Here is a 72,089-nt window from a genome sequence, read left to right as displayed (position 1 = left end):
TGACAAGTACTTTGCCTACAAGATGGAGGAGAATAGCTCAAGCAGTGAGCATGTGCTCAGATTGTCTGAGTACTATAATCGCTTGAATCAAGTGGGAGTTAATCTTCCAGATAAAATAGTGATTGACAGAGTTCTCTAGTCACTATCACCAAGTTACTGGAACTTCGTGATGAACTATAATATGCAAGGGATGACGAAAACGGTTCCCGAGCTCTTCGTGATGCTGAAATCGACGAAGGTAGAAATCAAGAAAAGCATCAAATGTTGATGGTTGACAAGACCACTAGTTTCAAGTAAAAGGGCAAGGGAAAGAAAGGGAACTTCAAGTAGAATGGCAAGCAAGTTGCCACTCCCATGAAGAAGCCCAAAGCTAGACCCAAGCCTGAAACTGAGTGCTTCTACTGCGAAGGAAATGGTCACTGGAAGCGGAACTGCCCCAAATACTTGGCGGATAAGAAGGATGGCAAAGTGAACAAAAGTATATATGATATACATGTTATTGATGTGTACTTTACTAGTGTTCATAGTAGCCCATGGGTATTTGATACTGGTTCAGTTGCTATGATTAGTAACTCGAAATAGGAGTTACAAAATGAACAAAGACTAGTTGAGGGCAAGGTGACGATGTGTGTTGGAAATGATTCCAAGGTTGATAAGATCACCATCGCACGCTCCCTTTACCTTCGGGATTAGTGTTGAACCTAAAATAAATGTTATTTGGTGTTTGCGTTGAGCATAATACGATTGGATCATGTTTATTGCAATAGGGTTATTCATTTAAGTCAAAGAATAATTGTTATTCTGTTTACATGAATAAAACCTTCTGTGGTCATACACCCAAGGTGAATGGTTTATTGAATCTCGATTGTAGTAATACACATATTCATAATATTGATGCCAAAAGATGCAAAGTTGATAATGATAGTGCAACATATTTGTGGCACTGCCGTTTAGGCCATATTGGTGTAAAGCGCATGAAGAAACTCCATGCTGATGGGCTTTTGGAATCACTTGATTATGAATCACCTGATGCTTGCGAACCATGCCTCATGGGCAAGATGACTAAAACTCCGTTCTCCGGAAGAATGGAGCGAGCAACTGACTTATTGGAAATAATACATACTCATGTATGCGATCCGATGAATGTTGAGGCACGTGGCGGGTATCGTTATTTTTCTAACCTTCACAGATGATTGGAGCAGATATGGGTATATCTACATGATGAAACATAAGTCTGAAACATTTGAAAAGTTCAAAGAATTTCAGAGTGAAGTGGAAAATCATCGTAACAAGAAAATAAAGTTTCTACGATCTGATCGCGGAGACGAATATTTGAGTTACGAGTTTGGTCTTCATATGAAACAATGTGGAATAGTTTTGCAACTCACGCCACCTGGAACACCACAGCGTAATGGTGTGTCCGAACGTCATAACCGTACTTTATTAGATATGGTGCGATCTATGATGTCTCTTACCGATTTATCACTATCGTTTTGGGGTTATGCATTAGAGACAACTGCATTCACGTTAAATAGGGCACCATCTAAATCCGTTGAGACGACACCATATGGACTGTGGTTTGGCAAGAAACCTAAGCTGCCGTTTCTTAAAGTTTGGGGCTGCGATGCTTATGTGAAAAAGCTTCAACCTGATAAGCTCGAACCCAAATCGGAGAAATGCGTCTTCATAGGATACCCAAAGGAGACTGTTGGGTACACCTTCTATCATAGATCCGAAGGCAAGATATTCGTTGCTAAGAATCGATCCTTTCTAGAGAAGGAGTTTCTCTCGAAAGAAGTGAGTGGGAGGAAAGTAGAACTTGATAAGGTATTTATACCTGCTCCCTTATTGGAAAGTAGTTCATCACATAAATCAGTTCTAGTGATTCCTACACCAATTAGTGAGGAAGCTAATGATGATCATGAAACTTTAGATCAAGTTACTACTGAACCTCGTAGGTCAACCAGAGTAAGATCCGCACCAGAGTGGTACGGTAATCCTGTTATGGAAGTCATGTTACTAGACCATGAACAAACCTACAAACTATGAGGAAGCGATGATGAGCCCAGATTCCGCGAAATGACTTGAGGCCATGAAATCTGAGATGGGATCCATGTATAAGAACAAAATATGGACTTTGATTGACTTGCCCGATGATCGGCGAGCCCTTGAGAATAAATGGATCTTTAAGAGGAAGACGGACGCTGATAGTAGTGTTACTATCTACAAAGCTCGAATTGTCGCAAAAGGTTTTCGGCAAGTTCAAGGTGTTGACTACGATGAGAATTTCTCACTCGTATCGATGCTTAAAGTCTGTCCGAATCATGTTAGCAATTGCCTCATTTTATGAAATCTGGCAAACGGATGTGAAAACTATATTCCTTAATGGATTTATTAAAGAAGAGTTGTATATGATGCAACCAGAAGGTTTTGTCAATCCTAAAGTTGCTAACAAAATGTGCGAGCTCCAGCGATCCATCTATGGACTGGTGCAAGCATCTCAGAGTTGGAATATACGCTTTGATGAGTTGATCAAAGCATATAGATTTATACAGACTTGCGGTGAAGCCTGTATTTACAAGAAAGTGAGTGGGAGCACTACAACCTTTCTGATAAGTATATGTAAATGACATATTGTTGATCGGAAATGATGTAGAATTTTCTGGAAAGCATAAAGGAGTGTTTGAAAGGAGCTTTTCAAAGAAAGACCTCGGTGAAGCTGCTTACATATTGGGCATCAAGATCTATAGAGATAGATCAAGACACTTGATAAGATTTTTCAATGAGTACATACCTTGACAAGATTTTGAAGTAGTTCAAAATGGAACAGTCAAAGAAGGAGTTCTTGTCTGTATTGCAAGGTGTAAAGTTGAGTAATACTCAAAACACGACCACGGCAGAAAATAGAAAGAGAATGAAAGTCATTCCCTATGCCTCGGCCATAGGTTCTATAAAGTATGCTATGCTGTGTGCCAAACCTATTGTGTACCTTGCCATGAGTTTGGCAAGTGGGTACGATATTGATCCAGGAGTGGATCACTTGACATCGGTCAAAATTATCCTTAGAAGACTAAGGAGATATTTCTCGGTTATGGAGGTGATAAAGAGTTCATCGTAAAGAGTTACGCTGATGCAAGCTTTTACACCGATCCGAATGACTCTGAGTCTCAATCTGGATACATATTGAAAGTGGGAGCAATTAGCTAGAGTAGCTCCATGCAGAGCATTGTAGACATAGAAAATTTGCAAAATACATACGGCTCTGAATGTGACAGACCCATTGACTAAGCTTCTCTCACAAGCAAAACATGATCACACCTTAGTACTCTTTGGGTGTTAATCACATAGCGATGTGAACTAGATTATTGACTCTAGTAAAACCCTTTGGGTATTAGGCACATGACGATGTGAACTAATCACATGGTGATGTGAACTATTGGTGTTAAATCACATGGCGATGTGAACTAGATTATTGACTCTAGTGCAAGCGGGAGACTGGAGGAAATATGCCCCAGAGGCAATAATAAAGTTGTTATTTATATTTCCTTATATCATGATAAATGTTTATTATTCATGCTAGAATTGTATTAACCGAAAACTTAGTACATGTCTGAATACATAGACAAAACAGAGTGTCCCTAGTATGCCTCTACTTGACAAGCTCGTTAATCAAAGATGGTTATGTTTCCTGACCATAGACATGTGTTGTCATTTGATGAACGGGATCACATCATTAGAGAATGATGTGATGGACAAGACCCATCCATTAGCTTAGCATTATGATCGTTGAGTTTTATTGCTATTGTTTTCTTCATGACTTATACATGTTCCTCTGACTATGAGATTATGCAACTCCCGAATACCGGAGGAACACCTTATGTGCTATCAAACATCACAACGATACTGGGTGATTATATAGATACTCTACAGGTGTCTCTGAAGTTGTTTGTTGGGTTGGCATAGATCGAGATTAGGATTTGTCACTCCGTGTATCGGAGAGGTATCTCTGGGCCCTCTCGGTAATACACATCACTATAAGCCTTGCAAGCAATGTGACTAATGAGTTAGTTATGGGATGATGCATTACGGAACGAGTAAAGACACTTGCCGGTAACGAGATTGAGCTAAGTATGATGATACCGACGATCGAATCTCGGGCAAGTAATACACCGATGATAAAGGGAACAACGTATGTTGTTATGCGGTTTGACCGATAAAGATCTTCGTAGAATATGTAGGAGCCAATATGAGCATCCAGGTTCTGCTATAGGTTATTGACCGGAGATGTGTCTTGGTCTGTCTACATAGTTCTGGAACCCGTAGGGTCCGCACGCTTAAACGTTCGACGACGATTTGTATTATGAGTTATGTGATTTGATGTACCGAAGGTTGTTCGGAGTCCCGGATGAGATCACGGACATGACGAGGAGTCTCGAAATGGTCGAGACGTAAAGATCGATATATTGGAAGGCTATATTCGGACATCGGAGAGGTTCCGAGTGATTCGGGTATTTTTCGGAGTACCGGAGAGTTACGGGAATTCGCCAGAGGAAGTAGTGGGCGTTAATGGGCCATACAAGAAAGGAGAGGAGGGCCTCAAGGGGTGGCCGCGCCCCTCCCCCCATGGAAAGTCCGAATTGGACTAGGGAGGGGGCGGCGCCCCCCTCTCTTTCCTTCTCCTTCTCCTACTCCTTCCCTCTCTCCCCTCTTGGAAAAGGAAGGGGACTCCAACTAGGATTGGGAATCCTAGTTGGACTCCCCCTATAGGCGCGCCCCTCCTAGGCCGGCCTCCTCCTTCTCCCTCCTTTATATACGTGGCCAAGGGGGCACCCCAAGACACACAAGTTGATCTTTTAGCCGTGTGCGGTGCCCCCCTCCACAGTTACACACCTAGGTTATATCGTCGTAGTGCTTAGGCGAAGCCCTGCGCCGGTAACTTCCTCATCACCGTCACCACGCCGTCGTGCTGACGAAACTCTCCCGCGGCCTCAACTGGGTCAAGAGTACGAGGGACGTCACCGAGCTGAACGTGTGCAGATCGCGGAGGTGCCGTGCGTTCGGTACTTGATCGGTTGGATCGCGAAAACGTTCAACTACATCAACCGCATAACTAAACGCTTCCGCTTTTGGTCTACGAGGGTACGTAGACACACTCTCCCACTCGTTTCTATGCTTCTCCTAGATAGATCTTGTGTGATCGTAGGCAATTTTTTTGAAATACTATGTTCCCCAACATTAAGTTCATGGAGAGACGGAGTAATGCAATAAGAACGATGACATGATGTAGACAAGATCTATTTATGTAGAAATAGACCCCATCTTGTTATCCTTAATGGCAACGATACATACATGTCGGTTCCCCTTCTGTCACCGGGATCACGCACCGTAAGATCGAACCCATCACAAAGCACCTCTTCCCATTGCAAGATAAATAGATCAAGTTGGCCAAACAAAACCCAAATATTGGAGAAGAAATACGAGGCTATAAGCAATCATGCATATAAGAGATCAAAGAAGACTCAAATAACTTTCATGGATAAAAAGATACATCTGATCATAAACTCAAATTCATCGGATCCCAACAAACACACCGCAAAAAAGAATTACATCATATGGATCTCCAAGAGACCATTGTATTGAGAATCAAAAGAGAGAGAGGAAGCCATCTAGCTACTAACTACGGACCCGTAGGTCTACAAAGAACTACTCATGCATCATCGGAGAGGCACCAATGGACATGATGAACCCCTCCGTGGTGGTGTCTAGATTAGATCTAGTGGTTCTGGAACTTGCGGTGGCTGGAATTGATTTTCGTCGAATCCCCTAGGGTTTCTGGAATATTGGGGTATTTATAGAGCAAAGAGGCGGTGCGGGAGGCCACCGAGGTGGGCACAACCCACCAGGGCGCGCCTGGGCCTCCAGGCGCGCCTTGGTGTCTTGTGCTCACCTCGGGCTCCCTCTTCAGTACTTCTTTGGCCCACTAGATGTCTTTTGGTCCAAAAATATCCACAAAAAATTCGCTACATTTGGACTCCGTTTGGTATTGATTTCCTGCGACGCAAAAAACATGCAGAAAACAGCAACTGGCATTGGGCACTATGTCAATAGGTTAGTACCAAAAAAAGATATAAAATGATTGTAAAACATCCAAGAATAATAATATAACGGCATGGAACAATAAAAATTTATAGATACGTTGGAGACGTATCAGCTAGGGAGAGAGATCAGGCAAAAATGAGCTTTGGAGCAATAATGGAGCTTGGGGGAAGAGAGAGGTGGTCTTCTTGGGGAAGAAGACCCCCTTTATATAGTGGGGAAAAGAATCAACCCGTTACCCCCCACTTTCAGCTCGTGCACTGCGGTACTACCGCACCATGTCGCGGTACTACCACACCATGTCGCGGTACTACCGCACCACATCGCGGTACTACCGCAAGAGGTTGCGGTACTACCACTGCCTGGTGCGGTAGTACCGCACGCACGGTAGTGACTAGAGGATGGACTACTGCACGAGGCAACATGCGGTAGAACCGCTGGATCGATACTACCACAGGCCCTTACGGTACTACCGTAGGGTAGTTTCCAACGGCCACAGGAGGTACACGGAAGTAAAAAATTACTTCCGTGTCAACCTTCGCTGAAGTGGAGACTGTGCAAAAATCCGGCACGGTAGTATCGGATGCAGTTTTGCGGTACTATTGCTCGAGAGCGGTAGTAAAGAACTACATCCACAACTACTACCGTAGGCGCACGCCACAGGTGCTGGCGATAGCGGTACTACCGCTGGCACCTGCGGTAATACCGCTCTCTTGAGCGGTACTACCGCTAGCCACTGAAAACATGCACCTTGTTTCCTTCAATATGCCCAGACTGGAAGACGGACTGGAGCTCCAATGAAGCGAAGGAAAGGTGGTGCAAAAGAACAGATGTGTACGTGTGATTCCACCCTAACCTTCCGAAGCAGACTCCCTCTTAATAATGCGGCTTTCCTACGACTCAAATCCACCGAAAAGAAATGTAGAAAGCAACCGTCTTTGATAGACTCCGAGGGGCACCGAATCGTCTTGTGCCTAGACATAAGATATTTGAAATGCTCAATGCACACGATTAGTCCGCAAAAGCATGGTCATCAATCACCAAAACTACTTAGGGAGAAATATGCCCTAACATCCGGGAATTTTAAAAACGGTGAATGGCTAGAAATAGGGGTCGCGAAACAGAAGAGAAACAGAGAGATAGATCCAATCTCGAGGGGCTCCCACCCCTCCGCCACCATGGAGACCATGGACCAGAGGAGAAACCCTCCTCCCATCTAGGGGGAGGTCAAGGAAGAAGAAGAAGGAGGGGGGCTCTCTCCCCCTCTTTCCCGGTGGCGCCGGAGTGTCGCCGGGGCAAGGATCATGATGACGATATAAATCAACAACCTCGCTACCGTCAACACCAACTCTCTCCCCTTCTATGCAGCGGTGTAACACCTCTTCTCCCTGCTGTAATCTCTACTTGAACATGGTGCTCAACACTATATATTATTATCCAATGATATGTGGTTATCCTATGATGTTTGAGTAGATCTGTTTTGTCCTATGGGTAGATTGATGTTGATGATTGGTTTGATTTGTATGTTTTATTATTGGTGATGTCGTATGGCCGAGAGATATCTCTGGGCCCTCTCGGTAATACAACATCGTAAAGATCTTGCAAGCGATGTGGCTAATGAGTTAGTCACAGAATCTTGTATTTCGGAACGAGTAAAGAGACTTGCCGGTAACGATATTGAACTTGGTATGGAGATACCGACGATCGAATCTCAGGCAAGTAACATATCACTGGACAAAGGGAATTGCATACGGGATTAACTGAATCCTCAACATCTTGGTTCGACCGATAAAAGATCTTCGTCGAATATGTAGGAACCAATATGGGCATCTAGGTCCCGCTATTAGTTATTGACCGAAGAGGTGTCTCGGTCATGTCTACATGATTCTCGAACCTGTAAGGTCCGCACACTTAACGTTCGATGACGCAAGAGTAGTATTGGGATATTGCATTATTAATTGAATATTGTTCGGATTCCTGGATGAGATCCCGGACATCATGAGGAGCTCTGGAATGGTCCGGGGGTAAAGATTTATATATAGAAAGTCATGTTTTGGTCGCTGAAAAATTTTCGGTCTTATGGTATTGTACTGGGCCAGGTGCACCAGCCCCAAGAGGCCGATGCGCCTAGAACATGGAAAGGGAAGAGTCCTAAGGGGAAAGTGTAAGTGCATCTAGTGCCACCCCTAGTTGGTTTTGGAGTATTGACGACAAACCTGGTTGAGGGACTAATGTGTTTGTGAGAATTGCTGGATAACACAGGTAGTAGTCCCTCATTGATTCGGTTTACCTACCGGAGATGACCCCTAAAAATGTATGAAGACATTGAAGACAATGGTGGTATGTGAAGATATTCACATTGAAGATTATGACAAGAGAAGACATCGTGTGAAGACTATGGAGCACGAAGATTTAGTTGTTTCGTTGTTTCATTTTCTTCTTTGTGAGTCATAGGAACCACCGTACTGTTAAGTGGGGTCCCAGTGAACAAAGTCAGAGTGACTGAAGTGATGCTCAATCAAATCCTATGTCTTCGAGCAAAGACAATGAGAGCAAATCTTATCCAGAGCTGGATGAGTCAGCTTTACTTGTAGCCCAAGTCAAGTTGCCGCGTGTGTTTGAAATCTGACCGTTGGAACACGTTTCAGTTCCTTAGTGACCCAGGGTCATTTCAGACAAATCAGGTCGGGTTGACTAGTGGCTATAAATAGCCCACCCCCTACACCATAAATTGGTGGCTGCTCAGAGTTAGTGCACGGCTTTTGTCGTTTGAGAGCAACCCACCTCCGAAGCTTTTGAGAGAGAGAAATCCTTGCGAGGACAAAGCCCAAACACCCAGAGCCAAAGAGTGTTAGGCATCACTAAAGTCTTTCTGTCCGCGTGACCTGAAGACTAGTTACACTTGAGGACTGTGAATCCTCCAGCCGGTTAGGTATCGCGTTCTGAGCATCCAAGAGTCATTGGGGATCGCCGGTGAACAAAGTCTGTGAAGGTTTGGAAGTCTACCTTGAAGACTTACAAGAGTGATTGGGCGAGGACTGGGTGTCCTTAGCTCAAGGGGAATAAGGTGAAGACACGGTCTTCTGAGTTAAATCTCAGCCTCCCTAACCAGACGTACAGTTGTCACAACAACTGGAACTGGTCCAACAAATCCTTGTCCTCACCAAGTGACTGGTTCTATCCTCTCCCTCTCTTTACTTACAGTTTGTCTTCGTGAAGTCATTGCCTGCTTGCACTACCTGTTTGACTTCACTGTGTGACTACTATCGTTGTTTGGCTTCATACTATCTTCCATCCTGATCTTTACTACCTAGCTGCTATTAGTCTTCGTGCTTTCACTTCATTGAATACTTGACTATGGCTTGCTTAGTGTAGTCTACCTTCCACTGCATTTCAATAGGTTCATTTCTATTGTTTGTCTTCGAAACTCTCATGTTTTGAAGACTTTCATAAAAATCGCCTATTCACCCCCCTCTAGTCAATAACTAGCACTTTCAATTGGTATCAGAGCAAGGTACTCTCTTGTTCTGTGTGATTTGGTTTAACCACCTAGAGTTTTAGCTATGTCGACTGCAGGGATAATCAAAGTCTCCGCTGCTTGCCCCGTCTTCGATGGAACTGAATATCCCTACTGGAAGAATAAGATGCGCATGCATCTTGAAGCCATTGATGTCGACCTCTGGTATGTCGTCAAGAATGGTGTCCCCAAGACTGGTGAAGGTGTCACCCCTGCCGATGTCAAGAAGTTCATTCAACTGGATTCTACTGCCAAGAACATCATATGTGGTCATCTGACCGAAGGACAGTATGGTCGTGTGAGTGCTCTGGAAACGTCGAAGCTAGTCTGGGACTGGCTCTCCAAGGTCAACGAAGGCGTCTCAACCCAAAGAGATCAAAGGATCAGTGTTCTTCGCAACCTCTTCAACTGCTTCAAGAGAAACGACAATGAGAAGTCCAGCTCACGTTTGATCGCCTCACTGACATCACAAATGAGCTTCGTGCTCTCGGCGCCACTGAGATCACCAAGCATGAAATCGTCAAGACACTGCTGAGATCACTTGATAGCTCGTTCGACACCCTTGCCCTGATGATACAAGAATGCCCTGACTTCAAGACACTCGATCCATCTGACATACTTGAGAGGCTCAACACACATCAGTTCCAGCTGTCTGAAAAAAGAGATATCTATGGTCCCAACTATGGCCGAACTCGTGCTTTGAAGGCAAAAGCTGTTTCCTCATCTGAAGAAGAATCTGACTGCAGTTCTGGTGATCCTGAAGACATTGGAAAGGAGCTTGCTATGCTTGTGAAGAAGTTCCAGAAGTTCACTAAGAAGAAGGGCTTCAGAAAGTCTTCACGATCCAGCTCAAGAAATGATGAAGCTTCCACTCATGATTACAAGAAGAGAACATGTCACAAGTGCAAGAAACCTGAACACTACATCTCTGAATGTCCACAGTGGGACAATGAGAACAACAAGAAGAAGAAGAGCAAGGAATATGATTCTGATGACAAGAAGAAGAAGAAATCCTCAAAGTCTTCTTCCAAGTCTTCGTCCAAGTCTTCATCACACAAGAAGAGCTCATCTGGATAGGCTCATGCTTTTGTTGGCAAGGAGATGGATTCAGAGGAGGAGTCTGCTTCTGAGGAGGCGGAGGTGGAGTCTGAGGAGGAGTCCGACTCTGGCGTTGCAAGTTTGGCTCTAGCTACAGCCTACGTTGCCAAGTCCATCTTCAACACTGAAGACAATGGCCCCGTCACCAACGCTGATGCTAATGACAAGGACGACTCTGCTCCCACCTACTGCTTCATGGCACGTGGTGCCAATGTAAAATCACGCGATGCTTACTTTCAAACATCAAGTGAAGATGTCTCTGATTGTGAATCCAAACCCAGCTACAAAACACTTGCTAAAATTGCAACTGAACAACAGAAAGCTATGGAACATACTCAAAAACTGTTAGACAAAAGCGATGACCTGTTGGACGCGGAAATGACCCGTTCTCAGTCCTTAATTGAAGACATAAAAAATCTTCATGTTAAGTACCAGGAACTTGAAAGTCGTCATGAAACGCTCTCAACCACTCATGAAAAGCTTTCCTATGATTATCTTCAAAGGAAGCAAGAGCTTGAGAAATTGAGAGCGGCTCATGAAGATCTTCAAAAAGAGAATGAGTCACTTCGCGCTCAACAGATCAGTCCCGCTCAGGAAGGATTTGAACCACCATGTCTAAAATGCCTTGAGCGTGATAACGCTACTTCTGTTGCTGAATGTTCTACTGCTGCTACTGTTGCAATATCTTCAACTGTTGATGTGGTAACTAACCCCTCTACTGAGGATACCACTACTATTGCTGATGAAAATGCTAACTTGAAGACATTGCTTGAAATAGGGATGTACAAAAGTCTCAAAGGGCATCAGACACTATGCGACGTCCTCAAAAAGCAGATTCTGAACTGAAACCCTAGGAAAGAGGGTGTTGGGTTCGAAAGGAAAATGAACGTCGATGGTTCTAACTGGAAGCCTGAGCAGTACCCCAAAACCACATGGGTTGCTGCAAAGGAACCTTCAGTAGATCCATCCACCTTATCTGGCTTCACTTGTGCTAACCCTATTATCATTGATGAATCCTTTGATGCAAACTATAAACTGTTTAAGAATCAGAATGGTGAAGTGTTTGAAGGAAATATGCCCTAGAGGCAATAATAAAGTATTATATATTTCCTTATATCATGATAAATGTTTATTATTCATGCTAGAATTGTATTAACCAGAAACATAATACATGTGTGAATACATAGACAAACAGAGTGTCACTAGTATGCCTCTACTTGACTAGCTCGTTAATCAAAGATGGTTATGTTTCCTAGCCATAGACATGAGTTGTCATTTGATTAACGGGATCACCTCATTAGGAGAATGATGTGATTGACTTGACCCATTCCATTAGCTTAGCACCCGATCGTTTAGTATGTTGCTATTACTTTCTTCATGACTTATACATGTTCCTATGACTATGAGATTATGCAACTCCCGTTTACCGGAGGAACACTTTGTGTGCTACCAAATGTCACAACGTAAATGGGTGATTATAAAGGTTCTCTACAGGTGTCTCCAAAGGTACTTGTTGGGTTGGCGTATTTTGAGATTAGGATTTGTCACTCCGATTGTCGGAGAATTATCTCTGGGCCCACTCGGTAATGCACATCACTATAAGCCTTGCAAGCATTGTGACTAATGAGTTAGTTGCGGGATGATGTGTTACGGAACGAGTAAAGATACTTGCCGGTAACGAGATTGAACTAGGTATCGAGATACCGACGATCAAATCTCGGGCAAGTAACATACCGGTGACAAAGGGAACAACGTATGTTGTTATGCGGTCTGACCGATAAATATCTTCATAGAATATGTGGGAGCCAATATGGGCATCCAGGTCCCGCTATTGGTTATTGACCGGAGACGTGTCTCGGTCATGTCTACATAGTTCTCGAACCCGTAGGGTCCGCACGCTTAACGTTACGATGACAGTTTTATTGAGTTTTGACGTACCGAAGGAGTTCGGAGTCCCGGATGAGATCGGGGATATGACGAGGAGTCTCGAAATGGTCGAGACGTAAAGATCGATATATTGGACGACTATATTCGGACTTCGGAAAGGTTCCGAGTGATTCGGGTATTTTTCGGAGTACCGGAGAGTTACGGGAATACGTATTGGGCCTTATTGGGCCATACGGGAAAGAAGAAAAAGGGCCTCAAGGGTGGCCGCACCCCTCCCCTTGGTCTGGTCCGAATTGGACTAGGGAAGGGGGGCGCCCCCTTCCTTCCTTCTCTTTTTCCCTTCCTCTTTTCCTAATCCATATGGGAGGTGGAATCCTACTAGGACTAGGGAGTCCTAGTAGGACTCCACACTTGGTGCACCCCCTCCTAGGGCCGGCCTCCTCCTCCCTTGCTCCTTTATATACGGGGGCAGGGGGGCACCCCAGAGACACAACAATTGATCCTTGAGATCTCTTAGCCGTGTGCGGTGCCCCCCTCCACCATATTACACCTCGATAATACCGTTGCGGAGCTTAGGCGAAGCCCTGCGTCGGTGGAACATCATCATCGTCACCACGCCGTCGTGCTGACGAAACTCTCCCTCAACACTCGGCTGGATCGGAGTTCGAGGGACGTCATCGAGCTGAACGTGTGTAGAACTCGGAGGTGCCGTACGTTCGGTACTTGATCGGTCGGATCGTGAAGACGTACGACTACATCAACCGCGTTGTGATAACGCTTCCGCTGTCAGTCTACGAGGGTACGTGGACAACACTCTCCCCTCTCGTTGCTATGCATCACCATGATCTTGCCTGTGCGTAGGAAATTTTTTGAAATTACTACGTTCCCCAACAGTGGTATCAGAGCCTGGTTTTATGCGTTGATGCTATGCACGAGTAGAACACAAGTGAGTTGTGGGCGATATAAGTCATACTGCTTACCAGCATGTCATACTTTGGTTCAGCGGTATTGTGAGATGAAGCGGCCCGGACCGACATTACGCGTACGCTTACGCGAGACTGGTTTCACCGTTCGGAGCACTCGTTGCTTAAAGGTGACTGGCGGGTGTCTGTCTCTCTCACTTTAGTTGAACTGAGTGTGGCTACGCCCGGTCCTTGCGAAGGTTAAAACAGCACCAACTTGACAAACTATCGTTGTGGTTTTGATGCGTAGGTAAGAACGGTTCTTGCTAAGCCCGTAGCAGCCACGTAAAACATGCAACAACAAAGTAGAGGACGTCTAACTTGTTTTTGCAGGGCATGTTGTGATGTGATATGGTCAAGACATGATGTGATATAATTTGTTGTATGAGATGATCATGTTTTGTAACCGAGTTATCGGCAACTGGCAGGAGCCATATGGTTGTCGCTTTATTGTATGAAATGCAATCGCCATGTAATAGTTTTACTTTATCACTAAGCGGTAGCGATAGTCGTAAAAGCAATTAGTTGGCGAGACGACAACGATACTACGATGGAGATCAAGGTGTCGCGCCGGTGACGATGGTGATCATGACGGTGCTTCGGAGATGGAGATCACAAGCACGGTGCTTCGGAGATGGAGATCACAAGCACAAGATGATGATGGCCATATCATATCACTTATATTGATTGCATGTGATGTTAATCCTTTATGCATCTTATCTTGCTTTGTTTGACGGTAGCATTATAAGATGATCCTTCACTAAATTATCAAAGTATAAGTGTTCTCCCTGAGTATGCACCATTGCGAAAGTTCTTCGTGCTGAGACACCACGTGATGATCGGGTGTGATAGGCTCTACGTTCAAATACAACGGGTGCAAAACAGTTGCACACGCGGAATACTCAGGTTAAACTTGACGAGCCTAGCATATAACAGATATGGCCTTGGAACACGGAGACCGAAAGGTCGAGCGTGAATCATATAGTAGATATGATCAACATAGTGATGATCACCATTGAAACTACTCCATCTCACATGATGATCGGACATGGTTTAGTTGATATGGATCACGTGATCACTTAGAGGATTAGAGGGATGTCTATCAAAGTGGGAGTTCTTAAGTAATATGATTAATTGAACTTAAATTTATCATGAACTTAGTCCTGATAGTATTTTGCAAATTATGTTGTAGATCAATAGCTCGCGTTGTTGCTTCCCTGTTTTATTTTTGATATGTTCCTAGAGAAAATTATGTTGAAAGATGTTAGTAGCAAAGATGCGGATTGGATCCGTGATCTGAGGATTATCCTCATTGCTGCACAGAAAAATTATGTCCTTGATGCACCGCTAGGTGACAGACCTATTGCAGGAGCAGATGCAGACGTTATGAACGTTTGGCTAGCTCAATATGATGACTACTTGATAGTTTAGTGCACCATGCTTAACGGCTTAGAATCGGGACTTCAAAGACGTTTTGAACGTCATGGACCATATGAGATGTTCTAGGAGTTGAAGTTAATATTTCAAGCAAATACCCGAGTTGAGAGATATGAAGTCTCCAACAAGTTCTATAGCTAAAAGATGGAGGAGAATCGCTCAACTAGTGAGCATGTGCTCAGATTGTCTGGGTACTACAATCGCTTGAATCAAGTGGGAGTTAATCTTCCAGATAAAATAGTGATTGACAGAATTCTCTAGTCACCATCACCAAGTTAGTAGAACTTCGTGATGAACTATAGTATGCAAGGGATGACGAAAGTAATTCCCGAGCTCTTCATGATGCTGAAATCGACGAAGGTAGAAATCAAGAAAACATCAAGTGTTGATGGTTGATGAGACCACTAGTTTCAAGAAAAGGGCAAAGGGAAGAAGGGGAACTTCAAGAAGAACGGCAAGCAAGTTGCTGCTCAAGTGAAGAAGCCTAAGTCTGGTCCTAAGCCTGAGACTAAGTGCTTCTACTGCAAAGGGACTGGTCGCTGGAAGCGGAACTACCCCAACTATTTGGTGGATAAGAAGGATGGCAAAGTGAACAAAGGTATATTTGATATACAGATTATTGATGTGTACTTTACTAGTGTTTATAGCAACCCCTCGGTAATTGATACTGGTTCAGTTGCTAAGAGTAGTAACTCGAAACGGGAGTTGCAGAATAAACAGAGACTAGTAAAAGTGAACAAAGGTATATTTGATATACAGATTATTGCTGTGTACTTTACTAGTGTTTATAGCAACCCCTCGGTAATTGATACTGGTTCAGTTGCTAAAGAGTAGTAACTCGAAAACGGGAGTTGCAGAATAAACAGAGACTAGTAAAAGGCGAGGTGACGATGTGTGTTGGAAGTAGTTCCAAGATTGATATGATCATCATCGCACACTCCCTGTACTTTCGGGATTAGTGTTGAAACTAAATAAGTGTTATTTGGTGTTTGCGTTGAGCATGAATATGATTTGATCATGTTTATTGCAATACGGTTATTCATTTAAGTTAGAGAACAATTGTTGTTCTGTTTACATGAATAAAACCTTCTATGGTCATACACACCAACGAAAATGGTTTGTTGGATCTCGATCCTAGTGATACACATATTCATAATATTGAAGCCAAAAGATGCAAAGTTAATAATGATAGTGCAACTTATTTGTGGCACTGCCGTTTAGGTCATATTGGTGTAAAGCGCATGAAGAAACTCCATACTGATGGGATTTTGGAATCACTTGATTATGAATCACTTGATGCTTGCGAACCGTGCCTCATGGGCAAGATGACTAAAACGCCGTTCTCCGGAACTATGGAGAGAGCAACAGATTTGTTGGAAATCATACATACAGATGTATGTGGTCCGATGAATATTCAGGCTCGTAGCAGGTATCATTATTTTCTGACCTTCACAGATGATTTGAGCATATATGGGTATATCTACTTAATGAAACAAGAGTCTGAAACATTTGAAAAGTTCATATAATTTCAGAGTGAAGCAGAAAATCATCGTAACAAGAAAATAAAGTTTCTATGATCTGATCGTGGAGAAGAGTATTTAAGTTACGAGTTTGGCCTTCAGTTAAAACAATGTGAAATAGTTTCACTACTCACGCCACCTGGAACACCACAGCATAATGTGTGTCCGAACGTCAAAACCGTACTTTATTAGATATAGTGCAATCTATGATGTTTCTTACCGATTTACCACTATAGTTTTGGGGTTATGCATTAGAGACAGCTGCATTCACATAAAAAAAAGGGACACCATCGAAATCCGTTGAGACGACGCCTTATGAACTGTGGTTTGGCAAGAAACCAAAGTTGTCGTTTCTTAAAGTTTGGGGTTGCGATGCTTATGTGAAAAGGTTTCATCCTGATAAGCTCAAACCCAAATCGGAGAAATATGTCTTCATAGGATACCCAAAGGAGACAGTTGGGTACACCTTCTATCACAGATCCGAAGGCAAGACATTCATTGCTAAAATGGATTCTTTCTAGAGAAGGAGTTTCTCTCGAAAGAAGTGAGTGGGAGGAAAGTAGAACTTGATGAGGTAACTGTACCTGCTCCCTTATTGGAAAGTAGTTCATCACAGAAATCTGTTCCTGTGATTCCTACACCAATTAGTGAGGAAGTTAATGATGATGATCATGTAACTTCAGATCAAGTTACTACCAAACCTCGTAGGTAAACCAGAGTAAGATCCGCACCAGAGTGGTACGGTAATCCTGTTCTGGAGGTTATGTTACTAGACCATGACGAACCTACGAACTATGAAGAAGCGATGGTGAGCCCAGATTCCGTAAAATGGCTTGAGGCCATGAAATCTGAGATGAGATCCATGTATGAGAACAAAGTGTGGACTTTGGTTGACTTGCCCGATGATCGGCAAGCAATTGAGAATAAATGGATCGTCAAGAGGAAGACGGACGCTGATAGTAGTGTTACTATCTACAAAGCTAGAATTGTCGCAAAAAGGGTTTTTCGACAAGTTCAAGGTGTTGACTACGATGAGAGTTTCTCACTCGTATCTATGCTTAAGTCTGTCTGAATCATGTTAGCAATTGCCGCATTTTATGAAATATGGCAAATGGATAAACAAAACTGCATTCCTTAATGGATTTATTAAAGAAGAGTTGTATATGATGCAACCAGAAGGTTTTGTCAATCCTGAAGGTGCTAACAAAATATGCAAGCTCCAGCGATCCATCTATGGACTGGTGCAAGCATCTCGGAGTTGGAATATACACTTTGATAAGTTGATCAAAGGATATAGTTTTATACAGACTTGCGGTGAAGCCTGTATTTACAAGAAAGTGAGTGGGAGCACTACAGCATTTCTGATAAATATATGTGAATAACATATTGTTGATCGGAAATAATGTAGAATTATTCTGCAAAGCATAAAGGAGTGTTTGAAAGGAGTTTTTCAAAGAAAGACCTCGGTGAAGCTGCTTACATATTAAGCATCAAGATCTATAGAGATAGATCAAGACGCTTGATAAGTTTTTTCAATGAGTACATACCTTAACAAGATTTTGAAGTAGTTCAAAATAGAACAGTCAAAGAAAAGAGTTTCTTGCCTGTGTTACATGGTGTGAAATTGAGTAAGACTCAAAGCCCGACCACGGCAGAAGATAGAAAGAGAATGAAAGTCATTCCCTATGCCTTGGCCATAGGTTCTATAAAGTATGCCATGCTGTGTACCAGATCTATTCTATACCCTACACTGATTTTGGCAAGGGAGTACAATAGTGATCTAGGAGTAGATCACTGGACAGCGGTCAAAATTATCCTTAATGGAATAAGGATATGTTTCTCGATTATGGAAGTGACAAAAGGTTCGTCGTAAAGGGTTACGTCGATGCAAGTTTTGACACTAAATCTAGATGACTCTAAGTCTCGGTCTAGATACATATTGAAAGTGGGAGCAATTAGCTAGAGTAGCTCCGTGCAGAGCATTGTAGACATAGAAATTTGCAAAATACTTACGGATCTGAATGTGACAGACCCGTTGACTAAAATTATCTCACAATCAAAACATGATCACACCTTAGTACTCTTTGGGTGTTAATCACATAGCGATGTGAACTAGATTATTGACTCTAGTAAACCCTTTGAGTGTTGGTCACATAGAGATGTGAACTATGGGTGTTAATCACATGGTGATGTGAATTATTGATGTTAAATCACATGGCGACGTGAACTAGATTATTGACTCTAGTGCAAGTGGGAGACTGAAGGAAATATGCCCTAGAGGCAATAATAAAGTATTATATATTTCCTTATATCATGATAAATTTTTATTATTCATGCTAGAATTGTATTAACCGGAAACATAATACATGTGTGAATACATAGACAAACAGAGTGTCACTAGTATGCCTCTACTTGACTAGCTATTTAATCAAAGATAGTTATGTTTCCTAGCCATAGACATGAGTTGTCATTTGATTAACGGGATCACCTCATTAGGAAAATGACGTGATTGACTTGACCCATTCCGTTAGCTTAGCACCCGATCGTTTAGTATGTTAATATTACTTTCTTCATGACTTATACATGTTCCTATGACTATGAGATTATGCAACTCTCGTTTACCGGAGGAACACTTTGTGTGCTACCAAACATCACAACGTAAATGGGTGATTATAAAGGTGCTCTACAGGTGTCTCCAAAGGTACTTGTTGGGTTGGCATATTTCGAGATTAGGATTTGTCACTCCGATTGTCGGAGAGGTATCTCTGGGCCCACTCGGTAATGCACATCACTATAAGCCTTGCAAGCATTGTGACTAATGAGTTAGTTGCGGGATGATGTGTTACGAAACGAGTAAAGAGACTTGCCGGTAACGAGATTGAACTAGGTATCGAGATACCGACGATCAAATCTCGGGCAAGTAACATACCGGTGACAAAGGGAACAACGTATGTTGTTATGCGGTCTGACCAATAAATATCTTCGTAGAATATGTGGGAGCCAATATGGGCATCCAGGTCCCGCTATTGGTTATTGACCGGAGACGTGTCTCGGTCATGTCTACATAGTTCTCGAACCCGTAGGGTCCGCACGCTTAACGTTACGATGACAGTTTTATTGAGTTTTGATGTACCGAAGGAGTTCGGAGTCCCGGATGAGATCGGGGATATGACGAGGAGTCTCGAAATGGTCGAGACGTAAAGATCGATATATTGGACGACTATATTCGGACTTCGGAAAGGTTCCGAGTGATTCGGGTATTTTTCGGAGTACCAGAGAGTTACGGGAATACGTATTGGGCCTTATTGGGCCATACGGGAAAGAAGAAAAAGGGCCTCAAGGTTGGCCGCACCCCTCCCCTTGGTCTGGTCCGAATTGGACTAGGGAAGGGGGGCGCCCCCTTCCTTCCTTCTCTTTTTCCCTTCCTCTTTTCCTATTCCATATGGGAGGTGGAATCCTACTAGGACTAGGGAGTCCTAGTAGGACTCCACACTTGGTGCGCCCCCTCCTAGGGCCGGCCTCCTCCTCCCTTGCTCCTTTATATACGGGGGCAGGGGGCACCCCAGAGACACAACAATTGATCCTTGAGATCTCTTAGCCGTGTGCGGTGCCCCCCTCCACCATATTACACCTCGATAATACCGTTGCGGAGCTTAGGCGAAGCCCTGCGTCGGTGGAACATCATCATCGTCACCACGCCGTCGTGCTGACGAAACTCTCCCTCAACACTCGGCTGGATCGGAGTTCGAGGGACGTCATCGAGCTGAACGTGTGTAGAACTCGGAGGTGCCGTACGTTCGGTACTTGATCGGTCGGATCGTGAAGACGTACGACTACATCAACCGCGTTGTGATTAAGCTTCTGCTGTCGGTCTACGAGGGTACGTGGACAACACTCTCCCCTCTCGTTGCTATGCATCACCATGATCTTGCGTGTGCGTAGGAATTTTTTTGAAATTACTACGTTCCCCAACAGTGTTTGCCAGGTATATTGGTACTAACTGCAGGAATGGGCCACCTATGAAGAAGATCTGGGTCCCCAAAAGTTGTCTTGAGAATCTTTCTATGAATGTCATCATGACATGGCCTGGGAAGAAGAAAAATCCCAGACCAAAAGCTTCATATGGTCCAAAGGCTTCATACAGATACAGGACTCAACTGAGTCACCCTAACGCCAATGTTTTGCAGGGAAATCATACTCAAACTTATGAATATGAGCATGTGTCTTCAAACCGCTATGTTCATAAAACTAAGAACTTTTCTGCTTATTCATATGAGTATCATTCATCTCCTGCAAGGCTATTTGCTAGGGCTCCAAAGCCGAAGTTCTCAGATGCTGCACTTAGACTCATTGCTTCTAAGCCACCCCTGAAGATGTGGGTGGTTAAGAAGAATTAACTTTCTTTTGCAGGGAAAGGTCTCCAGCCGGAAATCAAAGGCGTCTGATGCTATTGCTGGGGACCTAAAAATCTTGTAGGGGGCAAGATCAAATGCCCAAATGGTCTTACTATGTATTTTGTTCCTGAATCGCTTGCCAATCATCCTATCAGTCCTAATCTTGATCTGAGCTTTGATAATCCTCTTGCCCGTCAAATGTTTATGCTTCACAATACTCTTGGTGAAGCCTATCCCCCTAACTAGACTGTAGGGTATGACACCTCATGCTTCAGAATGGATTATGGACAGCGGATGCACTAATCATATGACTGGTGATCGAAGTCTTCTCATGGACTCAACCTTACGTCCATCTGACAAGAGTCACATCACATTTGTTGATACTGGTAAAAGCAAGGTATTGGGTCTAGGTAGAGTTGCAATCTCAAAGGATCAGCACATGGATAAAGTGATGCTTGTTGAATCCCTTGGTTTCAACTTAATGTCTGTCTCAATGCTTTGTGACTTGAACATGATTGTGATATTTGGAAAATATCGTTGCCTTGTACTAATGGAATCTGACAAGTCTCTAGTCTTTGAAGGGTATCGGAAAGATGATCTGTATATGGTAGATTTCTCAGCAGGACCATAGATGGCCGTATGTCTTCTAGCAAAAGCTTCAGAGTGCTGGCTCTGGCATCGGAAGCTAGGGCATGCTGGCATGAGGAACTTACACACTCTCGCAAAGAAGAAGCATGTCATAGGCATCGAGGGCGTCAAGTTCAAGAAGGATCACTTATGCGGTGCCTGTGAAGCTGGAAGGATGACAAGGGCCAAGCATCCCTCGAAGACAATCATGACGACATCTCAACCCTTCGAGCTGCTACACAAGGATTTATTTGGCCCTACTCACTACTCTACTCTCACTACTACTGCTTGTCTCTATGGCTTCGTCATTGTTGATGATTATTCAAGATATACATGGGTGCACATAATTCTCTACAAGACTGAAGTACAGGATGTCTTCAGACGCTTCGCCAACCGTGCCATGAACAACTATGGCGTCAAGATCAAGCACATCAGAAGTGACAATGGCACTGAGTTCAAGAACACCAGCCTCGACCTTTACTTGGATACATTGGGAATCACTCATGAGTTCTCCGCTCCGTACACACCTCAGCAGAATGGCATCGTGGAGCGCAAGAACAGAACACTCATTGAGATGGCTCGGACGATGCTCGATGAATAAAGACTCCAAGAAAGTTCTAGCCTGAAGCTATTGATACTGCATGCCATGTCATCAACCGTGTTTATCTTCACAAGCTTTTGAAGAAAACATCCTATGAAATCCTCACTGGTACGAAGCCAAATGTCAGTTACTTGAGAGTATTTGGTGCTAGGTGCTGGATCAAGGATCCACATCACACTTCAAAATTTGCACCGAAAGCACATGAAGGTTTTATGCTTGGTTACGGAAAGGATTCGCACTCCTACAGAGTCTTCAACCTCTTTCACTATAAAGTGGTTGAAACTGTGGATGTGCGGTTCGATGAGACTAATGGCTCGCAAAGAGAGCACCTGCCAAATGTTCTAGATGAAGTTCCACCTAGTGAATCCATCAAGCTCATGGGAATTGGAGAAATCATACCAAATGAAGCACAACCTGAAGAGCAACTTATCATTTCTGCACCTAATCAACCTGAAGACAATGCTCAGCCCGAAGACAATCCTCCTAACGATGACAATGATCAGCAAGAGCAAAATCTTCATCCGGTTCATCCTCGTGTTGCAAATGAAGTATAGATTGAGAAGATAATTGATAGCATCAATGCGCCTGGTCCACTCACTCGTTCTAGAGCAACACAGCTAGCAAATTTCTGTGGGCACTTTGCATTTGTCTCAGTATCTGAACCCAAGAAAGTTGCTGAAGCCTTCATGGAACCTGAATGGATTCAAGCTATGCAAGAAGAGCTTCAACAGTTCAAGTTGAACAATGTCTGGGAACTTGTCAAGCGTCCTGACCCCCGCAAGCACAACATAATAGGCACAAAATGGATATATCGCAACAAGCAAGATGAGCATGGTCAAGTTGTCAGAAACAAGGCTTGTCTGGTTGCTCAAGGATACACTCAAGTTGAAGGGATTGACTTCGATGAAACATTTGCTCCTGTGGCTAGGCTTGAAGCTATTCGCATATTACTAGCCTATGCAAATCATCACAACATCCTGCTGTATGAAATGGATGTGAAGAGTGCATTTCTCAATGGAAAGATTGAAGAAGAAGTGTATGTTGCACAACCTCCTGGTTTTGAAGATCCAAAACATCCTGATATGGTGTACAAGCTAAACAAGGCACTGTATGGCCTCAAACAAACCCCTCGCGCTTGGTATGACACACTCACAGATTTCCTGAATAGCAAAGGCTTCAAACCTGGTTCCCTGGATCCCACACTCTTCACGAAGACATATGATGGTGAACTGTTTGTGTGCCAAATATATGTGGATGACATTACCTTCAGCTGCACCAACCAGAAATACAGTGATGAGTTTGGACATATGATGCAAGAGCAATATCAGATGTCCATAATGGGTGAGCTGAAGTTCTTCCTTGGTCTTCAAATTCGTCAGCAAAGCAATGGCATCTTCATATCTCAAGAGAAATATCTCAAAGACTGCCTGAAGAAGTTTGGAATGCAAGACTGCAAAGGTTATACGACGCCAATGCCAACCAAGAGTCATCTGGGTCCTGACGCCAATGGTAAAGAGTTCGATCAAAAGGTATACCGCTCCATGATTGGTTCTTTACTTTATTTATGTGCATCTAGGCCAGATATCATGCTTAGTGTTTGCATGTGTGCTCGATTCCAAGCGGCACCAAAGGAATCGCATCACTTAGCTGTGAAGCGAATTCTTCGATGTTTGGCTTACACCCCAACATTAGGATTATGGTATCCAAAGGGCTCAGAGTTTGATCTAGTTGGATTCTCAGATGCTGATTATGCTGGTGACAAGGTGGATCGCAAGTCTACATCAGGCACATGTCACTTTCTGGGACGATCACTTGTCTGTTGGTCTTCAAAGAAGCAGAATTGTTTATCACTCTCCACTGTTGAACCCGAATACATTGCTGCTGGATCTTGCTGCGCTCAGCTTCTATGGATGAAGCAAACACTCAAGGACTATGGCATCCATCTGAAGCAAGTACCACTCTACTGCGACAACGAAAGTGCCATCAAGATTGCCAACAACCCAGTTCAGCACTCGAAGACAAAGCACATTGAAATTCGTCATCCCTTTCTCAGAGATCATGTCATCAAAGAAGATATTGATATCATACACGTCAACACTGAAGAGCAATTGGCAGATATCTTCACAAAGCCCTTGGTTGAGAAAAGGTTTTGCAAGTTGCGGTGTGAGCTAAATATCTTGGAATCCTCAAATGTCCTGTGATCAGGCACACATCCTAACACTTATGCATGTTGATGACTTAGATGTGCAACACACGAAGTAATGTATGTCTTCAATTCAATGAAGACTTACACTCTGAGTGTGAATACATTAATGCGGAATTTGACTTCGGAGCGCCACGATAATTGTGCGCCGTGTCTGGGTCTAATACTTCCTATACGTTGGGTAACGCCACCACCAAAGTCTTCTTTTTGAAGTGTTTTTCTCATGGCGTTACATTTGCTATGTCTTCGCATTTGGTTTGTCTTCAATATCAACATGACTTCATGTTTATCTTCACAATGTTGATTTGGTCTTATTCTGATATATACATATATTAGTGTTCTGTCCTCTACAGCATTCACTTATAGCTATGTCTTCTCATTTGAATCTTTTGAACTAAGTGAATGTGATCGGACCCTAACCTCTCTATGCTTCCTATCTCAAACTCTATCTATCCAAATCATATGCATTCTGTTGAAACTGTCGAATGTCTTCTCTGCGCCCTTGTCAGCAGAAGATACAGAGACAAACATTAAATCTGTTTTAAATGATCAATTCTTATTGCCTAAAACCCGGAGAAGCCGGAACGACCACCCGACAGTCCAGGCGTGCGTGGGAACATGGAACAACTCCAAATGTGTTGCATGTTCGCCACGTGTCCCTCAGATGCGAACCGCCAGGGGCACCTGCGTAATTGCGCTGTGTCATCCCTTTCCCTATAAATGCACATCCAATCGCGGTCAGAATCTTTCTTCCACCTCTCCACCTCGACAAACCCTAGCGCCACCGCTAGCTCTCGACGACGCCGGCGACGAAGCGCTTAGCTACTGCAACCTCTCCGACGCCGTCTTCACGCCGGCCGCGGACATCGTCTTCTCCGCCGCCGCCGTAGGTGTCCTCCGTCGCCAAGTTAGGGCACGGAAGATCGAACTGCTCGGCCTCATCTTCTACTCCGTCTAGAAGTTCATCATGTGGTAAATTAAAACCCTCTTTTTACCGTCTTTTTGATCCTATAGATTCATCCTTTCTACCAAAAGTGGTTTCTGCCTCCACAAATTTGGATCTATCCTGTCTGCATCTCATATGATGCCTAGTATATTCACTTATGCTTCACACGTAGTTAGATTCCTCACATGTACCTATTCTTGGATTCGTACAAATCTGGAACCAACTCTCAACATATAAGTGAATGTCTTCGCGCTATGAGGTCAATGTCTTCTAAACTAATTTATCTTCAAAATCTTCTAAGAATGCATATGACCTCTTCCCCTTCCCTCGCATCTCTAATGTTGTCACAGGTACATGTCCGTGGGGGAGTCCCTTGGTTCTCATAGTCTGCATTCATTTGCAGAATTCTTACAGCATCATATCAATTCTCCCGAAGCCAGTTCCTGTCTGACCAGCAGACGGAAGCCTTTGACAGTTTTGAAGCCATTCAGTCTGAACTTCATGTCAACAGATAAGTCAGCAAGGAAGGGTGGCAGACAGCGCTGTGGGAATACATCGAAGGATTTGCCACCAGACCTCTATGAGCTGTACAAGACAGATCCAGAAGAGGATTACAATCAGCGAAAAACCCGAATCCAATGGATTCGAAGATATTGGGCAGAACAATGGTACAAGTACAGGTTCGTGACCCAGGAGTATGCTGAGAAGAATGCCATCAAGCGACCCTGGGGAGACATCTTGTACAAAAATCTTCCACCCAGGTCCAGAGCTGAAGCCATTGAACAAGGCTTCTACCCTTGCATGGTCCGTGGACCGCAGCCTGCTGATGCCGACCCATCTTCATTGCTATGGTGTCGTGACGACAATCTGTTCAAGCGCAACTTTCAGTTTGCCAAGAACACGGCCAAAGAGAACAAGAAGTCACAGGGATTAGACTTCAACACCGGTCCCTCTGCTCCTCGTGCCGATGGCACACGTGAAGCTGAACCCAATCTTATTGGGCCCTTCTACAACCTAGAAGGTCTCATCACTCATATTATGGTTCAAGGGACAGTCGTGGATGAACCTGCAGAAGACGCTGATTCTAACGAAGCGCCTGCACCACCGAAGGCTAAGAAGCTGAAGAAACCCAAGGCTTCGAAGCCTTCCCCTGCACCAAAAGCTTCGCGAGCGAAGCCTCTGGCCACTGCTCCTCCTGCACCAAGTGTGCAGACAGAAGATCTCTCACGCATCTCCAAGTCTGAGAAGAAGAAAAAGAAGCCCATGCACACCACTAGTCCAGCTCTGACCCCTGCTGCCATTCTGAGGAATGAGAACGACGCCATTGATCTGTCGAGTGACGACGATCTTGCTGATGATGCTCTTGAGCTGCTGATAAAGAGGAAGCAAGAGACGGAAATCTTCAATGATCTTCCCCTCTTCGATGTGGACATTCTAAACAAGTTCATTGACGAGTGGTTTGATAGCCCAAATCTCAGCTTTGATGATCTTCAACTTCCGATTGGCCTCAGCGTCTCCTTCCATGGAGCCATTGCTCCTGAGCTGGCTCTTGCTCAGAAAATTGTTGAGCTGAAAAGGTTCAGTTCAAGAAGCATGTGGCCAAGCTCAGCGTGACAGATGTCCAAAACTTCAAGACTATGATGCATGAGCTCAAGAAAGCGTTTCACAAGAAGCGCGATGAAGCCAAAGGTTCTCGAGAGCGCATGAAGATCCTCGCTGCCAAGTGTGTTCTAGCTTACAATGAAGCTGAGAAGCGCAAGGCACTTGGGCGTCCTGGCATCGACCCCAAGATGGCTACCAAGCAGAAGAAGCCATCTGTGGACCAAGCTGATACATCCAGGCGGGAAGCACCTCGCATTGTCTTCCCCGCTAGTATGACAGGCGTGAAGCCTAAGGTCCCCACAGTGGCTTCAGAGCTTCAGAAGACAAGGGCAGCTGAAGCCAAAGCCAGAAAGCGCAAGACCAAGAACACCATTGACGATGCTCCACCCACCAAGAAGCGTAAAACCAAGAAGAAAGATCGGGCTGCTCCCACAGAGCCCCTTGTCGTCGAGCCAATTTCTGTTGCTCGTCCTGCATCTGCACAACAAGAACTTTGTATGATAATTCATGAGCCTGCTTCCCCAGAGGCTCCTGAAGCTGAAGACATTCCAGTTGTTGACCCCACCGCAGCTGAAGACATTGGTCATCAAGACAATGTTGAAGATGATGAAGTCCTTCCTCAGATCGAGCATCATGTGGTATCATCGCCTGTTCTCACGAACAGCGAACTCATCAGCATTGGTCGTCCTTTGACGCCAATTGCTCAGGATGACTCGTGGGCTGATCACCCACAAGACTCACCCCGTGAAGAAGAAACACTAGCTACTCCCCCAACTCAAGTCACCACTCCGGTACTTGAAGATGAAGACTTTGTGGCCCAACCAACTCCATCTCCACAAGCGTCGCTAGCGTTCCGCAGGCTTCGTAAAGGACCTAGGCCACAAGTCACTCTGTCAAGTGTTCCAGAAGGAGAAGAGCGCCAATCAGTATCTCGCCAAGTATTTCCTGAAGCCTCTCCAACTGTGAACAACCCCGAGTCTGAAGCCAAAGCGGCTGAAGATATTCCGGCTGCATCAGCCGATGAATAAGAAGAGCCAAGTATTGAAGAAGAACGTGTTGCTACACCCCCAACCAACCCTGAAGTTGTTCTCGAGGAGAACGTGTCCGACCCTCCAGCTACTCAAGTGGAGGTTAACAACATTGAGGCGACCACCAACACCAACACTGAAGCCAATGACGTTGTCATGGCTGAAGCTAATGTGGTGCCGGAAGTTAATGTGGTGCCTGAAGTGATTGCACCTGAAGCCAATGTTGCACCTGATGCAAATCTGCAGCCTGAAGTCAATGCCACTGCTCCTGTACCGCCCCCAAGGCCACACACAATCGAGCAAGCATATGATCATGGTCAGCTGGTCACTGTCAGATGGCCCATCCTGGTTCCTCCGCCTGCTGCTGGTCCTGAATTTGACTATCATGTCGAGCACATGCCTCAGGTCTAGAAGCCAAAGCCAAGACTGCCCAGGTTTCCAGGTACTGCCACATCACCAGGGTCATTCAATGCAAATGGCTTCCTTGCGCACAACACTTTCTTTGATAGCGCCAAGAACCCCTATTCCAAGCCAAGGATTTCATCAGATCGGTTCTGGAGCTATTAGCAGCGCAGTTATTATTCTTGTGTTCTTTATGACCAAGGGCGCATCTTTCCACATATGCGTCTAGACTGTGAAGCCATTGCTGGATTGCCATGCCTAGAAGAAGCCCTTGATTGCTTTCGTGATGCTGGACTGCTGAACTTTGTGACTGATAAGGAGCATTGGAATGAAGAGCTACTGCTACAATTTTATGCTACCCTCCACATTCGCGGCTACAACAGGGATCCGAAGACTTGGGTCCTTGAGTGGATGACAGGCAATATCCGTCATGAAGCCAAAGCTCTTGACATCATTGAGCTAACTGGCCTGCCCACTCCAGGAGAACTATATGAGCCTGATTGTCAACTTCATCGCAATGCATTGGAGAGTATCTTCCATAAGCCAGAGCCCAACATGAGCCAAATGCTCAGCATGATGAAGCCTCTGCCACGTGACGCTGAATACCCAAGAGAGTTCTTTGTTGAAGACCTAGAGTATCTGCCCCGCACTATTTACAATATCATCAGGCGAACTCTGTGGCATGTCAAAGGACATTCTTCTGCAGCGAAACTTGAAGGAGAAATGAAGACTTTGGTCTTTTATATCTTCAATGGCATCAGCTTCAATGCTCAAGACTTCTTTATCAGGCAATTGGCTGCATCAGGCTCTGATCTCTTTGGACTGAAATTCTACGCTCCATGGGTTATGCGCCTTATCAAGCTTCATTCTGCTGTCAACTATCAGGCTTCTGCTCGCAACCATGTGATCTTTTTGCCTGAGGTTGATATGTCAGTTGAAGCCATATACCCAGAGCTTGCCAAGGAGCCTGTTTGTCTTCACAATGCTGATCACCAAAACTTCACACAGCCCATTGAAGGAGTCCAGGCAGTCACTCGTGTTTATCCTTTGGCTGGCAATACACGCTTACCTCACCGTGCTCAAACTGAAGCCACTAAAAGCACTATTGCTCAAAGGCCTCGGAAGCGATCTCGTGTTCTCAATGACCGAGAGCTTCTCGTTGCCCTTCATCAGAAACAGGATAAGCATCACTACTGGCTGAAGCGACAGATGCAAAGTCTCTTGGTGGATGTCAATCGCATTCGCAATCTTGCCACCAAGAATGCCTTTGTCACTCATGAAACCTGTCGGAGGTCATGGAAGAGTTTGACATTGCTGAGTGCTGAAGCAGATCTTCAAGACGATGACTTCACTGAAAGATTCAAGTTTGACTCCACTCCTCCAAGGAATGTTGTCTTGCGTCGAACTCCCTCTCTTGATGACTCTGATTATTCCTCCTCAGCTGCAACAGTGAATGACAGAGTCATAGATGATCAAGATGATGCTACCTCACCACCTCCTACTTCAGCACGTATCGACACTGCACCAAGTTCTTCTGCACCGCCAAACCCCGACGCCGACCCTGCAGCTTCACCTACTCCTTCTAGGAACGAGTAGAGACTCTATGTCTTCAAACCTTTTTGGTCCTTACTGACAAAAGGGGGAGAAGCATATGAGTTGATAGTCTTCAAGCGGGTCCATATGGGTGGTTGCTTTATACTTTGCCAAGTGTTTACAACTCTCACTTTTGATACATTTGGTTCTTTGAGTTGTAACACTTAAACTTGATGGTCGTCTGCTACTTGTTTGCTATTCTATGATGCGATGATAAATTCTGCATGTGCAATGATAAATCCCGCACAAAGTCATATTGCAGATGTCCATTTTTCATTATGCATGTCATTATCTTCGTTATATCAAATCACGCATGATGAATTGTCTTCATAAGTTGAAGAGGATCTCCACAAGTACAACCTGCCATGTGCATTTGCATTCCAAAAGCAAATTACTTATATGCACATCTTCAGGGGGAGCCTTTTGCTACTTATGAAGACAATACCTTTATCCTTTACAATTTCACATACTTTTATACCCGTTGAAAACTTCAACCAGTTTGTCATCAATCACCAAAAAGGGGGAGATTGTAAGTGCATCTAGTGCCACCCCTAGTTGGTTTTGGAGTATTGACGACAAACCTGGTTGAGGGACTAATGTGTTTGTGAGAATTGCAGGATAACACAGGTAGTAGTCCCTCATTGATTCGGTTTACCTACCGGAGATGACCCCTAAAAATGTATGAAGACATTGAAGACAATGGTGGTATGTGAAGATATTCACATTGAAGATTATGACAAGAGAGGACATCGTGTGAAGACTATGGAGCGTGAAGACTTAGTTGTTTCGCTGTTTCATTTTCTTCTTTGTTGAGTCATAGGAACCACCGTACTGTTAAGTGGGGTCCCAGTGAACAAAGTCAGAGTGACTGAAGTGATGCTCAACCAAATCCTATGTCTTCGAGCGAAGACAATGAGAGCAAATCTTATCCAGAGCTGGATGAGACAGCTTTACTTGTAGCCCAAGTCAAGTTGCCGCGTGTGTTTGAAATCTGACCGTTGGAACACGTGTCAGTTCCTTAGTGACCCAGGGTCATTTTGGACAAATCAGGTCGGGTTGCCTAGTGGCTATAAATAGCCCACCCCCTACACCATAAATTGGTGGCTGCTCAGAGTTAGTGCACGGCTTTTGTCGTTTGAGAGCAACCCACCTCCGAAGCTTTTGAGAGAGAGAAATCCTTGCGAGGACAAAGCCCAAACACCCAGAGCCAAAGAGTGTTAGGCATCACTGAAGTCTTTCTGTCCGCGTGACCTGAAGACTTGTTACACTTGAGGACTGTGAATCCTCCAGCCGGTTAGGCGTCGCGTTCTGAGCATCCAAGAGTCATTGTGGATCGCCGGTGAACGAAGTCTGTGAAGGTTTGGAAGTCTACCTTAAAGACTTACCAGAGTGATTGGGCGAGGACTGGGTGTCCTTAGCTCAAGGGGAATAAGGTGAAGACACGGTCTTCTGAGTTAAATCTCAGCCTCCCTAACCAGACGTACCGTTGTCACAGCAATTGGAACTGGTCCAACAAATCCTTGTCCTCACCAAGTGACTGGTTCTATCCTCTCCCTCTCTTTATTTACAGTTTGTCTTCGTGAAGTCATTGCCTGCTTGCACTACTTGTTTGACTTCACTGTGTGACTACTATCGTTGTTTGGCTTCATACTATCTTCCATCCTGATCTTTACTACCTAGCTGCTATTAGTCTTCGTGCTTTCACTTCATTGAATACTTGACTATGGCTTGCTTAGTGTAGTCTACCTTCCGCTGCATTTCAATAGGTTCATTTCTATTGTTTGTCTTCGAAACTCTCATGTTTTGAAGACTTTCATAAAAATCGCCTATTCACCCCCCCCCCCTCTAGTCGATAACTAGCACTTTCAGAAAGGCACCCTCTAGGTGCCTTGGGAGGGAGGAAACCTCCCTAGGCCCTCCTCCTTGCCTCCTATATATAGTGGGGGCGAGGGAGGGGCTGAACACACCAATTCTTACGCCCAGGCATCAGCCCTACCTTTCCCATAACTCCGCTTTCTTCTCAGATTGGTTTCGGCAGCGTTCGGCGAAGCCCTGCCGGTACTGCACCACCACGATCTCCACCACGCCATCGTGCTGGGTGGGAGCCCATCTACTTCTCCTCTCTTGCTTGCTAGATCAAGAAGGAGGAGACGTCACCGAGCCGCACGTGTGCTGAACGCAGAGGTGCCGTCCGTTCGGCGTTAGATCGTGATCGGATCGCGAAGAGTACCACTACATCAACCACGTTATATACGCTTACGCTTTCGTCTACAAGAGTATCTAAACACCCCCCTCTTGTTGTTATGCATCTTCTAGATTTGATCTTGGATGATCGTAGGAATTTTTTTCATTTTCATGCTTCGTTACTCATCATGATGAGCATACATGCATGTATGAGACAGACCGTGGAACGAGCCGTACATAATACAATAGTATTAAAAGAAGCGACTGACCGAAAATTAGAATTCAGTCACCTGATGAATAGCCGGTCCCTACTCGGTGTCATCAATAGGCAAATTCGAGAGCTAGTGAGATTAGAAAGGTAGAACCTATTATGGTTACTGAGCAATTGATCATGCAATAGCGACCATGTAGCGAGATTGTGATTTTTCTTTTCCTTTTTGCGGAAAGATTGTGATTTTTGTTTGTTTGTAATACTTCATTGACAAGTTTGACATGAAACAAAGGGAAAAAAATTACAAGATGAGTGTATGCTAAGATCAATTCTACAACACCAGGATTAACATCAACTAATTTAGCTTGCTGGTCGGCCGATGAGCATGCGTAGTCAATTTCTGCACTCTAGCTATGTACGTCTTGTCAGCTGGGTAATCATCAAGCGTGACTGAGCCTGCACCGATCTGTTTCTGATCTGCCTACCGATGTATACCTCCATCTCCATGCATGCATGCATGCATGGCTCCAGACGGACGTGGATCAGCTCATCTCTAGCGCTATCCTCTTCCTCATCTCGGCCCCGCGCGCTTCGGCGCTGGTGTCGACCACGTACTTCCTCCAGAACCAGTGCTTCCTGAAGACGTGCGACACCTCCTCGAGCGGCACGCACTTGGTCTCCGGCAGCAGCACGGCGATGAAGATGGTCATGAGCAGCAGCCAGGCGCCGAAGAAGTAAAAGAGGCCGAACCTCAGGTGGCACAGCAGCGTGAGGAACACCTGGCCGATGAAGGCCGTGAAGCACATGTTGACGGCCACCGTGATGCTCTGCGCCTGCGACCGCACCGCCAGCGGGTACACCTCGCTGGGGATGAGCCACCCCATGGGCCCCCATGACCATGCGAAGCCGGCCACGTACACGCACACGAACAGCACGATGCACATGGCGTACTGCTCCGAGATGGCCCCCGTCCCGCTCAGCCCGAACTGGAGCCCGATGAAGGTGCCCACCAGGATCTGCGAGATGATCATCTGCGTCCCGCCCTGCAGGAACAGCGCCCGCCGCCCCACCTTGTCCGCGGTCACCACGGCCACGAAGGTGGAGAACACGTTCACCAGCCCCGTGATGACGGACGACATGAGCGACGCGTCGTTCCGGAACCCCACCGTCTTGAACAGCACCGGCGCGTAGAACATGATCACGTTGATGCCCGTCAGCTGCTGGAAGAAGGGCACGCCCAGCGCGAACGTCAGCTGCGGCTTGTACTTGCCGGTGAAGAGCAGCTCCCACCACGGGTTCGCCACCGCCTTGCTCTCCTCGCACGCGGCGGCGAGGTCGTCGAACTCCTGCCGCACGTCGTCGGGGCCGATGCCCCTGATCTGGGACAGCGTCGCGCGGGCGAGCTCGGTCTCGCCCCGCGACAGCAGGGAGATGGGGGTGTCTGGGATGGCGAGGGAGCCCAGCGCGATGACGGACCCCGGGACGGCGCCCATCCCCAGCCCGACCCGCCAGCCCCACCCGCCCAGGAACCTGGACGTCCAGTAGTTGGTCAGGCTGGCCGACAGGATCCCGATGGTGATCATCAGCTGGAAGAGGATGTTGAGCATCCCGCGCTGCTGCGCCGGCGCCATCTCCGAGAGGTAGAGAGGCGAGGCGTGGATGCAGAGGCCGACACCGACGCCGAGGAGCAAGCGGCCGGTGATGAGCATGGCGAAAGTGGTGGCTATGCCGCCCATGCAGGCGCCGATGACGTAGGCGACGGCGGCGTAGAAGAGCGTCCACTTCCTGCCGAAGGCGCGGGCCATGGGGCTCGCGAAGAGAGACGCCGTCGCCGCAGACAGGAAGAGGGAGGAGCCGAAGAGGGACAGCTCCTGGCTGTCGAACTTGCAGTACTGGTTCGTGATCACCTGATCCTTCTGCTGCTGGTAGATGTCCGGGAAGAACAAGAGCAGGAACGACTCCGTCGACGTCAAACTGGCTGCAGTCATCCGCAGCGGCGCCAGCGCAGAAAACAGAGTCAGAGCCAGGAAACCAACACCCACACCCAATTACGCATGCGTGCACAGGGCGGCGAGGCGACGGATTAATTACCGGCCATGCCGATGTCGTAGCCGAAGATGCAACCGCCGACGGAGGCGACGAGGCAGGAGTAGAAGACGAAGCCGGTGACATCGCCGGGGTACGTCTTGTACCTGTTGTGGTGGTGCACGATCACGGCCCCCGCCATCTTGCCCGGCCAGCCGGCGGCAGAAACGACGGCGACGACGGCCTAGCTTAATTGGCGCGCGAAAGGCCGGGAGCAGCGATGGTGGTGGGTACGTGCGGCTAATTAAGCTCGGCCCCTCCGGTTGGTCGACGCTGCGTGGCGGAGGAGGGGGAATGCGTCAAAGAGGGAGGTGGCGAGTTACTTAAGCGGGGAGAGGCCCCGGCGAGCGGTACCACGGCAATGTCGGTGCATGTGCGGGGACATGGCGTCTCGGCCTAAATCGTAGGCGTGGCCTGCATGCATGCATGCATGCAGTTGTCGGGAATGGATGTCTGTCTCCTCCGTTTCATGGTCAACCACGGCTTCAGAGTTGAGACCAAGGTTTTTAGTTCCGGTCGCAATTTCCGGTAGAATACATACGATAAATTGCCATCCGACGCCTGTACGATCAGAGATGTTCAGATTGTGGGCCATAGGATACAACACGTACAAAACTGTTGTGCATACGATTTATTTGAGGGAAGTACCGCAGTGGTACGACAAGATGCACATGATAACCACTTTGATGCCTATAATATGTTGAGAAATACGTGAAACTGGTGCCTAAACATGTCTCGAGGTGCACATACGGTTCGTCTATAGTATGCGGAGTGTTTGACAAAACACTACCACATTTGAGGTATGCGTCTGAACTATCACATTTTAAAAACTGACCGGAAACTATCAAAAATTGTAATTTTGTGACAAAAAACTACCAAATCGAGTTGGTGACCGTTTTTACGATTTTAAAAGTGTTTATGACATGCGGGAACCATGTGCCAAGGCTGACGTGGCAGGAAAGTCAACGTCGTTCTATTTTGACCGTCAAGTTGGCCGTTATTATAGGTGGAGCCCACAAGTCAGCATTGACATTCTTCTTCCTCATCCTCTTTTTTCTCTTAGGCATTTCGACGCCCAGCCCACCGGTAACGTCCTGCCAAGCCACTATCAGTTCTTCCCATCCACCGCCGCCGCCCCCGTTGTCCTCATCGTTTTCGGCAGCGGAGGTGGCTCGTTGGTGCACATGAGATGTTCGTTGAAATGCCTAAGAGCAAAAGAGGATGAGGAAGAAGAAGGTAGATGCTGACCCATGGGCCCCACCTGTAATAACTCTCAACTTGACGGTCAAAATAAATGTTGTTGACTTTCTTGCCATGTCAGCCCTAACACGTGGGTCCCGCATGTCATAAACAGGTTTAAAATCATAAAAACGGTCATCAACTCGATTTGGTAGTTTTTAGTCACAAAATTACAAATTATCGATAGTTTTCAGTCAGTTTTAAAAATGTGGTAGTTCAGTGGGACACATACCCCAAATGTTGTAATTTTTTGTCAAATACTCGAGTATGCGACATCAGCGCGGCATGACAGCATGGCGGCGGGAGGGGCTAGAGCCTGGATTTTTTTGGAAACCCCCTGCTTTTACACCAAATGACACAAATATGCCCCCGAAGCAGCGGGAGTGACAACACTTCATTTGTACAATAGGTTGCGCCAATATCACTGTTTGATCTTCCTAAAAGCACGAATTAATCCTAGTTTGAAACTTGGGCTGAAACATTTTCATGATCTAGATATCACCCATCACGGCGATAAATGGGAGACGTTGGGATCAATGGTGTTTCCGCCCGGCCCATGCATTGGGACACTCTCTGATGTCTTGCAAGTGCACAGGGTTGTTGTAGCACTTTCGTGCGATAAGTAGAGTGTCGAACCCATAGGGAGCTTATAGGAAGGCACCACAAACCACGCAACTACGTTGTCACTTTCAATAAGCCACGCACGCACCCAAACCGGAGTTTGGAAATAGTCTACTCTATCGTTGCTAGGAAAACTAGATAAAAGGATAACTAACTAAACTACTAACAAGAGTAAAAACAGGAAATAAAAAGATACAAAGTTAGTGGTGAAGGTGCTTGAGTCATAAACGTTCTCGAGGGGTCTAGAATCACTACCAGATATGAACTATCGTATCCTCTAGTAGCTGGTAAATTGCATAAGTAGGCGGAGCCGGGTACAGAACACGTCCTACTCGAAGTAGACTTCATGCCATGCACACCACCATCATGGTCTCCCCCATAGGATTACAACTCATGACAATTAAGGGTTGTTGGGGAGCGTAGCATGCAATTTCAAAAAAAATCCTACGATCACGCAAGATCTATCTAGGAGATGCATAGCAACGAGAGGGGGAGAGTGTGTCCACATACCCTCGTAGACCGAAAGCGGAAGCGTTAGGTTAACGCGGTTGATGTAGTCGAACGTCTTCATGATCCAACCGATACAAGTACCGAATGTACGTCACCTCCGTGTTCAGCACACGTTCAGCTCGATGACGTCCCTCGAACTCTTGATCCAGTAGAGGGTCGAGGGAGAGTTCCGTCAGCACGACGGCGTGGTGATGGTGTTGGTGATGTGATCCGCGCAGGGCTTCGCCTAAGCACTACGACGCTATGACCGGAGGAGTAAACTGTGGAGGGGGGCACCGTACACGGCTAAGAGAATATCTGTTGTTCCTTTGGGGTGCCTCCCGCCTCCATATATAAAGGAGGGGAGGAGGAGCCGGCGGCCTAGGAGGGGCGCGCAAAGGGGGGAGTCCTACTTGGACTCCTAGTCCAAGTAGGATTCAGCCCCCCTCCCTTCCAACGGAGAGAGGTAAGGGGAAAGGGGGGAGAGGGAGAAGGAAAGGGGGGGCCGCGCCCCCACCCCTTGCCCAATTCGGTTTGGGCAAGGGGGAGGCACGCGCCACCTCCTGTGGCAGCCTTCCCTCTCTCCACTATGGCCCATGAGGCCCACTAACTTTCCCGGGGGTTCCGGTAACCTCCTGCTACTCCGAAAAATCTCCGATCATCTTCGGAACCATTCCGGTGTCCGTATATAACCTTCCAATATATGAATCTTTACCTCTCGACCATTTCGAGGCTCCTCGTCATGTCCGTGATCTCATCCGGGACTCCGAACAAACTTCCGTCACCAAAGCACATAACTCATAACACAAATCGTCATCGAACGTTAAGCGTGCGGACCCTACGGGTTCGAGAACTATGTAGACATGACCGAGACACATCTCCGATCAATAACCAACAATGGAACCTGGATGCTCATATTGTCTCCTACATATTCTACGAAGATCTTTACCAGTCAAACCGCATAACAACATACGTCATTCCCTTTGTCATCGGTATGTTACTTGCCCGAGATTCGATCGTCGTATCATCAGACCTAGTTCAATCTCGTTACCGGCAAGTCTCTTTACTCGTTCTGTAATGCATCATCCGTAACTAACTCATTAGTCACATTGCTTGCAAGGCTTATAGTGATGTGCATTACCGAGAGGGCCCAGAGATACCTCTCTGATACATGATAATCCCCAAGTGCAGGGAATCATCATAACAATTTTCAAAGGTGGAAGTGATAAGTATGGAGTGTCGAACCCACAAGGAGCTAAAGGTAAGATCAATATTCTCTCAAGCCCTATCTGCCACTGATACGACTCTACGTACACCGAACTTTTGCTTCCAACTAGAAACGAGAAATAAAACTACGTTGTGGGTATGAAGAGGATAACTTTGCATGATATCGGAGAGCTAAAATATAAAAGTAGGTGATGTTATCATAAAGTTAGAATATATTACTAAATATTATAAATAGCGAGTGTGGAATAATGATGGGTCGGTGTGCGGAATTGTCCTAGGCCATTGTTAACAAGACCGATAGTCGTCATTGCAATTTCATATGAGGGAGAGGCATAAGCTAACATACTTTCTCTACTTGGATCATATGCACTTATGATTGGAACTCTAGCAAGCATCCGCAACTACTAAAGATCATTAAGGTAAAACCCAACCATAGCATTAAAGCATCAAGTCCTCTTTATTCCCATACGCAACAACCCCCTTACTCGGGTTTGTGTTTCAGTCACTCACCAACCCACTATAAGCGAATCATGAACGTATTGCAACACCCTACTGCGGGAATCCCTCACGCTTGCGCGACACGGAGGGCACCATAGGACAGCACCGAAATAAAACATACAACTCGTACCAATCTAGATCATCAATCAACCCAAAGACAAAGGATATCTACTCAAAACATCAAAGGATGACAACACATCATTGGATCATAATATGTGGCATAAAGCACCATGTTCAAGTAGGGATTACAGCGGGGTGCGGGAGAGTGGACCGCGTAAAAGAGATGAGGATGGTGATGATGGTGGTGATGTTGATGAAGACGATCACCGGGGCGATGATTCCCCTCCCGGTGGCACTCCGGCGCCACCGAGAGAGTGGAGGAGAGGTTCTCCCCCTTATGCTTCCTCCTCCATGGCCTCCCCCTAGATGGGGAGAGGTTCTCCCTCTGGTCCTTGGCCATCATGGCGATGATGGCCCCTCCGGGATCCTCCCCCATGGCCTCCGGTGATGATGGCCCCCTCCGGCAGGGTGCCAGAGAGGGCCTAGATTGATTTCTCGTGGCTACAGAGGCTTGCGGCGGCGGAACTTCTGATCTCGGTTATTTTCTGGGGGTTTCTGTATTTATAAGAAATTTTGGCGTTGGTTTCACGTCAGGGGGGTCTCCGAGTCGTCCACGAGGCAGGGGCCCACGCCCAGGGGGGTGGGCGCGCCCCCCACCCTCGTGGACAGCCCGGGACTCTTCTGGCCCAACTCTTTTGCTCCAGGGTCTTCTTTTGGTCCATAAAAAATCAACAAAAATTGGCAAGTCAATTGGACTCCGTTTGGTATTCCTTTTCTGAAAAACTCAAAAACAAGGAAAAAACAGAAACTGGCACTAGGCTCTAGGTTAATAGGTTAGTCCCAAAAATCATATAAAATAGCATATAAATGCATATAAAACATCTAAGATGGATAATATAATAGCATGAATACTTCATAAATTATAGATACGTTGGAGACGTATCAGCATCCCCAAGCTTAATTCCTGCTCGTCCTCGAGTAGGTAAATGATAAAAGAAATAATTTATGAAGTGTGAATGCTAGCAGGTGCACAAGTTTGATCAATGATAATTGCAGTCACCTTTTCTAGCATCATTATATGTCATAACAGTAGCTCATCTCATAAAACTTCTCATGATAAAGTAACAAGCTATTCACATGTTAAAGTATAGATCATAAACTTTCTTGAAAACTAACAAACCGTGTTATCAGTCATCAAACAATTACAATTCATCTTATTTTCAGGAAGAGTCTATGTCAGAGCTTTGATTTAGCAAACTCCACATACTCAACTATCATTTAGTCTTTCACAATTGCTAACACTCACGTGATATTTATGGGTTCAAAGTTTTAATCAGACACAAAGAAAGATAGGGGCTTATAGGTTCGCCTCCCAACCTTTTACCTCAAGGGTAATGTCAACAATAATAGCTCATGATGCCTTACATCCAATTGGATATATATATATCAGAATCTTTCCAACACACTGTGCTTGCCAAAGGATAAAATGTAAAAAGGAAAGGTGAAAATCACCATGACTCTTGCATAAGGTTAAGAGATAAAAGTAAAAGATAGGCCCTTCGCAGAGGGAAGCAGAGGTTGCCATGCGCTTTCAGGGTTGGATGCACAAAATCTTAATGCGAAAGAACGTCACTTTATATTGCCACTTGTGATATGGACCTTTATTATGCAGTCCGTCGCTTTTATTTCTTCCACATCACAAGATCGTATAAAGCTTATTTCCTCCACACTAGTCAATCATACATATTTAGAGGGCAATTTTTATTGCTTGCACCGATGACAACTTACTTGAAGGATCTTACTCAATCCATAGGTAGGTATGGTGGACTCTCATGGCAAAACTTGGTTTAAGGATATTTGGAAGCACAAGTAGTATCTCTACTTGGTGCAAAGAATTTGGCTAGCATGAGGGGGAAAGGCAAGCTCAACGTGTTGGGCGATCCAAGACAATATACTTTATTTCGGATATAAGAAAACATAACCCATTACGTTGTCTTCCTTGTCCGACATCAACCTTTTAGCATGTCATATTTTAATGAGTGCTCACAATTACAAAAGATGTCCAAGATAGTATATTTATATGTGAAATCTCTCTTCCTTCAATATTCTTTCATGAATTGTTCAAGTCACCAATTCTGCGTTTGCTAACTTTCAATAAGTTTACTACCTATACTTATTCTATGTGAAGTCATTACTCCCCATGTTGTAAGCATACGAAACATATATAAATTCAGATTTATGACATTCAATTCATTCAACCTTTTACTCATAGGATATACATGAAGCACGTGAGTTATTAACAAACTACTCCAAAAAAATACGAGTGAAGAACACTGAGTAGTCAAATAATTAGCTAGCCATGGGAGGATTCTTTTTCATTCAATAATTCAGATCCAATGATTTTATTCAAACAGAAAGTAAAATTGAAAATACGCTCCAAGCAAAACACATATCATGTGACAAATAAAAATATAGCTCTGAGTAAGGTATACCGATAGTTTTGAAGACGAAAGAGGGGATGCCTTCCGGGGCATCCCCAAGCTTAGGTACTTGAGTCTTCCTTGAATATTACCTTGGGGTGCCTTGGGCATCCCCAAGCTTAGGGTATTTCCACTCCTTATTCTCCTCATATCGATATCTCACCCAAAGCTTGAAAACTTCAATCACACAAAACTTAACAAAACTTCGTGAGATAGGTTAGTATGATAAAGAGTAAACCATCCACTTTGGTACTGTCTAAGACAAGGTTCATAATTGTTCCCACACAATGTCTACTGTACCATATCATTTCTACAACTTATATTGAGAAATATAAGTCACAGAAATTAGAAAACAAGCAAACTATGCAATGAAAACAGAATCTGTCAGAAACAGAACAGTCTGTAATGATCTGAACATAAACCATACTTCTGCTACTCCAAAAATTATGAAATAAATTGTTGGACGTGAGGAATTTGTCTATTAATCTTATGCAAAAAGAATCAACTCAAAAGCACTCTTCTGTAAAAAATGAAAGCTAATCTCGTGAGCGCAAAGTTTCTGTTTTTTTACAGCAAGATCACATTAACTTTCACCCAAGTCTTCCCAAAGGTCTTACTTGGCACTTTATTGAAACAAAAGATATAAAACACGATTACTACAGTAGCTTAATCATGTAAACACACAAAAACAGTAAGGGTAAATACTGGGTTGTCTCCCAACAAGCACTTTTTTTAATGCCTTTTAGCTAGGCATGATGATTTCAATGATGCTCACATAAAAGATAGGAATTGAAGCACAAAGAGAGCATCTTGAAGAATATGACTAGCACATTTAAATATAACCTAATTCCTATGCCTAGGGATTTTGTGAGCACACAATTTATAAGAACAACAATCAACTAGCATAGGAAGGCAAAACAAGTATAACTTCAAAACTTTAAGCACATAGAGAGGAAACTTGATATTATTGCAACTCCTACAAGCATGTATTCCTCCCTCATAATAATTTCAGTAGCATCATGGATAGCAACTTTGTTCTCATACTCAATTGGAACCTCTTCCGAAATAGTGGAATCATTACTAGCTAAAGTTGACAATCTTCCAAATCCACTTTCATAAATATCACACTAAGATTCAACACCCTCCAAAATAGTGGGATCACTAATTCCTAAAGTTGACACTCTTCCAAACCACTTTAAATGATAGTATTATTCATACTCCAAAAGATATAAGTGAAGTTCATGGAGCATTCTATAATTAACATAGACTAACCAATATCCAAGCTCAAAATATATAAGTGAAGCACACGAAGCATTCTATAAAACCGTACTCAAAAGATTTAAGTGAAGCACAAAGAGTAATTCTATATGATCGTACTTAAAAGATATATGTGAAGCACATGAAGTATTCTATAAATTGATGAAGGGACATCTCATACTAGCATGGTTCTTAAAGAAAAATAAAAACACAAAGGACACAAATCATGTGAACAAAACAAAAACCGAGGTATACCGATATTTGTTGAAGAAGAAAGATGGGATGCCAACCGGGGCATCCCCAAGCTTAGATGCTTGAGTATCCTTTGAAATATTTACTTGGGGTGCCTTGGGAATCCCCAATCTTGAACTCTTGCCTCTCTTTATTCTTCTCACATCGGTAACTCCTCGTTCTTTGAATACTTCAACCATAAAAACTTAACAAAAACTTTGTGAGATCCGTTAGTATAACAAAGCAAATCACTACTATAAGTACTGTTGCAAACCAATTCATATTTTGTTTTTGCATTGTAGCTACTGTAATATAACTTTTCCATGGCTTAATCCACTGATAGAAATCAATAGTTTCATCAAAACAAGCAATCAATGCATCAAAAACAGAATCTGTCTTAAACAGGACAGTCTGTAGTAATCTAGAAGTTTAGTATACTTCTGTACCTCCTAAAATTATGAACTAAATTTGAAAATTTGAAAAATTTGTACAGAAGTAATGTGCAAAAAGTTTCAGACCCATTTGACCTTCTAGTAAAAAAATGTAAAATCACGCGCTACAGCCAAAGTTTCTGTTTTTGTTCTGCACAATGTAAACAAGCAACCTAATCATCCTAAAACCCAAGCTTGGCACATTATTTTTATAATACAATGGATATATACAAGGGGATAATTATTTACAGAGAAACTTCCATGAAAAATTCTACATTGTTTCCATGAGCATGAACACAATTGCTCAAGGTCGACCCTCACTTCTTCAATGCATAACTTTCCAATCACTTCTCTTTGTGAAAAACTTTTAGGCATGAGAGGCAAGTAAATTTTTTTTTGGTATTTTCGTTCTTTAAATTTTTTTGTATGTTTCACCCACAACTAAACAGAAACAAAAAGGAAAAACAAAATCTACTTAGTGAAGAAAGCAAACAAGCATACACGAGAATATCAACCCCACGCTATTGCTCCCCGGCAACGGCGCCAGAAAAGAGCTTGATAATCCCCAAGTGCAGGGAATCATCATAGCAATTTCCAAAGGTGGAAGTGATAAGTATGGAGTGTCGAACCCACAAGGAGCTAAAGGTAAGATCAATATTCTCTCAAGCCCTATCTGCCATTGATACGACTCTACGTACACCGAACGTTTGCTTCCAACTAGAAACGAGAAATAAAACTACGTTGTGGGTATGAAGAGGATAACTTTGCATGATATTGGAGAGATAAAATATAAAAGTAGGTGTTGTTATCATAAAGTTAGGATATATTAATAAATATTATAAATAGCGAGTGTGGAATAATGATGGGTCGGTGTGCGGAATTGTCCTAGGCAATTGTTAACAAGATCGATAGTCGTCATTGCAATTTCATATGAGGGAGAGGCATAAGCTAACATACTTTCTCTACTTGGATCATATGCACTTATGATTGGAACTCTAGCAAGCATCCACAACTACTAAAGATCATTAAGGTAAAATCCAACCATAGCATTAAAGCATCAAGTCCTCTTTATTCCCATACGCAACAACCCCCTTACTCGGGTTTGTGTTTCAGTCACTCACCAAACCACTATAAGAGAATCATGAACGTATTGCAACACCCTACAACGGGAATCCCTCACGCTTGCGCGACACAGAGGGCACCATAGGACAGCACCAAAGTAAAACATACAACTCGTACCAATCTAGATCATCAATCAACCCAAAGACAAAGGATATCTACTCAAAACATCAAAGGATGACAACACATCATTGGATCATAATATGTGGCATAAAGCACCATGTTCAAGTAGGGATTACAGCGGGGTGCGGGAGAGTGGACCGCGTAAAAGAGATGAGGATGGTGGTGATGGTGGTGATGTTGATGAAGACGATCACCGCGGCGATGATTCCCCTCCCGATGGCACTCCGGCGCCACCGAGAGAGTGGAGGAGAGGTTCTCCCCCTTGTGCTTCCTCCTCCATGGCCTCCCCCATAGATGGGGAGAGGTTCTCCCTCTGGTCCTTGGCCATCATGGTGATGATGGCCCCTCCGGGATCCTCCCCCATGGCCTCCAATGATGATGGCCCCCTCCGGTAGGGTGCCAGAGAGGGCCTAGATTGATTTCTCGTGGCTACAGAGGCTTGCGGCGGCGGAACTTCTGATCTAGGTTATTTTCTGGGGGTTTATGTATTTATAGGAATTTTTGGCATTGGTTTCACGTCAGGGGGGTCTCCGAGTCGTCCACGAGGCAGGGGCCCACGCCTAGGGGGGTGGGCGCGCCCCCCACCCTCGTGGACAGCCCGGGACTCTTCTGGCCCAACTCTTTTGCTCCAGGGGCTTCTTTTGGTCCTTAAAAATCAACAAAAATTGGCACGTTAATTGGACTCCGTTTGGTATTCCTTTTTTGAAAAACTCAAAAACAAGGAAAAAACAGAAACTGGCACTGGGCTCTAGGTTAATAGGTTAGTCCCAAAAATCATATAAAATAGCATATAAATGCATATAAAACATCTAAGATGGATAATATAATAGCATGAATACTTCATAAATTATAGATATTTTGGAGACGTATCAATACACGGAGTGACAAATCCTAATCTTGATCTATGCCAACCCAACAAACACCTTCGGAGACACCTGTAGAGCATCTTCATAATCACCCAGTTACGTTGTGACGTTTGATAGCACACAAGGTGTTCCTCCAGTATTCGGGAGTTGCATAATCTCATAGTCAAAGGAACATGTATAAGTCATGAAGAAAGCAATAGCAATAAAACTAAACGATCATTATGCTAAGCTAATGGATGGGTCTTGTCCATCACATCATTCTCTAATGATGTGATCCTGTTCATCAAATGACAACACATGTCTATGGCCCGGAAACTTAACCATCTTTGATTAACGATCTAGTCAAGTAGAGGCATAGTAGGGACACTCTGTTTTATCTATGTATTCACACATGTACTAAGTTTCCGGTCAATACAATTCAAGTATGAGTAATAAACATTTATCACGATATAAGGAAATATAAATAACAACTTTATTATTGCCTCTAGGGCATATTTCCTTCAGTCTCCCACTTGCACTAGAGTCAATAATCTAGATTACACAGTAATGATTCTAACACCCATGAAGTCTTGGTGCTGATCATGTTTTGCTCGTGGAAGAGGCTTAGTCAACGGGTCTGCAACATTCAGGTCTATATGTGTTTTGCAAATCTCTATGTCTCCCTCCTTGACTTGATCGCGGATGGAATTGAAGCATCTCTTGATGTGTTTGGCTCTCTTGTGAAATCTAGATTCCTTTGCCAAGGCAATTGCTCCAGTATTGTCACAAAAGATTTTCATTGGACCCGATGCACTAGGTATTACACCTAGATCGGATATGAACTCCTTCATCTAGACTCCTTCATTTGCTGCTTCCAAAGCAGCTATGTACTCCGCTTCACACATAGATCCCGACTCGACGCTCTGCTTGGAACTGCACCAACTGACAGCTCCACCATTCAATATAAATACATATCCGGTTTGTGACTTAGAGTCATTCGGATCAGTGTCAAAGCTTGCATCGACGTAACCATTTACGACGAGCTCTTTGTCACCTCCATAAACGAGAAACATATCCTTAGTCCTTTTTAGGTATTTCAGGATGTTCTTGACCGCTGTCCAGTGATCCACTCCTGGATTACTTTGGTACCTCCCTGCTAAACTTATAGCAGGGCACACATCAGGTCTGGTACACAACATTGCATACATGTTAGAACCTATGGCTGAGGCATAGGGAATGACTTTCATTTTCTCTCTATCTTCTGCAGTGGTCGGGCATTGAGTCTGACTCAATTTCACACCTTGTAATACATGCAAGAACCCTTTCTTTGACTGGTCCATTTTGAACTTCTTCAAAACTTTTATCAAGGTATGTGCTTTGTGAAAGTCCAATAAAGCGTCTTGAGCTGTCTTTATAGATCTTGATGCCCAATATATAAGCAGCTTCGCCGAGGTCTTTCATTAAAAAATTCTTATTCAAATATCCTTTTATGCTATCCAGAAATGTTGTATAATTTCCAATCAACAATATGCCATCTACATATAATATTAGAAATGCTACGGAGCTCCCACTCACTTTCTTGTAAATACATGCTTCTCCAAAAGTCTATATAAAACCATATGCTTTGATCACACTATCAAAGCGTATATTCCAACTCCGAGATGCTTGCACCAGTCCATAAATGGATCGCTGGAGCTTGCACACTTTGTTAGCACCTTTAGGATCGACAGGAACTTCTGGTTGCATCATATACAACTCTTCTTTAAGATATCCATTAAGGAATGCAGTTTTGACATCCATTTGCCAGATTTCAAAATCATAAAATGCGGCAATTGCTAACATGATTCAGATAGACTTAAGCATCGCTACGGGTGAGAAAGCCTCATCATAGTCAACTCCTTGAACTTGTCAAAAACCTTTTGCAACAAGTCGAGCTTTGTAGACAGTAACATTACCGTCAACGTTAGTCTTCTTCTTGAAGATCCATTTATTCTCTATGGCTTGCCGATCATCGGGCAAGTCAACCAAAGTCCACATTTTGTTCTCATACATGGATCCCATCTCATATTTCATGGCCTCAAGCCATTTCACGGAATCTGGGCTCATCATCGCTTCCTCATAGTTCGTAGGTTCATCATGGTCTTTGAACATGACTTCCAGAACAGGATTACCATACCACTCTGGTGCGGAACATACTCTGGTTGACCTACGAGGTTTGGTAGTAACTTGATCTGAAGTTTCATGATCATCATCATTAGCTTCCTCACTAATTGGTGTAGGAATCACTAGAACTGATTTCTGTGATGAACTACTTTCCAATTCGGGAGAAGGTACAATTACCTCATCAAGTTCTAGTTTCCTCCCACTCAGTTCTTTCAAGAGAAACTCCTTCTCTAGAAAGGATCCATTCTTAGTAATGAATATCTTGCCTTTGGATCTGTGATACAAGGTGTACCCAACAGTCTCCTTTGGGTATCCTATGAAGACGCATTTCTCCGATTTGGGTTCGAGCTTATCAGGTTGAAGCTTTTTCACATAAGCATCGCAGCCCCAAACTTTAAGAAACGACATCTTAGGTTTCTTGCCAAACCAAAGTTCATATGGTGTCAACTCAATGGATTTAGATGGTGCCCTATTTAACGTGAATGCAGCCGTCTCTAAAGCATAACCCCAAAACGATAGTGGTAAATCGGTAAGAGACATCATAGATCGCACGATATCTGATAAATTACAGTTACGACGTTCGGACACACCATTACGCTGTGGTGTTCCAGGTGACGTGAGTTGCAAAACTATTCCACATTGTTTCAAATGAAGACCAAACTCATAACTCAAATATTCACCTCCACGATCAGATTGTACAAACTTTATTTTCTTGTTACGATGATTTTCCACTTCACTCTGAAATTCTTTGAACTTCTCCAATGTTTCAGACTTATGTTTCATTAAGTAGATATACCCATATCTGCTCAAATCATCTATGAAGGCCAGAAAATAACGATACCCGCCGCGAGCCTCAACACTCATTGGACCACATACATCGGTATGTATTATTTCTAATAAGTCAGTTGCTCGCTCCATTGTTTCGGAGAACGGAGTCTTAGTCATCTTGCCCATGAGGCATGGTTCGCAAGCATCAAGTGATTCATAATCAAGTGATTCCAAAAGCCCATCAACATGGAGTTTCTTCATGCGCTTTACACCAATATGACCTAAATGGTAGTGCCACAAATAAGTTGCACTATCATTATTAAATTTGCATCTTTTGGCTTCAATATTATGAATATGTGTATCACTACAATCAAGATTCAATAAAAATAGACCACTCATCAAGGGTGCATGACCATAAAAGATATTACTCATATAAATAGAACAACCATTATTCTCCGATTTAAATGAATAACCGTCTCGCATCAAACAAGATCCAGATATAATGTTCATGCTCAACACTGGCACCAAATAACAATTATTCAGGTCTAAAACTAATCCCGACGATACATGTAGAGGTAGCGAGCATCGTCTTTGGAACCATTTCCCACGCGCATCGTCACCTCGTCCTTAGCCAATCTTCGTTTAATCTGCAGCCCCTGTTTCGAGTTGCAAATATGAGCAACAGAACCAGTATCAAATACCCAGGCGCTACTACGAGCATTAGTAAGGTACACATCAATAACATGTATATCAAATATACCTTTCACTTTGCCATCCTTCTTATCCGCCAAATACTTGGGGCAGTTCCGCTTCCAGTGACCAGTCCCTTTGCAGTAGAAGCACTCAGTTTCAGGCTTAGGTCCAGACTTGGGCTTCTTCCCGGGAGCAGCAACTTGTTTGCCGTTCTTCTTGAAGTTCCCCTTCTTCCCTTTGCCCTTTTTCTTGAAACTAGTGGTCTTGTTAACCATCAACACTTGATGCTCCTTCTTGATCTCTACCTCCGCGGCCTTTAGCATCGCGAAGAGCTCGGGAATTGTCTTATCCATCCCTTGCATATTATAGTTCATCACGAAGCTTTTGTAGCTTGGTGGCAGTGATTGAAGAACTCTGTCAATGACACTATCACCAGGAACTCCCATCTGAGTCAAGTGGTTGTGGTACCCAGACATTCTGAGTATGTGTTCACTGACAGAACTGTTCTCCTCCATCTTGCAACTATAAAACTTGTTGGAGACTTCATATCTCTCAATTCGGGCATTTGCTTGAAATATTAACTTCCACTCCTGGAACATCTCATATGCTCCATGACGTTCAAAACGTCTTTGAAGTCCCGATTCTAAGCCATAAAGCATGGCACACTGAACTATCGAGTAGTCATCAGCTTTGCTCTGCCAGACGTTCATAACGTCCGGAGTTGCTCCTGCAGCGGACCTTGCACCTAGCGGTGCTTCCAGGACATAACTCTTCTATGCAGCAATGAGGATAATCCTCAAGTTATGGACCCAGTCCGTGTAGTTGCTACCATCATCTTTCAACTTAGCTTTCTCTAGGAACGCATTAAAATTCAAGGGAACGGTAGCACGGGCCATTGATCGACAACAACATAGATATGCAAAAACTATCAGGTACTAAGTTCATGATAAATTAAAGTTCAATTAATCATATTACTAAAGAACTCCCACTTAGATAGACATCCCTCTAGTCATCTAAATGATCACGTGATCCATATCAACTAAATCATGTCCGATCATCATGTGAGATGGAGTAGTTTTCAATGGTGAACATCTCTATGTTGATCATATCTACTATATGATTCATGTTCGACCTTTCGGTCTCAGTGTTCCAAAGCCATATCTGCATATGCTAGGCTCGTCAAGTTTAACCTGAGTATTCTGCACGTGTAAAACTGGCTTGCGCCCGTTGTATGTGAACGTAGAGCTTATCACACCCGATGATCACGTGGTGTCTCAGCAGAACGAACTGTAGCAACAGTGCATACTCAGGGAGAACACTTATACCTTGATATTTAGTGAGGGATCATCTTATAATGCTACCGACGTACTAAGCAAAATAAGATGCATAAAGGATAAACATCACATGCAATCAAAATATGTGACATGATATGGCCATCATCATCTTGTGCCTTTGATCTCCATCTCCAAAGCACCGTCATGATCTCCATCGTCACCGGCTTGACACCTTGATCTCCATCGTAGCGTCGTTGTTGTCTCGCCAACTATTGCTACCACGACTATCGCTACCGCTTAGTGATAAAGTAAAGCAATTACATGGCGATTGCATTTCATACAATAAAGCGACAACCATAAGGCTCCTGCCAGTTGCCGACAACTTTTACAAAACATGATCATCTCATACAACAATTTATGTCTCATCACGTCTTGACCATATCACATCACAACATGCCCTGCAAAAACAAGTTAGATGTCCTCTACTTTGTTGTTGCAAGTTTTACGTGGCTGCTACGGTCTTCTAGTAAGAACCGTTCTTACCTACGCACCAAAACCACAACGATTTTTCGTCAAGTGTGTTGTTTTAACCTTCAACAAGGACCGGCCGTAGTCAAACTCGATTGAACTAAAGTTGGAGAAACAGACACCCGTCAGCCACCTGTGTGCGAAGCACGTCGGTAAAACCAGTCTCATGAACGCGGTCATGTAATGTTGGTCCGAGCCGCTTCATCCAACAATACCGCCGAATCAAAGTAAGACGTTGGTGGTAAGTAGTATGAATATTATCGCCCACAACTCTTTGTGTTCTACTCGTGCATATCATCTACGCATAGACCTGGCTCGGATGCCACTGTTGGGGAACGTAGCATGCAATTCAAAAAAAAATCCTACGATCACGCAAGATCTATCTAGGAGATGCATAGCAACGAGAGGGGGAGAGTGTGTCCACGTACCCTCGTAGACCAAAAGCGGAAGCGTTAGGTTAACGCGGTTGATGTAGTCGAACGTCTTCACGATCCAATCGATCCAAGTACCGAATGTACGGCACCTCCATGTTCAGCACACGTTCAGCTCGATGACATCCCTCGAACTCTTGATCCAGTAGAGGGTCGAGGGAGAGTTCCGTCAGCATGACAGCATGGTGACGGTGTTGGTGATGTGAACCGTGCAGGGCTTCGCCTAAGCACTACGCGACGCTATGAGCGGAGGAGTAAACTGTGGAGGGGGGCACTGCACACGGCTAATAGAAAATCTGTTGTTCCTTTGGGGTGCCTCACGCCCCCGTATATAAAGGAGGGGAGGAGGAGGCCGGCGGCCTAGGAGGGGCGCGCCAAGGGGAGAGTCCTACTTGGACTCCTAGTCCAAGTAGAATTCACCCCCTTCCTTCCAACGGAGAGGGGAAATGGGAAAGGGGGGAGAGGGAGAAGGTAAGGGGGGGGCGCCACCTCCTGTAGCAGCCTTCCCTCTCTCCACTATGGCCCATGAGGCCAATTAACTTTCCGGGGGGGGTTCCGGTAACCTCCCGGTACTCCAAAAAATCCCCGATCTTCTTCGGAACCATTCTGGTGTCCGTATATAACTTCGAATATATGAATCTTTACCTCTTGACTATTTTGAGACTCCTCGTCATGTCCCTGATCTCATCCGGGACTCCGAACAAATTTCGGTCACCAAGACACATAACTCATAACACAAATCGTTATCGAATGTTAAGCGTGCAGACCCTACGAGTTTGAGAACTATGTAGACATGACCGAGACACATCTTCGGTCAATAACCAATAGCGGAACCTGGATGCTCATATTGGCTCCTACATATTCTACGAAGATCTTTATCGGTCAAACCGCATAACAACATACGTCATTCCCTTTGTCATCGGTATGTTACTTGCCCGAGATTCGATCGTTGGTGTCATCATACCTAGTTCAATCTCGTTACTGACAAGTCTCTTTACTCGTTCCGTAATGCATCATCCCGTAACTAACTCATTAGTCACATTGCTTGCAAGGCTTATAGTGATGTGCATTACCGAGAGGACCCAGAGATACCTCTCCGATACACGGAGTGACAAATCCTAATCTTGATCTACGCCAACCCAACAAACACCTTCAGAGAAACCTGTAGAGCATGTTTATAATCACCCAGTTATGTTGTGATGTTTGATAGCACACAAGGTGTTCCTCCGGTATTCGGGAGTTGCATAATCTCATAGTCAAAGTAATATGTATAAGTCATGAAGAAAGCAATAGCAATAAAACTAAACGATCATTATGCCAAGCTAACGGATGGGTCTTGTCCATCACATCATTCTCTAATGATGTGATCCCGTTCATCAAATGACAACCCATGTCTATGGTCAGGAAACTTAACCATATTTGATTAACAAGCTAGTCAAGTAGAGGCATACTAGGGACACTCTGTTTTGTCTATGTATTCACACATGTACTAAGTTTTCGGTTAATACAATTCAAGCATGAATAATAAACATTTATCATGATATAAGGAAATATAAATAACAACTTTATTATTGCCTCTAGGGCATATTTCCTTCAAGGTTGCCCCATATTTTGTTTGGAGATCGAGGTTGCCCAAAATTTTTAACGGCGGCGCCTAATCGAAGCAATGGACGCGTTCAATCATATCGGCTGGCGTCGGCCTTGCGTGTGCAACGCTGGCTCCCGAAGACTATACGCCTAGGTCGGGCTACTGCACGGGAGCCGAGGTTGATCCCGTAGCGACCGTCCAGGAAAATCCTTTCCTTCTCCTCTTCTTTACTACCTTTTTAATTCAACACTGCAAACCAGCGTCATGCTAGCCGTCGTTTCATCAGCGCGCCTAGACTTTATTTGTCCACAGTCCAGCGGACATCGCATCTGTAGTCAGATTGTATCGTAAAAATTTCAGCAGCGACGGATGTATCTACCGTCTGGCGACTCGCTGCATGGCTCAAAAGAAAACACGATCTAAAGCGGTGGCTGCCCTGCCGAGAAGATCACGAGCACTGCTCACGCAGAACAGTTAGGGTGGGCCGGCCAACAGGAAGATTCCATCCCTTTTTCTCTTTATTATTTTGTTAAGCACTGGTTACGTACTAGTGCTTGTGAATTACATCTCCAATGGTCCGCGCTGCCTCCAGGCGGGCGGCTCGGGCGAACCCTAGCCGCTGCCGCCCCCGTCCTCCCTTCCCCTGACCTCCCCGCCGCCGCCGGAGGAAAGCCGGCGAGCAAAGCTCGTCCGACGGACGGCGGTGGCGGGCTCGCCTCCTCCCTCCACGAGGGGGCCTCCGGCTGCTCCCGCGGCGGCGTCCCTCGGCGCCATGCGCGACGGCGGAGCTTGGGCGCTGGGGCGGCGACCCCAGGTGCTCTCGGCGGTGGCTGCGCCGCCACGGCTGAGAGGGCAGCGTGGCGACCAGCGGTGGCGGCCGGTGGCGGCGGATCAGGGCTCCCCTTCTCGGATCCGTCGTGCAAGCTGGTGGGGCCGGTCCAGGGCCACGGCAGCACGAGGTGGGAGCGCACGGAGAAGAGGCGCGACAGCGTGTCTGTTCTTGGCCGGGAGCCAGCAGCGGTGCGAGGCTGGGTGTCTTGGCGGAGGTGCTGGCGTGCGTCCCCTATCCTTGGTGGCTGCAGCACGGGTCCTGCAGCAACGCGAGGTTGCCTGGGCCTGAAGGCGACTGTGTTGCGGGGAGAGGTTCTACGGTGGTGGGAGGTGGTGGCGCGGGTGTGCCAAGAGTTGGCGGTGCGAGCTGATCTGGGTCCAAATCCGGGCCAGATCCGGATCATGTGGTCGTGGTCGGCTGTCCGCCAGGAGTGGAGGGACAACCGCGGCTTGTGGGGAGCCCATGTGTGTACGGCTGCAGGTGGAAGATGACTCAGGGTTGCTGGATCTCGGCCGTGTTGGAGATGGTAAGAAGGGTGGAGTGCTCTCGTTCGTGCGGGTCATTGATGGACTATGGAGTTCCGGGCTACGATGGCGAGGTGTTGCAGCGACAGCGATGTGATGCAACATGGATTGTCTTGCCCCAATCCAATTGGTGGGGGTGGAGGTGTGCGATGCTACGGATGAAAGTCCTGCCCGTCTTTGGTCGGTGCTGGTGGCGACGACGCCCGCGGGTGTCGTTCCCCTCATTGGAGGCGTCGCCGAGGTGTGTTGACATCTTCCTCCTCGCTGTTGTGTTTGGGTGTGGTCTCCGGGCGAAAGCCTAGGTTCGGTTTCTAATCGACGATGGCGGCGCTCTTGGCGTCGTTCCTCTGTTGGGAGCATCGTGTATGGAGACACAAATTGGAGGTCATGTGTTGCTTTCCTTTGGTGCTTGTTGCTATCCAGATTGATCTTTGAAGGCGCTATGTACGCCATGGCTGGTGCGTCCAAGACAAGGCCTTTCTTCCAAGTCCTGCCACCTACTCGCCAACCTCTTTTAGGCATTCATGGGTGGATGGTGCGTCGGCGAGGGTAGTCCAAGTTGGTGTGTTGTCTTCGGAGGCGGCAGGTGTCGGTCGAGACGCGGCTTTGTCTTTTAGTTTTGGAAAGGCCCCTTGTGTTGTGGTTGTAATGGGTGTGGCGGCTTGTCATCGGACTGCCCTGGTGTGTGTTGGCTTGTCTTCGAACTTGCCTCGGTGGCACTGCACTTGTTGTTCGCAACATGTATAGTCTTCTTATAACTTATTTCTGCCTTTTATAGAAATATGGTACGCCTAGGCGTACTCTTGAAAAAAAATTACATCTCCAACATACGAGAGTATACCTACTTTTCATTAAGGTGTGCTAATCGTTTCATGATTTGAAGGATTGATCGATGAACAGTACGACAAGTTTTGCACACAGATTGGTACTAGGAGAAACTGCATTCTCGACGGCCGGCTTCAGTGCGCCGTCATTGGGGCTCGCCAGCGTCGACCTGCATATGTCAACATCGTCCTCCTACTAGGCCACATCTATTTTAATAATTTATTTCACATAAATAATTTTTTCAGCTTGATCTATTCCACACAGATCAATTTTTTTGAAAATTATTGTTCTCGGTTCACTGTTTTATTTAGCAGGTTCGTTTGAGATCGATTCTGATCTAAGTTCGGCTGCATCCACACAGAGCCTTATTTGCGCCGGCTGCGGCCAAGCAATAAAATTAGCATAGCCGAGAACTGCATGACGGCGACGTACAGACCACAACAATACGTGTCTCGAATAGGTCGGCTGAGTGTTAGCATCACCCACACAAGTTCCCAGCACCCCAAGCGAACCACGAGGAGCCGAGAACGGCCTGGCTCAGATCGTGCATACATAGTTTTTAATTGCTCTATGGCTGCTACATCACGTAGATGATCAGTGTTGCGCCATGCCTAAGACATCAGGAAGGCCCTTTTTTCTCCTTTTTCCTCTTCTTTAAATCCCGTATTTGCTCTGCCGCGGTTGGACTACCACTTCTCATTACATATGCGTCAGTTTTGCACGTATATATTAGTACTACTAATTTGCAACACTGTTTTCGAGGTTTGATTGATGAACAGTGCGACCAGTTTTGCACGTACAAATCGGTATGAAGGAAAGCTGCGTTCACGACGTCCGGCACCAGCGCGTGGTCATCGGGCCTCACCGACGTCGACCCATCTATGTCGACACCTCCCTTGCGCTACTCTATTGAATATCAGGTTGTATTTTTCCTAATTACTTGTATTGTATATACCGAATATATTTTCGCTGGTTTGCATGATTTTTCTGTGTAGATTTTTCTGCGACTGGATGCAATGGCCTGGTCGGTTTTAATTCGGACAGCTTTTTGCCCAGCGGGCTTCATCCGAAGTCCGATGACCACTGCATCCGTGACTTGGTCTATCATACAAATCCAAGCTACCTCATATGGTCGTCGCGTCATACTGTAATCATCACCATCGTCTAGTGGATTTCCGACCTGCACAGACGTCTCCACACTGCCAGTCCACCGAGCCGACCTCAGCGCCCAGCTATATTTCTTTAACTATATATACCTCCTTAAATTAATTAAGTAGAGGAGATTTATTATTATTATTATTATTATTATTATTATTATTATTTGGCTTGCATTATATTATGTGTGCAGGTAGTCGACTTCGACTGCGTCACGCGGTCACTTCGGCGTCACCCTACCGACCTACTTTGTCTCCTCGGCTGTACCGGGGCTTCGCCTCGATACATCTACCGGATTGTGTTCTCACTTCATCAATCCAAACTCTTCGCTCTGCCACCTCGGGATCGGCTGGGGTCTGGGACCTCGTCCCGCCGTTAGTTCGAGTCGTGTCATCAACACCGAGCACATTAACCAGCTAAGTCACTTTCATGCACAATTTTTATTAAAATGTTTAATTTTTGTTCGGTTCGACCAAGTATTAAATTTGTGTTAAACAAAAAATTATTTGTTAGAAACACTTCTTTTACCCAAGTTAAATGGGGGCTCTTAAATTTATATGAGCCGTTTTATAATAAATTATTTTTTCTTAGTCGTTGCAAAGTCTTTTTCCGCCGCTCCTTTCTCGGCGCGAGTGTGTGGTCAATAGCCGGGGAGCCTAGTTTCTCTCTCAAAGCCGCTCGAGTTTAGTTCGCTAAACTGGCCTAACGAGAAGTACTCCGCCTTCGGGATAGGAGGTTGAAGCCATAGGCTGACCCGCTTGAAGTCTGGAGATTGGATGTGTCATGTTAAAGCACGACAGAAGCACAAAAATTTTGAAGACCAATTTCGGATTGGCAAAAAAAACTTGATTTAGTTCGGACGTCCAGTATTTACATAAGTTTATTTCTTTTGTATTTTCAAGCTTATGGCACTTTCAAGCTATCTGTGTGTTTTTGTTTTAGGAGGCGTGGCATCCTCATGACCGAGGTGCCCGGCATCATAATTCTGAAGGAAATATGCCCTAGAGGCAATAATAAAGTTGTTATTTATATTTCCTTATATCATGATAAATGTTTATTATTCATGCTAGAATTGTATTAACCGGAAACTTAGTACATGTGTGAATACATAGATAAATAGAGTGTCACTAGTATGCCTCTACTTGACTAGCTCGTTGATGAAAGATGGTTGAGTTTCCTAGCCATGGACAAGAGTTGTCATTTGATGAACGGGATCACATCATTAGAGAATGATGTGATTGACTTGACCCATCCGTTAGCTTAGCACGATGATCGTTTAGTTTGTTCCTATTGCTTTCTTCATGACTTATACATGTTCCTATGACTATGAGATTATGCAACTCTCGAATACCGGAGGAACACTTAGTGTGCTATCAAACGTCACAACGTAACTGGGTGATTATAAAGATGCTCTACAGGTGTCTCCGATGGTGTTTGTTGAGTTGACATAGATCGAGATTAGGATTTGTCACTCCGATTGTCGGAGAGGTATCTCTGGGCCTCTCGGTAATGCACATCACTATAAGCCTTGCAAGCAATGTGACTAATGAGTTAGTTGCGGGATGATGCATTACGGAACTGAGTAAAGAGACTTGCCGGTAACGAGATTGAACTAGGTATTGAGATACCGACGATCGAATCTCGGGCAAGTAACATACCGATGACAAAGGGAACAACGTATGTTGTTATGCGGTTTGACCGATAAAGATCTTCGTAGAATATGTAGGAACCAATATGAGCATCCAGGTTCCGCTATTGGTTATTGACCGGAGATGAGTCTTGGTCATGTCTACATAGTTCTCGAACCCGTAGGGTCCGCACGCTTAACGTTCGGTGACGATCGGTATTATGAGTTTATGTGTTTTGATGTACCGAAGGTAGTTCGGAGTCCCGGATATGATCACGGACATGACGAGGAGTCTCGAAATGGTCGAGACATAAAGATCGATATATTGGAAGGCTATGTTTGGACATCGGAAGGGTTCCGGATGAGTTCGGGCATTTACCGAACTACCGGGGGGGTTACCGGAACTCCCCGGGGGCTTAATGGGCCTACATGGCTTTAGTGGAAGAGAGAGGAGGCAGCCAAAGGTGGGGTGCTCCCCCCAAAGCCCAATCCGAATTGGGGAGGGGGCCGGCCCCCCTTTCCTTCTTCTCCTCTTCCCTTTCTTCCCCCTCCTAGTTGGACTAGGAAATGGGGGGAAACCTACTCCTAGTAGGAGTAGGAATCCCCCCTTGGGGGCCGCACCATGAGGGCCTGCGGCCCCTTCCTCCCCTCCTTTATTTAATAGAAGGGGGCATCCCATAGACACACAAGTTGATTCTTAGCCGTGTGCGATGCCCCCTCCACATATTTCCACCTCGGTCATATTGTTTGTAGTGCTTAGACGAAGCCCGTGTCGGTAACTTCATTCATCACCGTTAACACGCCGTCGTGCTGATGAAACTTTCCCTCGACCTCAGTTGGATCTAGAAGTTCGAGGGACGTCATGAAAGCTGAATGTGTGCAGATCGCGGAGGTGCCGTACTTTCAGTACTAGGATCGGTCGGATCGTGAAGACGTACGACTACATCAACCGCGTTGTCATAACGCTTCCGCTTTCGGTCTACGAGGGTACGTGGAAAACACTCGCCCCTCTCGTTGCTATGCATCTCCTAGATGGATCTTGCGTGTGCGTAGGATTTTTTTTGAAATTATTGCGTTCCCCAACAGTGGCATCCGAGCTAGGTCTATGCGTAGATGTTATATGCACGAGTAGAACACAAAGAGTTGTGGGCGATAATAGTCATACTGCTTACCAGCATGCCATACTTTGATTCGGCGGTATTGTTGGATGAAGCGGCTCAGACCGACATTACCCGTACGCTTACGCGAGACTGGTTCTACCGACGTGCTTCGCACATAGGTGGCTAGTGGGTGTCTGTTTCTCCAACTTTAGTTGAATCGAGTGTGACTACGCCCAGTCCTTGTTGAAGGTTAAAATAGCAAACTTGACGAAAAATCGTTCTGATTTTGATGCGTAGGTAAGAACGGTTCTTGCTAAGCCCGTAGCAGCCACGTAAAACTTGCAACAACAAAGTAGAGGACGTCTAACTTGTTTTTGCAGGGCATGTTGTGATGTGATATGGTCAAGACGTGATTATATAAATTGTTGTATGAGATGATCATGTTTTGTAACATAGTTATCGGCAACTGGCAGGAGCCATATGGTTATCGCTTTATTGTATGAAATGCAATCGCCATGTAATTGCCTTACTTTATCACTAAGCAGTAGCGATAGTCGTAGAAGAAATAGTTGGCGAGACGACAACGATGCTTCGATTGAGATCAAGGTGTCAAGCCGGTGACGATGGTGATCATGACAGTGCTTTGGAGATGGAGATCAAAGGCACAAGATGATGATGGCCATATCATATCACTTATATTGATTGCATGTGATGTTTATCCTTTATGCATCTTATTTTGCTTAGTTCGGTGGTAGCATTATAAGACGATCTCTCACTAAATTTCAAGGTATAAGTGTTCTCCCTGAGTATGCACCATTGCTACAGTTCGTCGTGCCGAGACACCACGTGATGATCGGGTGTGATAAGCTCTACGTTCACATACAATGGGTGCAAGCTAGTTTTGCACATGCAGAATACTCAGGATTAAACTTGACGAGCCTAGCATATGCAGATATGGCCTCGGAACACTGAGACCGAAAGGTGGACCGTGAATCATATAGTAGATATGATCAACATAGTGATGTTCACCATTGAAAACTACTCCATCTCACGTGATGATCGGACATGGTTTAGTTGATATGGATCACGTGATCACTTAGATGATTACAGGGATGTCTATCTAAGTGGGAGTTCTTAAGTAATATGATTAATTGAACTTTAATTTATCATGAACTTAGTACCTGATAGTATTTTGCATGTCTATGTTGTTGTAGATAAATGGCCCGTGCTGTTGTTCCGTTGAATTTTAATGCGTTCCTAGAGAAAGCTAACACTGGTGCGCGTCGGTCCTAAACAAACGGTTTTTAACCCCTTTCCACGACGGCATTTGGAACCATCACCAAGTGAGTGTGTGCGATAGGGTGTCATTCCCACATGACCCAGAAATCATCGGGGATAGGCCATCCTGGGACCCAGGCTGGGGCCGTGTGCGATCGGGCGAGGCATTGAAACCCAATCATTTCCGTAGGTATGTACATCCCACACGGTAATCCGAGAAAATCATTTCCGTAGGTATGTACATCCCACATGGTAATCCCAGAAAATAATTTCCGTAGGTAAGTACATCCCACACGGTGAATCCCAGAAAAACATTTCCGTTCGTATGTATATCACACACAGTCAATCCAAGGATTACATTTCCGTTCTTATGTACATCCCACACAGTCAATCCAGGAAAAATGTTTCCATTCGGACGCACATCTCACACAGTTTTATGTGTAGGCTCGTGTGTGAAAGGTGTAACTATCACACACGGTCTTCCTTGGTTAATTGTTTGCTTTTATCAACTATATCACACCCGATTTGATGAAGAAAACGGTGTGGCATTGGGCTATCCATCGCAAGCGATTTTACTGCTAGAACCGTTTGCAAAGGTCCATGACACATTTAGCAGGTTTATTAGTTTACAATTAATAATTCTAGTATTACGAAAATTCATATTCATATCGAACAGCTGTTTGTGAATTTCATATCAGGCACATAAATATATTATAACATCACAGTACGGTAGCTACATGAAAACAGCAAAGTACAACATATAGCTAGTTCAACTTCATAAGAACAATATATTCATTTCCCTAATCAAGATCATCCAGGCTCATCTTATCCACCTCTGCTTTCAGTTCAGTAAGAACCCGTTTTGCACGGGCCAACTGGGAAAGTGCCTCCTCCTTCGCCAACACCATCTTAGCAAAGTCTGATTTAAAAAATCTGAGCTCATTCTCCACCTTCAACTTTTTATCCCGCATCTTGAAATATGCTTCAGCGTTGACAAGACTTTCTCTAAGCCTACGTGTGTTCTCTTCCTCATACATGCTCCAGAGCTTCGTTAGGCACATCTTCAAAGACTGTGGCCACTCTTGATCAACCCACTCCAAGTAAGAACACTTCCGTTCATCCTATAATATTTAAAACTAGATCAGTAACAATTGTAGGGGAAATGGGTTTATAGCAACATAGAAAATCACCAATGCTTATTTTGAAAAACTGAAGAAACATGTTAATTATGACATATCTTCTCAAAAAGATCAATGTGCAAATGAAATAATTGGTACTGAGACAACAACCAAATTCTGGAACATCAGAAGCTATAATTAACTACAACGACGCTACAAGTTCTTACTCATGTACAATAAATAACAAATTGAACATTTTATGAGGAAGGTAAATATAACTGCAACAGCATAGCGACAGTGTTTGGATGACAGCAAATTGATACTAACAGGTGTGTACATGCACAAATTTAGTAACATAGAACTAATAGCACTAAGGCCGTCCACTATGTATGCCAAAACTGGGGTAAAGACAACTGTTGCTACATCTCGCACCGGTGCCCTGCACTGGCGAGCCGATGCAGCGGAAAAAAATCAGGGACCCGGACTCCGGAGCACGTAGTTGCTCCGATGCCCAGTTCCTTCGTGCCATAAAGATTTAGTATTTTACTGCTTGGCTGCTCGGATGTGTGGACCAAAGTTGGCTGCACAAACTGCTGAAGCGGTGCCAAATAATTTTTCTAATGGCACCGCTGATGAGATGGCAACAATTTAAGATACTAGGTACAAACTGTGACACTGTCTTAGGATGCGTTTGGTTGAAGGTGTGGTATGAATGGGTTGGGACCGTGACAGTGTCTGAATCACATCTAACAAATGATTTGTCACAACAAAAGAGGGTCTAACCTTCTCTACACATGCCAGAAACTTCCTCCCACTGTCCACAGAATCAAACGCAACTAGCTTCACGCATGGAGATTGATGGTGACAACGAGCAGATAGATCTTCAGCCACCCCGCTCCATTCGTTGCCACTGATGGTCTTAGGGAGCTACAAGAGGAAGAAATGACTCAAATCGACCTCTGGGTAAAAATCCTTCATTCCAAGTCATAGCCCGAGAGAGAGAAGAGAGGAATACCCGGGTGGTGAAGGAGTAGTTGCCGGAGGAGGAACCGCTGGAGATGTCTTTGAAGAAAACCATGGCGACCCCGGCGGTAGGATGCGAGACGGCGAGAGCGAAGAAGCGGCTATAGCTTAGCAAGGAAGGAAGGAAGGAAGGAGGAAACAGGGGAAATGTGACTTGTGGTCGGGAAGAAAAGGGGGTGGGGAAGGGGAAAGGGGGGCGGGGGTAGATATTTTGGCAGTAGGCCAAAATTTTGGAAATTTGGAGGGAAACTTTGCGTGCGGTGCCGCCGGACCCTTCACTTTGAACGATTGTGTGCATCGCAAATGATTCTTCTGCTTTACGCGCATGGGATGAGTTTGATAATTCAAATTTTGGTATTAAGGCATGGGCACATTCAATTTGAACATGCGCGGTGCCGCCAGACCATTCACTTTGAACGACTATGTGCATCGTAAATGATTCTTCTGCTTTACGCACATGGGATGAGTTTGATAATTCAAATTTTGGTGGAAATTTCCCTGGGTACGTCATTGCATAATTTAACATCACTTGCTAATTTGGGCACACAAAAGAGCGTACAGCAGACAGACCACACTTACTGAATCAAGAAATTTTAGTAATTACACAGAGCCAGTTGACCTAAACATTCCTCTAACGAAAGACCAGCATTAAAAACAAAGCCTAAGTACGCATAATTAAAAATCCGCCGCCGTGCCGGCCTATGCATCGCCGGTGTGAGATGAGACGTCGATGACTTGTCCTGGTGACATGCCGCCGTTGGTGGACTCTTGCGTCCCCCCTGCTGAAGTCGACCGCGTCCTCGTCCTCGTCCTCCTTCTCGGCGCCGCCCTCAAGGTTGTAGTACTCGTAGTAGTGGCTACACCAGAGCTCGCGTTGGTACTCCACCGCCGATTCCTCGACGGACAGACTCTTCTCTACCTCGACCTCGGCCACGCGCAACTCCTCCTCCCGGCGCTCCTCGATCTCCGCCGCCTCCTGCATCTCCAGCTCCCGCTCGGCGAACTCATGAGGAAGCAGGTGCTCCATGGCCACCGCCGCCTTTTCAGACATGGGTTCCATGCTGGAGTCCGAGGTGGCCTGGAATATCTTGGCGTGTGTATCCTCGATCTTGGCGTGGATGGCCTCGACCCGGGCCAGGGCGACATCAGTGGCACGGACGGCAGCTCGAGCGCTCTCGGCGTTTGCAGCCGCTGTCTCGGCTGCTGCAGCTGCCCTGTCGGCTGCCGCGCGCAGACGCCCTCTCGGCGGAAGCGGCCGCGCTCAATGTGGATGCGGCGGCACTCTCGGCATAGGTGGCCGCGCTCTCGGCGCATGCGGTGGCGCTCGGGGGGGGGGGGGACGCGGCCATCGTACGGGCCTTCATGAAGCGTTTCCACGGCGTCATCTTTGCAAGAAGGGGTGCGGGAATTGGGATCGGGATTCGTGGATTTGGGTTTGCCGGCAATAGAGCAGACGAGCCAGCGAAGCTTAAGGAGGGAGACTTAAATAGACCCAGATATTTTCATCGCAAACGGTTCCTAGAAAACAACTGTGTGTGATGTTGTAGATATTTTTTATTAGCTGTGAAAGAGAATTTGGAATAAAGTGCCAACAGATGGTGTTTTAAATGAACGAGAAATTTTGTAGTACTAATACAACCGTCATGTCAAATTTTCGAAAATTTCAGGGGTCATTTGACCTTCTAAGACATTTAAGTGATTTTCTAGCCATTTAAGGACCGTAATTGAAATTTGAACTACATGTACATGCAACAGCTAACCATAACGGTTTGAAAACTCATATTCCGTGTACTTGTGTGCGATTTAATTCCATGTGCAGTAAATTGGAAGGAATTTTCAAACATATTGGTTCAACGGCTATGACACAATTAAGCATGGAGTGACATGGCATTTTAATTCCAAAAAATAAAAAAATTCAGAAACACATGAAACCTTGGTTGATGTAATGTCATGCCACCAAGATGATGTGGTAAAAACATTGGCATGTTTGACCAAAGTTTGGACACACACCTCTCACCAACCGGAGCAACTCACTAGAAGGCTCGTGGTTCCGAGAGGGAACAATGCATGTTTGATGACGAACGGGAGATAGCTTCCTCTTACGGCCTTCAAAAAATTTTCTACGTCTAACATGCACTACTACAAATGTAATGTGAATTTTTGAAAATTCTAGGGGTCATTCTAGCCATTTAATGACCGTAGTTCAAATTTAAACTACATCTACATGCAACGCCTAACCAAAACGGTTTGAAAAATCTTATTTGTGTACTTTTGTGCGAGTTAATTCCATGTGCAGTAAACTAGAAGGAATTTTCAAACATATTTGTATCACGACATGGACACATATGCATGAATACGTATGCATGGAGTGGCATGACATTTTAATTCCAAAAAATGATCAGAAACACATGAAACCTTGGTTGATGTAATGTCGTGCCACCAAGATGATGTGGTAAAGAAATTGCCATGTTTGACGAAAGTTTGGACACACACCCCTCACAAACCGGAGCAACTCGCTAGAAGGTTCGTGGTTCCGAGAGGGAACAATGCATGTTTGATGACAAACGGGTGATAGCTTCCTCTTACGGCCTTCAAATTTTTTCACGTCTAACGTGCACTACTACAACTATAATGTGAAATTTTGGAAAATTCTAGGGGTCATTTGACCTTTTAAAGACATTTAAATGATTTTCTAACCATTTAATGATCGTAATTCAAATTTGAACTACATCTACATGCAACACCTAACCAAAACGGTTTGAAATATCATATCTATGTACTTGTGTGCGAGTTAATTCCATGTGCAGTAAATTAGAAGGAATTTTCAAACATATTGGTCTCACGACATGGACACATGCATACGTATGCATGGAGTGACATGGCATTTTAATTCAAAAAATAGAAAAATGATCAGAAACACATGAAACCTTGGTTGATGTAATGTCATGCCACCAAGATGATGCGGTAAAGAAATTGGCATGTTTGACAAACTTTTGGACACACACCCCTCACAAATCGGAGCAACTCGCTAGAAGGTTCGTGGTTCCGATAGGGAACAATGCATGTTTGATGACGAACGGGAGATAGCTTCCTCTTACGGCCTTCAAATTTTTTCCTACGTTTAACGTGCACTAATACAACTGTCATGTGAAAATTTGGTAAATTTCAGGGGTCATTTGACCTTTTAAAGACATTTAAGTGATTTTCTAACCATTTAATGACCGTAATTCAAATTTGAACTATATCTACATGCAACGCCTAACCATAACGATTTGAAAAATCATATTTTGTGTACTTGTGTGCGAGTTAATTCCATGTGCAGTAAATTAGAAGGAATTTTCAAACATATTGGTGTCAAGGCATGGGCACATGCATGGAGTGCATGCCATGGCATTTTAATTCCAAAAAATTAAAAAATGATCAGAAAAACATGAAACCTTGCTTGATTTAATGTCATGCCACCAAGATGATGTGGTAAAGAAATTGGCATGTTTGACGAAAGTTTGGACACACACCCCTCACAAACCGGAGCAACTCGCTAGAAGGTTCGTGGTTCCGAGAGGGAACAATGCATGTTTGATGACGAACGGGAGATAGCTTCCTCTTACGGCCTTCAAATTTTTTCTACGTCTAACGTGCACTACTACAACTGTAATGTGAAATTTTGGAAAATTCTAGGGGTCATTTGACCTTTTAAAGACATTTAAGTGATTTTCTAACCATTTAATGACCGTAATTCAAATTTGAACTACATCTACATGCAACGCCTAACCAAAACGGTTTGAAAAATCATATCTGTGTACTTGTGTGCGAGTTAATTCCATGTGCAGTAAATTAGAAGGAATTTTCAAACATATTGGTCTCACGACATGGACACATGCATACGTATGCATGGAGTGACATGGCATTTTAATTCAAAAAAATAGAAAAATGATCAGAAACACATGAAACCTTGGTTGATGTAATGTCATGCCACCAAGATGATGTGGTAAAGAAATTGGCATGTTTGACGAACGTTTGGACACACGCCCCTCACAAACTGGAGCAACTCGCTAGAAGGTTCGTGGTTCCGAGAGGGAACAATGCATGCTTGATGACGAACGGGAGATAGCTTCCTCTTACGGCCTTCAATTTTTTTCCTACGTTTAACGTGCAACTGTCATGTGAAAATTTGGTAAATTTCAGGGGTCATTTGACCTTCTAAAGACATTTAAGTGATTTTCTAACCATTTAATGACCATAATTCAAATTTGAACTACATCTACATGCAACGCCTAACCAAAACGGTTTGAAAAATCATATTTTTGTGTACTTGTGTGCGAGTTAATTCCATGTGTAGTAAATTAGAAGGAATTTTCAAATATATTGGTGTCAAGGCATGGGCACATGCATGGAGTGCATGCCATGGCATTTTAATTCCAAAAAATTAAAAAATGATTAGAAAACATGAAACCTTACTTGATTTTAATGTGATGCAACCAAGATGATGTGGTAAAAAATTGGCCTGTTTGACGAAAGTTTGGACACACACCCCTCACAAACCGGAGCAACTCACTAGATGGTTCGTGGTTCCGAGAGGGAACAATGCATGTTTGCTGACGGACGGGAGATAGCTTCCTCTTATGGCCTTCAAATTGTTTCCTACGGTTAACGTGCACTAATACAACTGTCATGTGAAAAATTGGAAATTTTCAGGGGTCATTTGACCTTTTAAAGACATTTAAGTGATTTTCTAACCATTTAATGACCGTAATTGAAATTTGAACTACATCTACATGCAACGCCTAACCAAAACTGTTTGAAAAATCATATTTTTGTGTACTTGTGTGCGAGTTAAAAAATCATCAGACGATGTAAATATCTGGTGTTCAAAAAAGAAAATGTAAAGATCTGGCAAGACAACTGGCCCCCACACGATTGGCACTCTATCTCGCGGCTCGAGGTTTCGTAGGTGATTGGCGGGATCATTAATCAGACGCGGTTCTGTATTGGAAACCGTCGGCTATTATGTTCACACACGGATTTGCTGCGGGAATTGTGTGTAATTCAAACTACAGTACTCGTAAATTCCAGCGACCGGTGTGTGTACTATCCCCGTCGATCTAGATTTCGACCGCCAATAAACACTACCTTGCTCACGTCGTCCCGCCTGCATTCTCATCTACATCCTCCCCTCGCTCGCCCTCTCTCTCTCTCGCCCTCTCTCTCTCAAATCTCTGCCATGGCGCCGCCGGTCTGCCCACGCGCCGACGAGGAGTCGCTACCCCCCGAGGACGCTCACTCGATTAGCAGCGACGACGACCCCTACGCGCCGCCTGATGAGGTTGCGCTGGACCCCTCAACTTTGGATTGGTTTTGGGGCCAGTACAATCTTTGTCTGTGGAAGTCGCTCCCGCCGGCTGAGAAAGCCAGGCAAGTGGCATTCTAGAAGGAGATGGCGGAGGAGGAAGCCAGGTACCAGGCGGCCTGTGAAGCCCGTGATGCCGCCTAGAAAAAGGAGGCGGCGGAGCTTTGGGGGCTGGCGCGTCGTCGTGTCGAGGAGGTGTATGAAGACGGGTATTTCACGAGGAAGGTCATAGGCGCTGGGCGCCTCGTCGCTGTGTGGAGGTGGGCCGATAAGCTCTAGCATGCCACCGGTGAGGAGCTCCGGTGGGCGCCCAATGAAATGGCAAGATTGGCCGCGCGCGTCCGCGAGCAAGAGGCAGATCGGTACGTCAAGCGCTATGAGGCAGAGTCGGAGTACTACCTCCGCACTGGGAAGACGCTGCGCACTAGGGAGCTGCTGGCGAGGGGCTGCCGAAATACTGGCCCCAGGAGGGATTATTAGTTTTAGTATTGTTCGTTTTCAATTTTATGCATTGTACCTAGTAGTTAAGTATCATCACGTATATGTGATGATATTATATATATATGTATATATATATATTCTGTGATGATCTAACGAACAATTAATATATATATATATTATGAATTCCATTTTCTATTTGTTTTTGTATACTAATTTGAATCTAGCTGTTATCATTCACATATACAGAATGGAAAGCGTATATACACACGTTGAAACAAAACATATAAGAATGGAAAACAGAGTACACACATTGAAACGGAGCAATAAACAGAGCAATACTATGATTGCTGTGAATACATAGCTATCCACGTCAAAATGACTTTTCAAAATAAAACGCGTCCATGAGACCATGACCAGTAGCCCTCGTCTAGGGTAGCTCTTGGCTCTGCCTGAACTCGTGCAGGCGTTCGTCCAAGCGGTCGACACGCTCGCGATACATCTGGAGCGCGATCTCGAGCTCCAAGTTGGCTATTTCATCGGAGATCACCAACTCGAGGATGCGACGTCCATGTTCCTCTACTGCGCCCAGGTGGACACCTGGGCCAAGGAGGCGGTCGAGCCTACGGACCAGCGCGTTGGCATCCAGCGGGCCACGGACAAGGCGAACGGCGGCACCCATGCGAATGGCGCGGCGGGCGTCCATTGCAAGTACGGCGCGGCCGACCTCTGGTGCAAGTATGGCGCTGAGGGCCTCTGCCCACTCCTGGCGAGGAATGGTGGTACTGACCACCGCAGCCTCTACCACCACCCCAGATCGGCTCGCCGTCGTCTTCTCGTTCGAACGAGTCCAGCCGCGTCCGATTTGAGCCACCGTAGCGCAAATCCGACGGCCTCCCGTGCGCGCCGCCGTGCGTTTTGGTCGCCGCCGTTGCTCCGGCCGCCGTGCTGACCTGGCGCCAACGTGGCCCTATGGGGGCCACCCCAGTGAGGCTGCCAGGGGGCCCCGGCGCCCCAGTTGACCGCGTTGACTCTGGTCAACGCAGTTACTGTGCACTGACAGGTGGGCCCCGTCTGTTAATTAGGCTAATTAAACATTTTTATAAATAAAATTAACTTATTAGCTTAAGCACTCACTGACATATGGGGCCCACCCCTCTAATTAGACTGTTAGTTTAGTTTAAATTACTGTTAGACTAACAGAGGCTGACATGTGGGTCCCACTGGACCCACCTGTCTGGTTTGACTGGTCAGCCGACCTGTTGACCTGCTGACGTCAGCGTTACCTCATGCTGACGTCATAATTCATTTTTGCTAAATTCAAGTAATTCCAGAAATTCAAATAATCTTTGAAAATTCATATCTTTTAAACCGTAACTCGGATGAAAATGTTTTCTACATGAAAGTTGCTCAGAACGACGAGACAAATCCGGATATGCAGCCCGTTCGTCCGCCACACATCCCTAGCATAGCAAACACACAACTTTCCCCCTCCGGTCCGTCTGTCCGAAAACGCAAAACATCGGGAATAATTTCCCGGATGTTCCCCCCTCGCCGGTACCACCTACTGTCGCGTTCGGACAGACCTCGCACTGCTCATTGTCATGTCATGCATCGTCATGTTTATGTTTGCATTGTATTTACTGTTCCTTCCCCCTCTTCTCTCCGGTAGACTACGAGACCGACATTGCTGCTGCCCAGTTCGACTACGGAGTTGACGACCCCTCCTACTTGCCAGAGCAACCAGGCAAGCCCCCCCCTTGATCACCAGATATTGCCTATTCTTCTCTATACTGCTTGCATTAGAGTAGTGTAGCATGTTACTGCTTTCCGATATCCTATCCTGATGCATAGCCTATCCTTGCTACTACTGTTGTTACCTTTACCTGCAATCCTACATGCTTAGTATAGGATGCTAGTTTTCCATCAGTGGCCCTACATTCTTGTCCGTCTGCTGTGCTATACTATCAGGCCGTGATCACCTGGGCGGTGATCACGGGTATATACTATATACATGACACATGTGATGACTAAAGTCGGGTCGGCTCGTAGGAGTACCCGCAAGTGGATCTTTGTGGCGGAGCGACAGGGCAGGTTGAGACCGCCTAGGTGAGAGGTGGGCCTGGCCCTGGTCGGCGTTCGCGGATACATAACACGCATAACGAGTTCTTGGTATTTGATCTGAGTCTGGCCATTTGGTCTATACGCACTAACCATCTATGCGATAGTAGTTATGGGTATCCCGGCGTCGTGGTATCAGCCGAAGCTCTTTTGACGTCAGCGACTGAGTGGCGCGTGCCGCATTGGACCGTAAGCTCGCGCTTGTATTAAGGGGGCTAGGTCTGCTTCTGGCCGCGTATGCAACGTGCAGGTGTGCATAGGGCGATGGGCCCAGACCCCTGCGCGCATAGGTTTAGACCGGCGTGCTGACTTCTCTGCTGAGCCTAGGTGGGGCTGCGACGTGTTGATCTTACGAGGCCGGGCATGACCCAGAAAAGTGTGTCCAGCCAAATGGGATCGAGCGTGTTGGGTTATGTGGTGCACCCCTGCAGGGAAGTTTATCTATTCGAATAGCCATGTCCCTCGGTAAAAGGACGACCCGGAGTTGTACCTTGACCTTATGACAACTAGAACTGGATACTGAATAAAATACACCCTTCCAAGTGCCAGATACAACCCGGTGATCGCTCTCTAACAGGGCGACGAGGAGGGGATCGCCGGGTAGGATTATGCTATGCGATGCTACTTGGAGGGCTTCAATCTACTCTCTTCTACATGCTGCAAGATGGAGATGACCAGAAGCGTAGTCTTCGACTGGACTAGCTATCCCCCTCTTAGTCTGGCATTCTGCAGTTCAGTCCACTGATATGGCCCCTTTACACATATCCACATGCATATGTAGTGTAGCTCCTTGCTTGCGAGTACTTTGGATGAGTACTCACGGTTGCTTTTCTCCCTCTTTTCCCCTCTCTATACCCGATTGTCGCAACCAGATGCTGGAGTCCAGGAGCTAGAGATCCCGGGGATGATTCTACATGGAGTTCGGCTTCGAGGAGTAGTTAGGAGGTCCCAGGCAGGAGGCCTTGCCTTTTCGATCGTTGCTACTTTTGTGCTAGCCTTCTTAAGGCAAACTTGTTTAACTTATGTCTGTACCCAGATATTGTTGCTTCCGCTGACTCGTCTGTGATCGAGCACTTGTATTCGAGCCCTCGAGGCCCCTGGCTTGTATTATGATGCTTGTATGACTTATTTATGTTTTAGAGTTGTGTTGTGATATCTTCCCGTGAGTCCCTGATCTTGGTCGTACACATTTGCGTGCATGATTAGTGTACGGTCAAATCGGGGGCGTCACAAGTTGGTATCAGAGCTGACTGCCTGTAGGAATCCCCCTTTCCAACTCCTTGGCCGAAGTTGAGTCTAGTCATTGTAAAACTTTTACTAACATGGCTGTGTGGCTTACGGGCCCACGTCGCCATTGGGTGGTATTAGGATCTTTTACTCCTTGTCTATACTCCGGGGCTCTGATCTCTCTTCTATTCGGGTTAAGTAAATTTTGCTAAATCTAACATTAGGATCTCGTTATCACTTTCACCCGGAGAGCCCCTTATTACTGATGATCGTCTACTGCACGTGAAGACCCTGAAGTTACTCTCCGCTGATAACCCGAGAACTGTTCATCGCTTTTGCAATTCCCTTTCGTCGATAAACTCCTATGGATAACCACGTATACTCTCCATTCATACAATGTTTCCCAGTTGATCTTGTTATTACAAGATACCCCGAAATTCTCTCTGTTGTTCTGAGAATCCTTTGAGCTTACTGCCTTGCTGTTCTTTGTCACCTGAATACCCCTACGGATAATTCTCGCACTTACCGAGTATCCGGACATCCCCAGTTGATTCAAGTATTCCACAATAGTCTTCAAAATACTATTCGATCTTCCGAAAACCATCAGGAGCCTATTGCTCTTGAAATTCTTGTTTGCTTGCATTATGGTTAATCCCATAAGTCTCGTAATCTTATTGGCATCTGTTGTCATTATCATTTTGAGTCCGTTGATTCAATTTGTTGCGAGTGCTCGCAATCCTCAATCATATCCTAGAATTCATCCTTCCGGCTCAGACGTCGTTTTAAACGTGAGCTGGATCTTGACCTATCAAATCACCATTGATTGTACCCCTAAGCCTACTCAACTTATCCATCCTTGATCAGAGCGTTGCTTCTGACCCCCTGATTTGGAAATCATAATTCTTTTGCATTTGAACTTTGAGTTAGTCAGTTGTTTCTATAATCAGATCTCCTTGCATTCTTCTTCCTGGTTGAGTACCGATGCTCACATCAGATCCCTTGTGGACCATCAGTTC

The 72,089-nt window shown here is 45.1% G+C and overlaps 1 protein-coding gene across 1 annotated transcript; it reads right to left on the bottom strand.

Moving 5' to 3' along the window:
* Nucleotides 1-32,544: 32,544 nt before the first annotated feature.
* LOC123141267 (sugar transport protein MST5-like) lies at nt 32,545-34,695 on the bottom strand. Its single transcript, XM_044560448.1, has 2 exons — nt 34,400-34,695; nt 32,545-34,286 (listed from the first exon to the last, which is right to left on the bottom strand). The coding sequence occupies exons 1-2, from the start codon at nt 34,533-34,535 to the stop codon at nt 32,851-32,853; spliced, it is 1,572 nt and encodes a 523-aa protein (XP_044416383.1). The 5' UTR covers nt 34,536-34,695; the 3' UTR covers nt 32,545-32,850.
* Nucleotides 34,696-72,089: the final 37,394 nt, after the last annotated feature.

This window comes from Triticum aestivum, chromosome 6D (genome assembly GCF_018294505.1).
Source record: "Triticum aestivum cultivar Chinese Spring chromosome 6D, IWGSC CS RefSeq v2.1, whole genome shotgun sequence".
Taxonomy (NCBI): domain Eukaryota; kingdom Viridiplantae; phylum Streptophyta; class Magnoliopsida; order Poales; family Poaceae; genus Triticum; species Triticum aestivum.
Note: the sequence above shows the minus strand (reverse complement) of the source record. Positions and strands in the feature narration are given on the sequence as shown.

Excerpts from the sequence above, each read along its gene's own strand:
- LOC123141267 (XM_044560448.1), bottom strand. The coding sequence starts at position 34,535 with ATGGCGGGGGCCGTGATCGTGCACCACCACAACAGGTACAAGACGTAC. Across the intron at positions 34,287-34,399 it reads CTACGACATCGGCATGGCCG|CCAGTTTGACGTCGACGGAG; the intron begins GTAATTAATCCG and ends GGATGACTGCAG.